This window comes from Lycium barbarum, chromosome 9 (genome assembly GCF_019175385.1).
Source record: "Lycium barbarum isolate Lr01 chromosome 9, ASM1917538v2, whole genome shotgun sequence".
NCBI classification, from domain to species: Eukaryota; Viridiplantae; Streptophyta; class Magnoliopsida; order Solanales; family Solanaceae; genus Lycium; species Lycium barbarum.
The window spans coordinates 17,723,369-17,795,457 of NC_083345.1; the positions used below are offsets into that span (position 1 = coordinate 17,723,369).

At 34.0% G+C, this 72,089-nt stretch overlaps 3 protein-coding genes and 1 pseudogene across 3 annotated transcripts; all 4 read right to left on the reverse strand.

Annotated features, from left to right (window-relative positions):
* Positions 1–23,326: 23,326 nt before the first annotated feature.
* LOC132611713 (nuclear transcription factor Y subunit B-5-like) lies at positions 23,327–23,724 on the reverse strand (annotated as a pseudogene).
* A 7,863-nt stretch (positions 23,725–31,587) lies between these two features.
* LOC132611714 (uncharacterized) lies at positions 31,588–37,568 on the reverse strand. Its single transcript, XM_060326098.1, has 3 exons — positions 36,179–37,568; positions 34,737–36,061; positions 31,588–31,818 (listed from the first exon to the last, which is right to left on the reverse strand). Exons 1-3 carry the CDS (start codon positions 37,566–37,568, stop codon positions 31,588–31,590), a joined length of 2,946 nt encoding a protein of 981 aa, XP_060182081.1.
* Positions 37,569–38,469: 901 nt separating this feature from the next.
* LOC132611715 (uncharacterized) lies at positions 38,470–43,617 on the reverse strand. The gene is made up of 2 exons (XM_060326099.1): positions 42,325–43,617; positions 38,470–38,589 (listed from the first exon to the last, which is right to left on the reverse strand). The coding sequence occupies exons 1-2, from the start codon at positions 43,615–43,617 to the stop codon at positions 38,470–38,472; spliced, it is 1,413 nt and encodes a 470-aa protein (XP_060182082.1).
* A 3,425-nt stretch (positions 43,618–47,042) lies between these two features.
* LOC132611716 (nuclear transcription factor Y subunit B-5-like) lies at positions 47,043–47,441 on the reverse strand. Its single transcript, XM_060326100.1, has one exon. It carries the CDS (start codon positions 47,439–47,441, stop codon positions 47,043–47,045), a length of 399 nt encoding a protein of 132 aa, XP_060182083.1.
* Positions 47,442–72,089: the final 24,648 nt, after the last annotated feature.

A 72,089-nucleotide genomic window follows, 5' to 3' on the forward strand; every position in this document is an offset into this window, starting at 1 on the left:
AACTCTATTTATATTTAGGACTACTAAATTATTTATAAGGTATATCCTTTTAGATTTAGGAGTATTATTAAGTTTTGTCGGTTTATCCGTCTAAATTTATTCTTGAGCATCAATGTTGTCTCCCTATCTACGGCCAACACTCACAAAAGTTTAAAGTCCTTTCAAATTTGTAACAGTAGATGCCATTGAGCAAAGAATATGCAGTTAGCCCATTGAGCAATTAGTTGCTATTAGGAATCAAGCAACTAATAACCAGGAGACTTAGCTCGCTGCACATTCAGCTAACATATTTAAGTTCATCATATATTTTGTGTTTCAATTTTTGCATTCATTCATTAAAATTTTGTATTGTTTGAATAGAAATATATTAAGGATCTCATAGACTGTCTATAGTTTGCCTATACTATTACATTGATTCAAAGAGGAAAGTTACAGATAGCAACTAGAGGTTTGTCAATTAAAAAGTTGTTATCCAAAGATCTACATTATTTGTATATTGCATAGAAAAACGTGCTAATCTAATTCAAAATAAAAGAGTGACTCAAAGCTATTGTCAATACATAGAAAAGTTAAGGGAAAGGTTGAACACCTAATGTGACTCATATACAAATTTATGTATCTGCGGACTTAGTTTGATTCATAGTTCTATTGGTGGAGATAATTTAAAATTAAAGGGTATAAAAGACGATTATGCTTTTTTTTTTTTTTTTTTTTTTTGAAAATTTACAAATTGTCGCGGGGTACCTATACTTTACTGATTAAGTGGAGTCCCAACTACACTCTAATTAACATCTAACACTGCATAATCCTCTTACTCTACGAAATCTTCGTTTAATCATCAAAATATCTAATGTGGCAACTGGCAACCATGGATTTTACTCATGATGACGATGATAAACTATATACCAAGAAAATGGAATAGGTTAATCAAGTTCGGTTTGTTCGTCTTTTGGTTTGTAGATTGGAAACCGATTACATAGGTTCTTTTGGACCATTTTGGTTTGTGCCTCGTTTGAGTTTCAAACTGATTCATGCAAATTACAAAAAATGTTCTGTCTTTAAGTTCTTAGAAATTAATTGATACTTTTTCCACTTGGACAAACTTTTTTCGAAAGAATAATAAATAATAGGTTCTTTTGAAGTTAGAAAAGAAAACAAACCTGAAAAACAGAAGACATGAAAACCAGACGAAATACTCAAAAAATCTAACCAAAAGAACTGAAAATTAATTTTGTGAAAGAGAGGATGATTTGGTAGAGAATGAGGGTACAATAAAGGGTCTTGCTAAATTTATATTTGATCTATAAAATATTAGCAGGTTGTGTCAAGTGGGGAAAGTACTAAAATGGTTAAAATTGGTAGCTTTTATTTCTTAAAAATCTGGCTTAAAATAAAAATTCCGTGTTGACAAAATTCGATGAAAAAATTACCTAAATTGGTTGGGTAATTTTGTATGTATACAACAAAATCGAGTGACTTTATAAGAGAACTGCCCATAGTTGAGTGTTTATCTGAGATATTAACTCATATTTAGTTGGTCATAAGCATGTCAAAAACTTCTCTTTTTTAATTTGTTTATTTTGTTTCTATTTGCAAACAAAAGTTAAGCTTTTTAACATGATTTACTTTGCTCTCTTTTGTATTATGTTATTTCTTAAAATGCAGAGATCTTTCAATTTTATGTGGTTTGACTTTATTGTTCTTTAAAGTCGTTAGCGTTTAGAAGTTTAAAATATGGATGTTGTATATTTTTTGGAGTACAAGGGTTCAAAGTAAGCCTGTCAAGTGGGCCAGGCCGGGCCATATAAATGCGGGTCGCATGGGGCCGAGCCAGGGGCCGAGCCGGGCTATAGTTAGTGGCCGGGTTGGGGTAGGGAAAGGGGTGTCCGGCCCAGCCCCTTACCCGGGTAGGGGGTACATAGTGGGCTAAGTGGGCCGGGCCGAATTTGAATTATTTTAAAAGAAAATTCTACTACTAAATTTATTAAGTTTGATCCTTTAAAATCTAGTTGTTGTCAACTTTATTTTAACCATCAAATTCCTTAAATTATACTTTGGCCCTATTTTCAATCTATAAATATTATTCATTCTTCTCCATATTATCTCACAATTCCCTACTCTCCTCTTTCCCTAAATTTCCTACTCATCTAAATCTCTCTCTCTCTCTCTCTCTCTCTCTCTCTCTCTCTCTCTCTCTCTCTCTCTCTCTCTCTCTCTCTCTCTCTCTCTCTCTCTCTCTCTCTCTCTCTTCCTACTTCCAAGTTCAAATTTCAAAATTTAAATTTAAGATAATGATAATCCTCCACCTCCTCCTCCAGTCCGAAGATCAATTTCAAGTCCGGTGTGGTTGCATTTTGAGCGCGTAGATGAGGAACATGTTAAATGTCAACATTGTGGTCAAATATATCTCCATAATTCCGAACCAGTTTTTGCGGGTACCGGTCCGTTATGTAGGCACTTGGACAAAAGGCACAAATTGAACTTTGAAGTTTATCTCTTCTTTAAATTTCCCCATCGATGCTAGCGTTTTGAACTTTTCATTTATAATAAGTTAACCGTTCAAGTTTGTATGTTGTGAATTTGCAATGTTGTCAATTTAAGTTTGAAGTTTTATTTTAAATTACTTATGTAGTCTTGTATCACATTCTCAACTTTTTATAATTTTTAGCACTTAAATAGCCGTTGGGAGTCTTCATTCCAACAACATATTCAAGATATACACAAATATACCATTAACATATACAAGATATACATAAATTAGCAAATTTTTTTGCTATAAATAAGCTAATCTTTTTAAAATATTCATGTGCAGATTATCATCTCTCCATCATCGGCGGAGACATTTCAAATACGCTAAAAATATTTAATTATTATTATTATATATAAAATATTTGAAACTAATAATATCTTAGACATTGGTTGTTCTACATTTTCGTACTTCATCACAATCGATATATCTTCCAATTTCTCTGTGAGTTGATCCTTTTATTTCATTTTAACGATTCTGTAAACTTAGCTATCAGTAGGGATGACTGATGACACAGCATTTTGACATAACTATCTTCCTTTTAATTATGCTTATTGATTATTTTTATAATAATATCCATGATGCTCAATAGTGTTATTATATTAATTTGCTCAAATCATGTTCACGAAAAGATATTTTCTCTGCCGCCATAATTTTTGGTGTTATCAACTTATTTTCTACAGCAAATAGGAGAAAAAAGAAGAAATGGTAGAAGTTACGAAATTTGTCATATATATGTAAAAATGCCTATTTATGATTTTTTTTAAAAAAAAATTAATTCGAAGTGGGCCGTGCCGGGCCCCTGGTGGGCCAGAACTCGGGATGTTGGTGGGCTGGGCTACCGGGCTAAATGGCTTGTTCGGCCCAGCCCCTTAATTTTTTCCACTAGCCCAGCCTACCACCCTTTTATTGGGCTAGGGGCCGGGCTGGTTATGGGCCGGGTTAGGTGGGCCGGTCCCGGGCCAACCCGGCCCAATTGACAGGCTTAGTTCAAAGATGATTACAATGTACATCATTTCCTATTGATTAGCTACATGCATGGTTGCAAACATGCAGAATGGAGGTAATTATAGAACCGGCTCATGAGAATTCGTTATGTCGCCTTATCCTGCGCACATAAAAGACGATTTGTATATTTTTCTTTAATTATAGATTAATAATATATGAGTATTCAATATCATGATGTATATTAGATCAATTAAGATATTTTCTATTGGATTTTGGTGAATCAACCCTGCCGCAAACATTATTTGACAATACTAGATGGCGTGATTTTGTGAGCATTACGCTACCTCTTGGGATGTGGTTGGTCAATATTTCGCACGAAGCAACTTGCAAATAGAGAGTTGGAGAAGATCAAGAACTTTATCAATTCGTGGTTATGGAATTAAGTTTGGTCATCTTATTCATCCTTTGTAGGTGAACTATTATACCTCTATCTTTGCTATTGGTGATACTTTATAGTCATACCTATTAATAAGTGTACAGTTTCTTCGGAAAAGGGCCAAATATATCCATGTACTATCAGAAAAGGCAAAATATACCCCTCGTTATACTTTGGGTTCGAATGTACCCCTGCCGTTATACTTTGGGTTCGAATATACTCTTCCTCCCTTAAAATTGTCCTAGGTGAACACTACGTCTGACGTGGCACTGACAACTCAGTGAGATGGACACCACGTGTCATTCCACCTCACCACCCCAACCCATTTAGCTCAAATCAGAACATCTGCAGCCCAAATATCCCTCTCTTTGTCGACCCATCTTGTTCTAGTGTTAAAAAGTTTCTCAGGTTCAATTTGAATGGCTCATCTCCAGATTGGTTCTTTCAGTTTTTTATTCTCGTCTTCTTACTGCTAGATGAATAAAGAACTATTTTGAACTCATCAAGATGCAAATAGCTCTCAACTTGATCCTACTTTTTTAGCATAATATGCTGTGTCATCGTGAGTTTGATTTCTGAATAAAGATCAAAGTTTAAATAACGGAAAAAACAAGTCTGTTTTGCTAAATTAAAGCTGTTATTATTTAAGGTGGCATGCCACGTGGTGTCCATCTCACCGAGTTGTCAGTGCCACGTCAGACTTGGTATTCACCTTGGACAAGAGGAGGGGTATATTTGAACCCAATGTATAACGAGGGGTATATTTGGCCCTTTTCCGGAATTTCCTTTAAAGAAAAATCACTAGAGATTTTAATTTAGCTGCTTCTTCTTCTTCTTCTTCTCTTTTTCTTTTTTTTTTTTTTTTTTTTTTTTTATTTTATAACTTTTTGCTTTGCTTAAAAAACTAATGTTAGATTACCCAGTAACTCAATTATCCCTGGTTTTAGTTTTTTTTTTTTTTTTGTTTAATATTTTAGTTTAGCTACATTTTGATCCCTTAAAATTTATATTTTAGATTCACCCTTCGAGTGTAAAAATTTGAAATTTGATGATTGGATGTAATCTATCCTAATTAACAGTCAATAGCGAAAATCATTAAAAAAAATGGGGCTACTATCACAAAATTAAGACATCATTTTAAATCATAATGTTGTCTTTTTATTAATATTTGGCCTTGACTTACTGATAAATTTATATTGAAGAAAGTGCATATTACATGCAAGAAGGGAGGGAAAAACATATAGAGGAGCATGGTGGTAGTTGGCCCCAAAAATTAGCTGATAATCAATAAGGAATATCTTATTGGTTCAATTATTAATTTAGCATATTTACAAATTCATAGCTGATAAACCAAATGATAACATACAAAACCGAATAGATGATCTGCTCGATAAGCAGCCCTACTTCCACCACATAATTCGTTATAAGTTTAATATATCTTACATAGGTAAGTTTTTTTGTATCCATCTCCATATAAACTTAAAAATCAGTTGTCAAATGAGGTATGTGTTTACACTAAACTAGTATAATTTAAAAAGGATGCTAAAAGAGGGTTCTTTTGAAAGGAATTCAGCAACATTATATTGATAGCCTTTATTTAAAAGCACTTGCTTTAGTAGGCGTTTGGACATGCGATTTCATGTCATGATTTCAAGTCATGAGATGAAATCAGCGTTTGGACACGCGGTTTCATCTCATGACATGAAATCCCAAATCATTCAAAAAGGCATGATTTGGGATTTCAAAAATTTTAAATATAAAACTTGACCCATAAGTTTATATTTTGTGAAAAAAGACTCATAAGGTGGTAGATATTTTTAACAATTACTCCCACCAACCATTTACTAACCTCCTAAACTTCTATCAGCTATTATTTATGTTCGTACCATGTGGGAGGATTATATTAAAGAGCTATTACATTACTATTCATGTTAAATTTTACTTTTTATTGAACTAAAGTTTGATCAATTGATGTTGTAATTGCTTAGCAAGGTCTTCTAGTAGCGTATTAATTTTGTTATGAATTATGACTTGCTCATTTGGTAAGATTGTATAAGAATTGAGATTTTTTTTATAGTTTTCACAACTTGTGGGATTTTTATGTCTATAAGAAAAAATATAACTTAAGAAATTCTAATTGCATGTCCAAACATGATTTCATCTCATCGTTTTAAATCATGTCCAAACGGCTTAGTGAATTATGGATCAAATGGTCCCCTCCCCTCTCCCTTCCTACTTGTTAATGTTTAATCTTCGGAGTCATTTGGGCATGGTTTGAAATCATGTTTGGACATGCAATTTAGATATATTAAGCTTTATTTTCTCTTATAGACATAAAAATTTCACAATTTGTGAAAACTATCAAAACATTTCCAATTCTCATACAAGCTTACGAAATGAGCAAGTCATATTTCATAACAAAATTAATACGCCGCTAGAAGGCCTTTCTAAAAAAATACAACATCAATTTATCAAACATTAGTTTATAAAAACGAAAATTTAACATGAATAGTAATGAGGTTGGTAGACATAAATAAAGGTTGATGGAAGTTAATGAGGTTAGTAAATGGTTGGTGAGAGTAACTATTAAAGATATCTACCAACTTATGAGTCTTGTTTTACAAAATATAAACTTATAGATCAAATTATTTATTTAAAATTTTTGAAACTCCAAATCATGCCTTTTTGAATGATTTGGGATTTGAAACCATTGTTTGAAACCATGAGATGAAATGCATATCCAAACGTTGGTTTCATCTCATGGTTTCAAACCATGATTTCAAACCGCTTGTCCAAATGCCTACCGTACAAGCTTTAGCAGCCATATGTCTTAAACTATGCTTGAAATGTTGAAATTTGTGGACTTACTATAGATAATGCGCCTATGCTTGTACCATAAAGTTTACCTCCAGACAACACCTAAAAAGATCCGTTTGAACATATGTATGAGTCCTTTTGTTGGATGACCAAGCTACTACCCAGTAGGTCCTTGTAGGAAATAATGTTAATTCAGTCTTTGTCAAAGTCATTTAATTTAACGGGCAATGAACGAAGTGCAAAATTGTTGATAATGTTATCCATTCCACCAACCTGGGGATACTACATACGAGGATATGGAAATGGATTTTGCTTTGTTTAGGCAGGTCACATGAATAACATGAATATATATTATTATTATAATAGGAGCTTCCAAGTAGCTTAATTAGTTGTTGAAATCACCTATTATTTGGTATACCTTTGTATCTTTTTTGTCCCTTTCAGAAGTAATAGCGTATCTGCATATATATATACAGAGGCGGACCCAAGATTTTAAGACGGCGGGGGCACTATTATCTTACATAAACGCTAACAAAATTTTTAATGATGACTGAGGGATAATAATGTGTAGGATTGGTCACTAATAACGTAGCAGTGACGAAAATACAAGTATATAGGTCAAATATGTGCAATAACTAAAATGTAACACAGTGAAGCAAATGAAAGAGATAGCTCAATGGCTAAGGTCGTGTAACATGTGGTGACAGTGTAGGTTCGGATCTGGGCGAGCTCATTTAACGCTTATTGTTTTCCTAAAAATAGGCTCAAAAAAATAATTAAAAGTGACATTCGGGTTCGATCCGAAGTGACATGTAAGGGAAGCAGCAGTTGCAGCCAACATGCCCCAAAGATACTTTCATTTGTTAATTAAATATATACTAATTTCTCAAGGTATATACACATATATATACATAATTTTTTCCGAAGGGTGGGAGTGCACGTGCACTCCCACCATGTAGGTCCACCTTTGCATATATATTAGCCATCCTTCTAAATTCCTTGTCTCCTATTATGAATCTAGCCCAAGAATCGAATCACCAACCATCCGTGCTTGCAGGAGTGAGAGACCGTTGAATATATAACGCATTGACAGTTTTGCATGCACTATCAGGCTACTTTTACCTATTGGACCAAGGTAACCTGATTGTTTTCTAGATTCAAAATCATATACTACTATTTTTTCTATGAAGCTATCTATTAACCTGATTTATGCTTTTATTTTGTTCCTTCCAACACAATGGGCAATACCTCAGGGGATTAATTTTCTCCTTTAAAAACTATGTCTGTTATTCGCTCTTTTACATTTCCTTTCTCTAGCTAAATAATGAGAAAAGGCTTATGTTTTCGCCATGATCCTCTATACCTTTTACTCTTTGTTTTGTTTTGTTTACTTACCTTGAGGTTTGACCCTTTTCCGGATATACATAACACGTAATGCTTTCTATTTCGGGTTGTCCTACCCCCCCCCCCCCCCCCCCCCCCCCTCCAACCCTCCTTCCCCCCTTTATATCCCTAATTCAAGGATTTGTAAACACATCCAAGCCTAAATCGAGTCTTAAGTGATGAATTTGGCTCCCAAGTCAGGCTGATTTGCACAAGAAGGGTCTTTCAATATTATCTTTAGATTGTGATCTCTTAAAAGAAAAATGTGTCACAATAACCTTTTTGTCATAATAGAGCAAAATTTTGGTTGTTTGTCATACATATTAGTCAAAACTTGTCTTAACAACATGTTTTGGTGATCGCTACAATTCTTGGCCAAATCCAAACGAATCCATGAGCTTTTCAACATTTGTGGCCAAAATTTTGGCGATCCGTCAAAATTTGTGATCAAAATCCTGACGATCACTGTAACTTGTTCTTTAAGAATTCATCAACACGTTTTTTTCCTTCAAAATTGATCCATATCAACTCTAAATGAGTCCTAGTGATATCCATCCTTCTAATACCAATCTCGGCAATTTCCAATTATTAAATTCAATCAAACCTTCAAAAATCAATGGAACCCACTTTGTTTTCTTCAATAATCAAGCTCAATAGAATTCAAGCAATATTTTTCATACTCCCTTAACCTAAACAATAAAAAAATAATCACAAATAGGTAATAGGTATTCAATTTTCTAAAGCACGTATGAAGATGATAAAGAAAGAGCAAGGATGAGGAGGAGAAGAATGAGAAGGAATTCTAGTGAAAATCTAAAATTGATACTGTTTTTCGGTGAAATCGGATTTTACCAAAAAATCAGTTAGAGATTTGTTTTTATAGCGTTCAAAGACAAGTGGGACGTATCCAACCCCGAGAACTCTTTCGTGAGACCGGTTTGGAGTGATAGTGAACACGGGTGTAAAAGAATAAGGAACAATGATGCAATAATTTAAGAGCTAAAAATAATGAACTTCTGTGTATATTGCCTTAGAGAAAATGATAGGATTACAAATGGTGAGAGCAGGAGGATGAATGCCTTGCTTCTATCCTAAGCTTCCTTATATAAGCCAAAGAGTGACTTTTCTACCCCCAAAGTTCGGGTGATGTGACATGACTGTAGCCCCACGTGCGTCTCTACCATGACACACTGATCGAGGTCTGCGGACATGACCCGAGTTAATGAGGGTGGAGCACAGCTGTGTAGATACCCTGGCTCTCTGAGCTTCCGGTGGTGAGAGCTAGCCCGGATACTCATTTTTCCAGTACAGATGCAGTTCTGTTAATTAACTAAGACATAAATTAAATGAACATCCTTTGAAAGACACCAAGTTTAAATCGCACAAGATCTAGGAGTGAGTTAACAATGACCAAGGTGACTACATACTTCATTTTAAGGTGAAAGAACTAAAAGTATTTTAGTAAATAGAGTTTTGTGGAGAAATTAGTATTGGGACACAATTAATTAGTATGGTTTGAACTTTTCAATGAAATAATCACACTATTCCACATGATATCAAAGTAGACAAATATCATGGTTTTATATCTCATTGTTATACATTATTTTATTAAAAAATATACAAGTGCTTGGCCTTGAAAAAGATTAGGCAATAAACATAAATAAGGAGTAAGAGTTTTGGAACTAATCATGCTTTAATGCTTATCATCGTATACAATTAGTTCCCCAAAAAGATTATTGATGTCACACATCCAATCAATTAGACCAATGAACCAAAAAGTTAAAAAGAAATGAAAGAGTAGGGTGAGGGATCGGAAGCCCCTAAATTGATGGATTCACTCGTTTGCTTTCCTAAATTGATGGATTCACTCGTTTGCTTTAAGGCAAAAAGATTATAAATCATAATTTACTATCAATTGATTCTACATTAACATTTTGTACAGGGTGATATTTCACATAATCACATCTGAATTAGATTTTCTTCATATCAATCAAAATAATATTGTTAGTCACCAATCATATATATTTATATATATAACAGCAAGACAAAGACCCGCTGATGTGGCACTCTCTTAGATAAGAATTCCTATTTATCTTTTTGCTCAAATTTTTAATTTTTTTTCTTTTGTTTGGTCTAATAAATCTGGCCTTTTCACTTTCTAAATAAGAATTATGACTTTCGCACTGCAATTCACAAACAAATATCCAATATTTGTATAGAGTTGACAAGAATCTTATATAGTAAAGGTAACATGGCTCTTTCTAACGCCAAGAACCTTTTATATTTTTCCTACTTTTTTCCATTTTCGTTCAATTTATGGTCATAGTATATAAAAGTGACTTGGCACCGAGGTCTATTTTTTCCCTTTCCCCTCATTATTGATATATTCACAGAGTAAAATCTATATATATTATAAAGCTAGGCATAGACAAAGTGATGTGGCACCTCTCTATGGCCTCCATATCTATTTATCTTTTTTCTCCTTTTTTTGACATTATTTCTTTAATACTTCTCATTCAATCTATTATACAACTAATTACAATATTATCTATATACCAACTAAATGGAGCAATAAAACAAAATAAAGTCATAACATCTTTAAAGCTCAAACTAAAGACCCGTTTCGGAAAGACCACGTAGAGTGAAGTAACACATTCTTCCCATTAATTTAGAAAATGGAAAGACTTCCATTTAATTTGAGAGGAATTTGAGAGGGTTCTGCCCCATGAAGCCTTGACATCCTCTATATATACACAAAATGGAAAGAATCCACTTGTTGTGACTCGTGTTAGTGGAATTTATGTTTTTTCTTTCCAACTAATTATATTACATACTGATATAGATATATATATTTTTTTCATTAGAAATATATTGTAATCTTCTTTTTTTCTTATAGGTGCAAATATGAATATATTCGTGCTGGTATTTTTTAATTCAGCAGTTGACAACTCATGTGCTTTAATTGTGCTACCACCACATCCTTTAGACATTTGATCAAATGACGTCGAAGCATTATGTGCAAGTGCAAAGTAACTACCGCTTCAAAATCTATCAGTATTTTTTTTTTCTTAAATTCTCAATATTCATTTATATGTTTTAATTCTAAGGTTTCAAACTTTTCTCCTGCCCCTATAATGCTTATTTGTTGGATTTATAAACACCTCATTTTTGTGTGCTTATTTCGTTAGTATGTTTAAGTAACCTTCTGTTACACCCCATATCTTGGAACTAAGGTTAGACTCATATCATTAGAGTTTTAGTGGAAAAACTGAAGGTTTGAACGTTTTGCGAAAATGGTTGATAGGCCTACTTCGGGCAGTGATAACTCCTTGATTAGTTGGGAATTTGGGAAAGTACCCTTAATGAAAGTTGTAGTATGTAGAAATACCTTTCTAACGATATAAGGACCAAGCCAATCAGAGATCGGAGCAAGGAGATTTGATCGTCTCAATATGGCTAATAGTAAGGCACTTAAAATTCGATAGAATCGGCTAAATTTTCGATACGTCTGTCTTTCAGTCAAATTTCGTGACAATCCGTTGGGAATTTGAGAAAACTTAAAACATGAAAGTTGTAGCCCTTTGAAATAGATTTCCAACGGTATATTGTGGAGCCCAAACAGAGCTGTGTACAAGAAGTTATGCCTATTTTACCGAACACTGGGCAGAACCGACACCCGTCGCTTCTCGGGGCGCGTGAGGGCACGTGTGAGAGCGCGCGATGGCCCCGTTTCTCGGACCGATCGCGGAACTCTGAGTTTTTAGCTGCAGAATGTCGCGCGATGCACCCGCATCGCGGACCCATCGCGAAAGAGGTCGATTTCGGGTTAAAAGTTGGGATTTCGCGTTTTAAGTTATATTTAACCTTGGGGTTTATTTCCCTAACACCCCTAGTCACGAAAAATTACCCTAAAGTCAGGAAGAACAAGTCCCAAGAACCTTCCAAGGTAAGTTTATCATGATTCTAGGTCGAATTCAAGTTCCTAATTCCTTTCTAACTTGAGTAAACCTTTCCAACTCAATTCTAACATATACTCTAATAATCTAAGCAAGAAATCATTGTTCCTAATCTAGGGTTATCAAGAAAACCATCTCAAGGTTCAAGAATTCAAGATTTTGGAAATCTTCTTCAAAGCTCAAGTCTTTAATTCAAGTTTTGGAGCGACTAAGGTATGTAGAGTTACTATCTACGTGTGGGAACATCATTGTTCTTCCCCACGCCTCATAATCCATAAAATTATGATTCTCTACTAAAACTAGGGTTTCAATACCATGCTCATGATAACCCTAGGTCCATGTCCATGATTATATTATGTATGAATTGTTATAATTCCATCATTGAGTTCTTAATATTTCTTTATGATTATTGAGAATCCGTCCGTAATCTATGAAAACCCATATCTTGTATTCCATGGGTTCTTGCATGCATGTTTTGACTAAGAATGATTATTTCATGAATATCCTACAATGTCTACAAGTTTTCATGCAACTATATTATATAATTACTTTCATGCTATGATACAAGATACATACATACTAAATACAAGTTATCTCATGAAACCATGTTTACAAGTTATTTCATGAAACCATGTTTACAAGTTATTTCACGAAATCATGTTTACAAGTTATTGCATGAAACCATGTTTACAAGTTTTTTTGTGAAATCATGATTACAAGACAAGTACAAGTTTATTCACGAAAATCATGGGCTTCTTAGCCAATTATATTATGTTCATGTTTTTGGGAGTTGCACGAATTACCGAGAAGGCTCAGATAGCCTGAAACTATGTAGCCACCATAGGACAAGGATCGCTCCGCCCAGTTAGGACGATACCTTAATTTACACTGAATGGATCCATCAGGCATGTTACCACCTTATACCCTGGCAAGGTATAGGGGCTCTGCTGGTCCGGCGAGGTACCAGACTCCACGTATCCACGTGGTGATATCATGTGTCGGTTTATGAAATGCTCTCCCTACTTATCATGTTTTACTTATTATATATATATATATATGTACTCATGCTCATGTTTATGTCCAGGTTTTCAGTTTCAGTTCTTATCATGTTATTCCATGTCTCATGTTATTTCTTTTAGTGCTTTACATACCAGTACATTCAATGTGCTGACGTCCCCTTTTATTGCCCGGGGGCCTGCATTTCACGATGCAGGTACGGATTTACAGGACGACGCTTCTGCTCATTAGGATCTGCATGTACCAGCTTATTGGTGAGCCCCATCTCATTCGGGGTTTAGGCATTATCTTTCTTTATCTAGTTTTGCATCTAAGGGTATGCTGGGGGCCTTGTCCCAGCAAGTATGTTACGTGTTTTTTTTTCAGACTCATGTTAGAGGTTTCATAGACAAGACAAGTGTCATGTTAGACTTCCAGAGTTGGTTAGCCGGTTTGGCTCATTTATGATATTGTCCGCATTCATGACTTAATCAAGTATTTATGTTTAATATTATGACTTACTATGTTTTATAAAAGCTCATTATGCACTTCACGTTATATTTCCGCTCATGTATGCCTCATGATGGTTCAGCAAGCCATGTGGTTCGCTCGGTCACATGCAGTCAGGCACCGAGTGCCGTGTGACGCCCAGGCCATGGTTCGGGGAGTGACACCTTCTTGCCAATTTATGGAAGTAGATTAAGAAACTAAAGTTATGCAGCAGAGCAACTATGTTTATGAGTTTTCTTTTGTTGCTAATATGTACGTTTATGAGTTTTTGCAAGGTATGTGTTTTCTGGTTCTTTTGAATAAAATAGAAGCTATATGTAATATGATTTACACCATATCTTGGATGAATTTCGATCTCTCTGCTCTACCTCAAGAAATTCTTAAGTTATGCCTGAAGCACATCATTATGCACTGGACAAAGAAGTAGTGAAAATTTCTATCTACAGAGTTTTGATAATATATTTTTCAATTCGAAGAACATTTTAATATTTGTGAACGCTTTCAACTAATCATTTGTTACTGTTGAGAGAAGTGGTAAAATAGATTTCATAAAATTTAATTGGCTTTGTTGTCGTTGGTTCTCTTTGCCAATTTAAGCAAGGAGAAAATTGTGGAAAGCACCAAAATATATTTTCTTAATAAAATTAAAAAACAAGCCAGATACTTATATAAGCATCTTTTAAAATGTAAGTACATGTTTTAAAATTTTTAAACATATGCATGTAATAATTCAATGTTTCTGTAAGTTCTTTTCTTTATTTACATGTTTTGCAAGAAACGATAAGACATGTAATTTACTTATTTATCAACTTATTCCAAAAATCAAATATACCAGATTTTATCAACTTATTCAAAAAATCAAATATACCAGATTTAAAATCCTAAAGGGTGAAAAATTAGAGAAAAATACAAGACTATTAATGTCAAAACTAATAAAATGGGTTAACACTTGGAAACTATTTATTTGGATTAAAAAATTAGAAAAAAAATTAAAGATATTTTTAATATATAAAATTATATTTCATATTTGTCTTTTTATTCAATATAGGAGTGTTGAAGAAGTGTTAGATACATAAACTACTTTTCTTTCTACCAACGCAAATGAGGTATAACTAAGGATGACAAAGAATCTTTTTTTTCTTTTCCCCTTCTGCCATAATGAATGTGGATATGTGATTAATGTGTATTAAACTTATTACTATCAAAAGCGGAAAAAAAAAAAACTGGTCTCTTTAATTTCCCCTCATCAAAGAAAGGAGTTATTTTTTGAAAAGTTATTACCCCAATTTATTTTTAGTAATTACTGCATCAATGTTGAAATAATCATTTTATTAATGTTGTCAAACTCTTCCACTACCCTACATATTAAATATATATTTAAAGGCAAAAACTGATCCAACTCTTGATACCTTTTTACTTCTTCTAAACTACATGCACATATATTTTTCGAAAATCCAATTCATTATGGCTTTCGGATAATCTCTATAAGATGAAAGTGGATAAATACCACATCAGTCACTAAATGGTATCATGAATAATTATCTTTTACATTTCAATTTGTGTCATGAGCTTTAATTTTTTTTTTCTATGACAAAAGTATGATCTCCACGGTAATGTTTCACTTTTGCAGCTTAATTCCCTCTTCTTGCAATTCTCTCTTCAACAAATATCGGTATAAGAATGAGAATTGAGATATGAGATCTCTTATATTAATGAATTTTTCGCAATGCAAATACACATTTCAATGAAAATAGATCTCATTCAAATGCATTTCACTAACTTTGAGTTTCGTGCATAGCTATGTTGGAATATAATTCAAGTTTTTTCCTCACCCTAATTTGCCGAAAATACATCTTTAATTATATATTTTTAATACTAAATCATTTATGCATAAAGAAAGTCAGGTAATTTATGATCAAGTATACTTAATGTTTTTGTTGGTTGAACCAATATTATTTCTACAATATTCACTAAATCTTTATATAATATAAAGCTAGGCATAGAAAAGGTGATATGGAATCTCTCTATGGCTACCATTCCTATTTATCCTTTTTCTCTTTTTTTTGGCTTTTTCATTCACTCATTCCAATTAATAATTAAAATAAAAACAAGGTTAATCTATAAATATATAAAAGGAGAGTATTCTAGCTTAATATTAAGTCAAGTGGCGTAATATGAACATGTCACTTGGCAACAAATTCTATTTGCATTAATTATAGAAGACATTCTATATTACCTAATTTAATAATCTTCTTCTTCTTCTTCTTCTACTACTACTACTACTATGACTAATAATAATAATAATAATAATAATAATAATAATAATAATAAAAATAATAATAATAATAATAATAATAATAATAATAATAACAATCTATATATATCTAGATCTATATTATAATAAAAGGAGAGCGGTCTAGCTTAATATTAAGTCAAGTGGCGTAATATAAACAAGCCACTTGGCAACAAATTCTATTTGTATCAATTCTAAAAAGAAATTAATTGACATTATTAAACGAACTCACCTATTTTGGTGTATTTGATTTGAGAAAATTATTAATTGATATTCTTGGATTCTAATTTATAGTCAACAGTGCTCCTTTAAATGGTAAAATATAATATTGTCCTTTATTACTTTCTGCAATTAAGATAAATTCAAGCCCATATGAAGAGCACCCGTACAATTAAATTGAATGCAATATCAAAATTAAAATGTATCAAAAAATCATGATTAAAAGTCATTTGTTTAATATTTTCACTTTAAAATGTTACCGTGTAAGTAATCTATTAGGAATATAGAAAATTATAAGTCTAAACGAAATTGAGATATCAACAATTAGATTTTATCACCTTTTTTTATTAATAATAGAACGAATCAATATTAGTCTAATTAGCAAGAAAAAGAATATAAAGCTACTTTGAATTTTAAACCAAGTTCATACTATATATAGATGTAAAACAATTTAAACTTTAAATAAATAAATAAATTAATAAATAGAATTTGAATTAAATTGAAAGACAGTTACCTTTTTTAAACTAATCAAATGACTATCCTTCCTAAAAGTAAAAAATATGGAACACATCAAAGTTTTTTTGGTACTTCCTTCTAGAAGAAGATTTTCTTTCAAGCTAGGGTACTAACAGAATCAAATCGACAAGTTTTACGGCTCTGATGAACTAAATTGTATAAATAAATATCGATTTACTTTTCTATATTTCTCTTTCTATGTAGAGAAAATATTCTAATACAAATATTTGAACTGAAATAAAAAATTTAAATTTGAATTAAAAGGTAAAACATGTGCAATTCAAATATCATCATATAAGGAATGTTAAAAAAAAAAATTCCCCGTAGATTGGATTATCTTTGTAATGAATTTATAATGCAATAAAAATTTAAAATTGATTATATCCCCTAAAATTAGGTAACTGATTATAAATTCTAAAATGTTTAATTCAAATTCTGAATTTGAAGTAGTTAGCCATATATTTCTGTGCAAAAATGGTTAAAAAATTATCTCCTTTTTCGCTATTTGTTTTTATTTTTATTTTGCATTCTCTCTTATTAATCTGCTATATCTTATTTAAATAAATAATAAATAAAAAAACAATCACTAATAGAAAAAACAACCGATGCCTTATATGAGTCCAGAAAATCTTCCCGAAATTTGTGGAGATAATTAAGTAATCAGTTACATATTATCAAATCATAAAATTAAGAAAGATTTAAGGAGAACTTCATTAAGAAAGATTTGAGTGGAAGTTACAAAATTGATGAAGCGAACACATAAATAAGGTATGAAATAATAGAATATCAATCAATAATGATACATAATTATGGTATATTTATTTTTGTGCAAATTATTAAGAAAAAAAAGGGTGATAAATTTCTGGAGTCGTTTTATTTATGCCATCAACCAACTCTCCAAACATCCTTCTTGCTTTTGCTTTTCATTGCTTAAAATTTTCAGTGTTTATAATCGGTATTACATGTGTAATTTCTTGATTTTATGTTGTTTTGCATAATTATGATATAAAGGTGATTGACTTTCTTGATCTTTTTCTTTTTTATCCTTTCAACACCAGGTTTTGGTAGAGTAGGAGATTAAGCCTGTTGGTGAGAAGTTTTCGATCAAGCATGTTGATGAGAAATTTTCTCAAGGACATCACTAATTCAAAATAAGAGCTAATGGAGGTTGAACGCTGAATTCACAACGTATGTTTGGAACAAGAAAATTATTTGTCGCGAATGATTTGAATTATTCATAGTGTTGATAGTTGGTAAGTTTGGTGAATGCTTGATTTGGATACAAAAGTTTATACTTCCTCTGCCCCAATTTATGTATACTTTTTGCTTCCCAACATTCAAACTGCATGAATTTTGATCATCATCTTGAGATATATTTTTTTACCAAATTGATATGATAAAAGTTATAACTTATTTTTCATGTAGTTTTCAAATAAAATATTAATTTGCAAATATTGAGTTAATCAATTCTAATTTAGCTTCAAAGTTTAATCAAATTGTCTCTCAAAAAGTAAAAAGTATCTCATAAATCACATTTTAATATGATTAATATTCTTTAATTTTGTCCGCGCATCGCGCGGGTATGAATACTAGTTATTAATTAAAGGAATACTAGGTTACAATCCCAACTTTACTCCTCTCATTTTAATAACTAATCATGGGTGTTATTGCTCCCGTCCCTTTAATTATTTTATTTAATGTGTAGTATTAATCAAGTAGGAGCGAAAAAGACAAGAACTTAAGCCTCATATATATAACCATAGGGTATAGCTTCAAATGTGCATTGTCAAATTCTACAGCATATGTAGCATCTTGACACATAAAGGGATATTGGATCTTAAAGTTCAATTCAAGTTCACCAAGGTTCGTATTTTCATTTCTACTTTGCATATACAGTTATAATTTATCTTGTGATATATATATATATATATATATATATATATATATATATATATATATATATATATATTCATGATAGTGGATATTCTTTGTTGGTTAAAATTATGTATGTGTGATCTTCAAGCATATTCAAATGGACCTGTTTCAAGTGCTAAAGATATGCCAGTGTTTTTGTCGAAAAGTTCACATTTTTAAGTCCCATAGTTAGTAATTATTTGCTAATTTTCAGTAATTTGTATGTCATTTGCATGAGCAACGTGACACAGATGATATTTACTTCACGTTGAATGTATTTCTTCTAAGGTAATTATATTCACTCACTAAATTCATAAGTTTTTCCTACTCTTATTTGTTGAAATTTCTTTTTACAATTCATAATTTTTCTATTAAAAATTCAGAGTCACTTTGAAAGCTGCTTATGGAATTTAATGATTTGAAAATATAGGCAAAATCTGACCTTTTAACAAGTAGTGATGATCTATCTAGCATTTGCTGTGAAATTAACTAGAGGTTGCAAAAAAAGACATTTTTTACTGGCGTAGATGGATTTAACTTTTTACTGTAAAAATATTTGTTATTGATAAAAAACTTGAACTTATTTAGGCTTTTTTAATCTTTTGTCTAGTAAATGAAAACAATATGTATATTGTACTGGTAATTTACATCAGTAGTTGGCAGATTGTTTGTTCATATTTCTGTTGTAATCTATTTATAATATAAAGTTAATAATAGATAAGGTGAGGTGATACCTCTCTATGACCAGCATTAATATTTTTCTTTTTTCTCGTTTTTTGGTTTTTCTCTAATTTTTTTGGCTTTTTCTCCTATTTTGCTCAATAAATAATAGTACTAATTAATACTCCACTTCTTCCTGTTCCTTTCAGATATATGTTACAGTAGGATTCTAATCTTTATTTGCAGCAATAAAAATAATGGTACCAACATAAAAGGACTACTTATTGCAATTAAATTTTCAATGTTTAGATTGATGAAATGAAAAAGTCAAGAATAAACAGTTACTTACGGTATTATATAAAGTTACACGTTATTGTCTTTATGGTTAAAAACTGCACAGTAGTGAATATTTATGGTAGCAAAGCTAAAGACAATTGACATATGTAACTGTGGAATTTGAATGACTCTTATCAGCTTATGATTCATAATAAATAAGAACAATTCCAAAAGTCCTTATAAATACATGATTCTCCTAACACGCCAAAACTTGCTTTTTGCACCGGCCACTTCATGATTCATGAAGCCCTTCGTTGCTTGGTGGCAAGATTCAACCGCAACAATGGCTAGAGAAGAAGAAACATGGGTAATGTAGTGGCTAGATATCTTTTCCTTTTCGTATTTTTTTTTTGTTTGGTAAGGGTAGAATTTCTTCCGAGAATTTTATAGATAATTATTGGAACTATATTAATAGAGAGGGTGTTTAATTTGCAGATGATTTTTTGTTGAGTGATGCTTCAAATTTGGATTGTTTCCATGATAACAGTGTGTATTAAATCTTTCTGAAGAGCAGTAGACTTTCCAGTCATCCAACACTATGTTTTGTCACGAGGTACTAGCTGGATGACATTTTTTTATCGATAACAAAGTGTAGAAAACTAAGAGACATATTCTTATGAGCTTGCATTTTCTCATTGGAATTAGACAGTGTTTGAGTAAATACTTGTGTGCGTGCTATACCGCCTATACTTCAGTAGTGTTCTTCACGACATTTTTTTATTCTTAATCTTTTTCATCATACACATAATCATCATATGTTGGATTCAAAATTTTGTTGGCTTAGCAATTGCCATTCTCATGTACACGAGAATTGATGTTTCCTATATGACACTGAATAAATCTTTTGAAAAATAGCTAAAGAGTGGAATTAACTCCTATGTTTCGAGCATTTCATATTCATAACCTCTAATTATTTAATGTACAAGTTTATGACACCTTAAAATCGCACCTACATGACATTTTCATCCCTTATCTTATTAATTGGAGTTGTTGTACACGGGAGGTGGAGATCAAAAGCACAGTTGAATATATATATATATATATATATATTTGGTTACACAAGATGAAGAAATATAGTGACGGAGAAGGAACATGTGTCATATAGCTCATGGTTTTTACTCAATTATTTATTTTTGCTTATTTATATGCAAGTTAGTGAATATCTTGATATTTTATTATTTGGGTGTCTTTGAGAATGCTCAAATTTTTCACCCTAAGTTGTGTGTTAGAACTAATCTGTTACTAGCTATTTTCGTTTTTTCTTTATATTTCTGAGTAGAAATCTGTGAGAAGATCGTGATAACTTTCAGTTTAGTTTTGAGTTTTTAGATTCATTCTCTTTAATATATGGAAAATATATGAAATTTCTTTTGTGAGGTTGTGTTGTCGTCTTATTTTTGTTTGAAGTGATGTATTTTTTATATTTAGGTATAATAATTAGTTCATAAATTTAATGAAATTATTCATGTTCTCGCAAAGCGCTGTTAAATTCACTAGTTTAGTATATATGAAGTTACAATGATTAGATGGTTAATTTAATGGAACTTTTCACATTAAATTTTTTTGTTTTACTTTTTACTCTGAGCAGTTTTAAGTTGCAATTGCAGCTTGTCAATATCTCTTTAATAATTTTCCTGAATAGGCAATCTTGGAATCGTGACTTAATTTGTATTTCTCTTTTTTATTATATTGCTTATTGAAATATTTATCAAATGCTGACATTAGTTATTCAATAAAATATTTTCATCTTTTATTATAACCCCGCGAAGCGCGGACAAGAACACTAGTTGGTAATACTCACAAGATGATTAACGCTCTTTCCTTTCCGGTTTCGCATAATTGGGACGGAGTAATTTGAGATTTTAGGTTAATTTCTACGTTCACTTGCTTTCTTGAATTCATGCTTTTGCTTGTGTATTCCTTTATTTAGATGAAGTGTTTGTTGCTTTTTGGCTTTTTCTTAGTTATCACTTATCAAGGTATAATAAAAGTATCCATCTCTTATGAACTTTTGAAATATCCAAGCATACCATTTCATCTTTTCTTTTCCTCTTAAAGCTTTTATTATCGTACTGTAAAAGAGATTTATGTGACTGATATTCATTAGTCTTAAAATAATGGAGCCAGAGACATATTTTCAGTGTTTAGAAATGAAACTATATATTAACCTTTCAGAAAGGTGTTATAATCAAGTTTAAAATTACTATTTTATTTTAAGAGTGGGTTTACTTTTTTATCATTGTATCAGATGTTGCAAATTATATTGCAGTTGTAAAATTAATTGTTATTTTTAAACATGAATTGATTTTGTTATTAATTTCTAAATGGTGGAAAATTCTTGTGCATAAAATTTTGTTATTTTTTCCCCGGATACATATTACCATCCCTTAGATCAAGACTTCACAAATAGAATTTGTATCTTTTAGATTACTTATTTGATTCAAATTTTCTTATAAAATTTATTTATAACAATGATTATTTAGTCATATTTTGATTGTCTTTTTATGATCGCGCGAAGCGCGGGCAAATTAACTATTAATAAACATAAAGCCAAATCCAATACTAAAAATTTAAATATCCTGTTTAAATCATGCAGCGTCAATTCAAGCTGAATGTAATTAAACATCTCAATAGATAGATAGCTATAACAAATGAAGATGATGTGGGCAGTGAAGGAATTTGTGCTTACCTCCATGAGTCTTACACTGAGCTTGAAGTAATTACTTCATACTATATCGTCTAAAAACGAAAGTTAAAGAGTGTATACTTGTTTTTGGAGACATGGTCATATCCTCCTTTTGTAATTTTTTGGTAATCAATGCAAGTATCTAATCGGGGGTTGAATGTTATACACACACTCATAAAATAAAGTAAAAAATAAAAAAAAGTGTTCCTCAATCAAGAACCATGACCGACTAGCCAAAAGTGAAACCAAACACACATGAATCAGAAGGTTACTTGTTCAGAACAATTTTCCAAAACCATAAAAATTAGATGATACAATAATCACTAACAGAGAATATTTTCACATACTAGTAAGTCTAGAATAGTTCTTTTTAAAGAAAAAACGTAACAGAAAATCCAAGCTTCATAAAGTAACAAGCTAGAAAGTTATGGTCTTTTAATTTGTAGAGGATGATATTTCACATCTAAATTAGATTTAGATCATATCATTAATCAAAACAATATTGTTATTTTCTTAGTAACCAATAATAAACATAAAGCTAAATTCAATAGTAGCAAAAAATTATAATACCCAAGTAAAATCATGGAGCATCAATTCAAGTTGAATGTAAACGAGTCTCAATAGTTGTACCAAATGAAGATGAAATGAAAAGAAAAGCCTAAAAGAAATTTGTGCTTACGATCCATGATTAGAGTCATTTTTTTTTTTTTTTGGTTTTTTTTTTTTTTTTTTTTGCGCTTGAAGTAAATTATTCGAAACAAGGCCATATACCCTCATCCTTTTGGTAATTTTTTTGGTAATAAATGCAAGTACCTAATCCGGGGTTAATATAGACGCAAAAACAAGTATTCCTGAATCTGGAACCATGACCAACTATCCAAATGTGAAACCAACAATACATGTTATTACTCGTTCAAACAATATTCCATAACCATAAAAATTAGATGACACAATAATCACTTACAGAGATTATTTTCACATACCAGAAGTCCAGAATAATTCTTATTACTAGTAAAAACTTTTTCTAAGAAAAAAGATTAAAAATCCAAGCTTAACCAAGTTCCAAGCTAGAATTATTGTCATTTGACAAATCTTAAGGACCATAAATAAAACTTCCAAATTTCGATCTTCATTGACTTTCTTCAATGTTCTTGCCAACAGTAGCCTTCTTTTGATTAGCTTTTTCTGCTTCTAATTCTCTAAACCTATGCAAATACCTCTTCAAAGGCACAACATAATCATCAAATCCTAAACTTCCATAGCCCAATAAATATCATCTCCATTCAATGTCTTGCGTTTCTCCTTGTGACATTTATCCGATGCTTCTCCAGTAACAAAGCTAATGAACTCAGATACACATTCTTGCATTGTTTCTTTGGCCTCTTTCGAAATCTTGGTGTTTTGAGGAAGAATTTGCTTCATAAGACTCCCCACATTAGCTATTGGCAATAACCTATCTTGCTCCTTAGTCCCTCCTTCCCCACTTGAGTTAATTGACCCTAATATATTGTTGATGTTATCAACCATTTTGGGAAACCTAGGAACTCGATCCCCTCAAACACAGACACGTTTACTTTTCACTCAGCGTATTATTTGCCTCTTTATTATAAGCACAAGTTCGTCTGTATTACGCTAACTTGTAATTAAAAATTTATAATGTAGTGTGATATAGCTAAAGATTCTACGATATATAAAAGTATCTAGTACTAGTGTGGAGCTAAAATGACAGGTAAATTTGTATAGGTGGTACAAAGTTAGATCAGATTTTGTTATAGGAGTATATATAATTAGCCTTTATTAAAATTAGCACTTTGCTTTAATCAATTATGAATCAAAATCAAATGGTCCCCTCCCCTCTACCTTCCTACTTGTTAATGTTTAATACTATCCAATAGTTGAAAGTTGAATAGAGAAAAAAAAACATGAGTTGAAATTAAGTTGAAACCCTAGATTGTTGGATGGTGACCTACTAATTAGAATAGGTCTTTGCAATAGATAGTGTTAATCCAGTCTTTTGCAAACTTCATAATTTTAACGTTGTCAAATTAAGTGTGAATTTGTCATTTTCCACTCCACAAACTCTGGGACACCACATACGAGGATATGAATCTTGATTTATTTCAGAAGGTAAACAATATAAATTAGTGGAAGCGTACGATAAAGTTGATGTATGTGGCAGGCAAGGTTGTATAAATTAATGAAAATAGGACACCAATTATTGCTCCAGAATTAAGTTAACGGAAAAGGGCCAAAATTATCCCTAAACTTTGAAAAATAGTTTATCTATACCCTTCGTTATACTTTAGGGCCAATTATACCCTTATAGTTATACTATAGGGTCAATTATACCCTTCTGTCTAACTGTTGCCACGTGGCATCATCCCAGCCTTTCAAAATTATTTTACCCTCAAATAATTTTTTACTCACTAAAATAACTCAATCCGACCCGAATTTTTTTTTTTCAGCAAAAATAATACGGATAATTTTTTCAGAAAAAAATATAAAAATTATCCGTATTATTTTTGCTGAAAAAAAAAATTCGGATCAAATTGAGTTATTTTAGTGAGTAAAATATTATTTGAGAGTAAAATAATTTTGAAGGGCTGGAATGATGCCACGTGGCAACAATTAGACAGAAGGGTATAATTGACCCCATAGTATAACTGTAAGGGTATAATTGACCCTAAAATATAATGAAGGGTATGAATGAACTATTTTTCAAAGTTCAGGGGTAATTTTGACCCTTTTCCGTTAAGTTAATTACAGGTAAGGAATCAAACTGTACCCGTCATTGTGAAAATGACTTGTTTCCAAATTGGATGATACTGGAAAGCTGCTAGAATTTAGTCAATAGCGTGGTTTATTAATTAGGTCCTGTTTCTTTTACTTTAACAGATGTATTTTTGGTTTTGCTAGCCAACCGAATAACCATACATTGTCTTACAAATTATTAGTCCTTACTCAAGGAAACAACGTATTATACACAAGCTATAATTTATCGGATCAGGTTGAGGTAAATTGGTATTAAAGATTTTAACAATGTAGCATAATATCACAAACATGGATATATGATGGTGGGCATATTTGATATATTTTATGTCATTTTTCCAACGCTTTTACCGCTCTTTATGATGAGTTTATGAATTAAAAAATGTCCAACTTAGTTAGTATTGTGATTGTTACGCTAATGGGTGTTGTCTGATGATTCGGGGACATTATGGAGCTAAACCGAGAATAAAACTCGTAAAAGCGAGGGAATAAAATGCAGCTGCTAAGCCAAAAGGAATCAGAAAAGAACAGAATGAAAAGAAGAGGAAAAAAAAAAAAAAGTGAAGCAGCAGTTTGATGTTAGATCTATGCCAAGCTCCAATAAGGCACAAAATGTTAGATAGTTTGTATATATATGAAGTGGGATTGTTCCACAACATAAGGCAAAAAGAGTTTGAAGACATTATATGTTAAGATCTAGGTATTTTTAGATTTTATTCAAAATCTGAAATTTAAATGAACATGTTTGTTCGTGAAAAGTCATGCCTATTCACAATAGTTACTTTTCTAACTCTATAAATAAGACCTTTCTTCATTGAGTGACTATGAAAAATCTGCATGAATAATCTGTGTTTTGTTGTATCCTGAAGGAAATTGCTTGTATTTTCCTCAATATGTATACGGACAATATCTCTTTAAGGAAAGTCGATTCTTCACGCCTTAAAGCCATTTCTTCTTCAATTATGTTTACCTATTTTTCTAATAATCATAAAGAGATATTTCATTATGAAGAAGATATTGCATTCAAATTTACGGATGTTGGTAAAGAGAAATCGGGACTGTTGTTGGTGGCTGTTTGACGGAAATCAGATTCATTTTGGAAATCATAATTAAGAAAAAGTGCATGTATTCATGGCACTAGTAATCCTAAGTTTGGACGTAGATGATGATTTTAGCAGTGCCGCCCGGAAGTTGTAAGGCCAATAAATAGGGGTGGACCCATGTGCTAAGTTTTGATGCTCGAGCACCCATTAACCGTGGAGGATACTCTACGTAGACATATAGAAAATATTGAAGTTTTATTATAAACTAATAAATAGCACCCATGAGGTAATAAAATATCTTAGTGCTCCGGTTAAAAGGTTGTAGGCTTTAGATTAAGCCATGGAGTAAGCAATTTCGAATCCTAGAATGAGCAATATATTTTTGTTGATTTTAAGATGAGCACCCAAAATCACTGAATCCTGGGTTGTCACTGCCAATAATGCTCTTCATCTTCAAAGGTCTCATAAGTATTAAAAAAAAAAAAAGTTTCTTCTAACGTATTTAGAGCCACAGTCAAATACTTTGGTAGTGGAAATTTGATTTCCCAAATCACGAAACCCTGTGCAGTGAAAACAGAGGGGTAATAGAACAAATGAAGGGAGAAAAGGAAAAATGCAGGTAAAAAAGGCAACAACTTCTTGACAATGATGACTAAAACAATGCACTGACGTTGTTTGAAGGCAACGCATGATTTAAACAAAAAATTAAGGAGGAAGCTAATCATCAAGTTCCATGTGAGGAAGCGGTACTATAGAAAAGGGATCTACCGCTTCATAAAATCATACGGTGTTTTTTCTTCTGAGAATTGACATTGATTTTGATCTTGCAAAAGGTGATCACATCAAAGCAATGGATTAAGAAAAAGTGACATAAATGAAGGTTTTACTTCTTTAGCCCTATTTATTATTTATTTATAACATTCTACCCTTGTGATTTTCATGAAATTTGTTTTGATAATATTCGAGTAGATGATCCACTTATGATGATCATGAGAAGTGCATGCTATAATTAGGATTAACATATATTAAAGATCTTATATTTGTTACTCCTTTTGCCAAATGAAATACATTAATTGGCATATAATATGAGTTACATGCATAGAAATATGAGGAAGGTTATTTCTCAAGTTGTTTAAACATGATTTAAACTTACACTAATACTTGTGATTTAAAAAAAAAAAATCTTTCTGGTTAATGAAACAGAGAACAATGGTATTAATACTACAAGTAAGGCTATCAATTTGTGGCAATTTGTTTCTAAAATCAAGAAACAAATGATTCAGGTAATCTTTTTGAAAATGTCCAAAGTTAATATGTTTCTCTTGGGAGAGACCTGGGTGACAATATGAACGATGGTACTTAAATGACTTATTATTTCCTTTGCATAGGAGTTTGGAAAAAATATTTGAAATATTTAGGACCCGTTTGACCATAAGAATTATTCACTTTTTGTCGGAAATTTTTTTCACTTGTTTCAAAAATTAGTGTTTGGCCATGAAAATTCCAAATACAACTTCAAATTGAAGTTGTATTTGGAATTTGAAAAATAAGAAAAACTTATTTTTCAAGTACATTTCAACAACAACAACAAAAAAAAAAAAAAACTATTTGCAAAAACTATGGCTGACTCCAACTCCAACTCCAAAATTTCCAAAAAAGTGAAAAAGTTTTTTGTTTCTATGGCCAAACGCCTACTTAAAGTGCGGGGGGTGTTTGACTTATGATTTAAAGTCAATATTGAATTCAATGTTTAATATAATTTGAAGAACTTGAGATAGAAATTCATTTAAATTGTATGGTTCTTCAACTCCCACAAAATCCTTAGGTGGATATATATTGACATGGCCTTGAATGAATTCATAATATGGTCGGTCTTGGTGACAACTAGTTGATGAAACAACTAATTTGAAATTTGGATATTGTTGGCCATATGTCTTATCAGAAAAATTGTGTTCTTTTGTAAGAGGGTGTCACTTGAAATGTTATATTCCCTCGTGTAAAGATGTCACTTGAGAGGTCCTGACTTTCATAATAAGATTTCAAGTATTTAGTATTATTTGGAAAGAACACTTAAAATGTTTAAAGTGTGAGGATGCTTGGCTTATGATTGATAGCCAATAAGATTTGAAGAAGTTAAAGATATGAAACTATTTCTTCAACTGTCACAAAATATATTCTTGATGTGGTAGTTCAACCTATCTTGCTCCATAATCCTTCCTTCTTCGCTTTAATTAGGTCCCTCTATCTAATATGTTGATTTTATCAACCATTTTGGGAAACCTAAAAACTCGATCATCTCAAACACAAACACGTTTGCCTTTCGTTCTACGTATTACTAGCCTTTTTAGTAAGCACAAGTTCGTTTGTATCACGCTAATTTGGTTAAAAGTTTATAATATAGCGTGATATTGTCAAAGATTTTACGATATATAAAAGTATCCAATATTATTGCGGAGACCGAATGACAGGCAAATTTGTATAGGTGGTACAAAGTTAGGTCATAATTTGTTATAGGGAGGACTTATATAATTAAAAAAGAATGCTAAAAGAGGGTTCTTTTGAAAGAAAATTAGCAACATTACATTGGTAGCCTTTATTCAAAAGCACTGAATTACCGATCAAATGGTCCCCTACCCTATCCCTTCCTACTTTTAATGTTTAATCTTCGTACAAGCTTTAGTAACCATGTGCCTTAAACTATGCTTGAAATGTTGAAATTTGTGTTCCAACTATATATAATGCACCTGTGCTTGTAAGTTTACTACCAGACAACACCTATAAAGATCCGTTTGAACATATGTATGAGTCCTGTTGTTGGATGACCTAGCTACTACCTAGTAGGTCCTTGTAGGAGATAATATAATGTCAGTCCAGTCTTTTGCAAAAATCATTTAATTTAACGTTGTCAATTAATGAAGTTCAAAATTGTCGATAATATTGTCCATTCCATAAACCCGGGGACACTACATGCGAGGATATGGAAATGAATTTTTTGCTTTGTTTCGGATGGTCACATGAATAACATGAGTATATTATTATAGGAGCTTCCTAGTAGCTTAATTAATTGTTGAAATCACATATTATTTGTTATACCTTTGTATCTTTTGGTCTCCTTCAGGAGTAATAAGGTATCTGTATATATATGAGCCATCGTTCTAATTCCTTGTTTTCTATTATGGATCGAGCCCAAGAATGCAATCACCGACCATCCTTGCTTTCAGCAAAGAGCGACCGTTGAATATATAACTTATATACATTGACGATTTTGCATTATCAGATCACTTTTACCCGTTGAGGCAGGTAAACTATTTATTTTCTAGATTCAAAATCATATACTATTTTTTATAAAGATGCTTAACTTGATTTATGCTTCTATTTTGTTCCTTCCAACACAAAGGGCAGTACCTCAAGGGATTAATTTTCTCTTTTCAAAACAATGTCCGGTATTCGCTCTTTCACGAATCCTTTCTCTAGCTAAATAATGAGAAAAAGGGCTTATGCTTTCGCCACGATCCTCCGTACCCTTTACTCAATGTTTTGATTTTATTTAGTTACCTTGAGGTTTGGCCATTTTCCGGATCCACACACAATGTTTTCTATATCAGGCTGTCCTCCTTTTGTTTCCCCCTTATGTCCCCTAATTCAAGAAACTGTAAACAAATCCAACCGTAAATTGAGGCTTAAGTGATGGATTTGACTCCCAAGTCAGGTGATATGCACAAAAAAGGTCTTTCAACACTACCTTTAGAATTTGACCTCGTAAAAGAAAAATGTGTCACAATAACCTTTGTCATAATCAGAGCAAACTTTTGGCTGTTTGCCAGGATTTTTATTTATTATTAGGAAAAACTTGTTTTAACAACAAGTTATGGTAATCGTTAGAATTTTTGACCAAATCCAAACGAATAGCCATGAGCTTTTCAGCATTTGTGGCTGATATTATGGCAATCCGTCAGGATTTGTGGTCAAACTCCTGACAATCACTATACTTTGTTGTGTAAAAAATTCATCAACTCGTTTTTTCTTCGGAATTGATCCAAATCAACTTTAAATGAGTCCAAGTTTGATATTGATCCTTCTAATACCAATCCCAACAATTTCCAATTATTAAATTTAACTCTTCAAAAATCAATAGACTTACTTTGTTTTCTTCAATAAATAAGCTAATAAAATCCAGCAATAATATTTTTCATATTTCTTCAACCAAAACAATCAAAATAGCCACAAATAAGTAGTAATAAGTATTCAATTTTCTAAAGTACGTATGAAGATGATAAAGACAGAGGAACGCGGAGAAGGAATTCTGGCGAGAATCTAAATTTGATACAGTTATGTTAACAAAGTTAGCAGTGTTAACAGGGATAAAAATTAAATGAACATCCTCTGAAAAGACACCAAGCGTAAATCATATCATATCATACTATATTAAAAGTGAGAAGCTCCAACGTACAAAATTAATATACGAAAATGCCCCTCAAAAGTTGAATGGTATTATCACATCCTTCAAAAATAAATTGCTCCTACAATATTAATTACAAAAATGTAAAAGTATTTCATTTAATAATCCAGTTGAATCTAAAGTATTTCATTTAATAATCCAATTGAATCTCTTCCACTACTCATGAAATTATGAATACACAAATTAAATGCACTTCTACTTCCTCCTTTCACTTGTACTTGTTCACTTTTGATTTTGCACACGCCTTAAGAAATAATAAATGAAGTGCATAATTTACCAATGTACCCATATTAATTGGTGCATATTTTTATTGGATTTGAAGAATGATTGAAAGTGAGTATTTAATACCATGGGTAAACACAGGAAAAAAGAAATTGTCTTCTCTTGATATACTAAAGTGACAAGTAAAAGTGAAATTCTAATTTTTATTTTTAGAATACTGAACAAGTAAAAGTTAAACAGAAGGAGTAATAGTGTACGGTATACGTGGGAATTTATGAGATCTTTTTGCATTCCCAACAAACTTCTCCGTTTGATTTTGCTTGAATGATTATCAATAAATTCTTAATTAATTTGCTTAATAGGCTTATTTCTCACCATTTTTTATCCAAACAAAAATAAAAAATCAGCAAGGATGTTTGTAACATTTTTTCTTTTGGCCCTCGACCACTTAAAAACTTCTGGCTGTAGATGCGTTATCTCCATATGCTGTAGCCTGTAAGTTTTCATTACCTTTTCATTAGGGATAAAAAAAAAATTTTTGTTTCAGCAAATATTACTACGTACTTACAATAATTGCATCTGTAGGGCAGTCCTTTTCTTGATTGATACCAGCGTAAATAGAAACGACACAAGAAAATGAAATAATTGATGCCTAGACCTATGACTGCAGTCTAGAAGTCTAGAATAATTCTTATTATTACTAGTAAAAACTTTTCTAAGAATAAAAATTAGGAGTTGAGAAAATCTAAGCTTAATCAAGATTGTCATTTGACAAATCTTAAGGACCATAAAAACTTCCCTGGAAATTTCGATGTTCATTGTTCTTGACTTTCTTCAAGGTTCTTGCCAACAGTAGCCTTATTTTGATTAGCTTTTTCTCCTTCTATTTCTCTAAACCTATGCAAATATCTCTTCAATGTCTCTAAACCGACGCCTCTCCGGTCTAATGAACTCAGATACACATTCTTGCATTGTTTCTTTGGCTTCTTTTGAAAATTTTGCGTTTTGAGGGAGAATTTGCTTCATAATTCGCCCCACATTAGCTATTGGCAACAGCCAATCTTGCTCCTTAATCCCTTCTTCTTCGCTTGAATTAGGACCCTCTATAAACCCAATGCCTCTCTTTTCCTAGATTGCACATCTGTGATTCGTAACTAGTTGAAAGAAAAAAAATTCTATGAAATTTTCAGGATAAACCCACTTTGTTTCTTCTGATCCCATATGAGATTGAACTGACTTTGGAATATGGATTTTGTAAATATATACATAATGTACATATCGAGATGCAACAGTTAAAGTTGACATATGTGATAACAATACATTTTAGGAAGCTCCGTGACTGTATTAGTGGCTGAGAAAGTGGAAAGCAGTGGCTTCACTACCGGTGATATGACCGACGTAATGGAATTGAATATTACTGGAGGCAATTGTACTGGAGGGGATCTTTACCCCTTTATTGTGATATCATCAAAGATTTTACCATATATAGAAGTATTCAGTATTAGTGCGGAGACAGAATGACAAGCAAATTTGTATAGGTGGTACAAAGTTAGGTCATATTTGTTATTGGGAGTACTTATCTATATACTATATTAAAAGCACGATCTTAAAAATATTGATTGAATTTTTTACATTTCATTAAAAAAAATTACAGTGGACAAAATTGTCTTTTACTATCTTCTTAAATATTAAATAAATGTAATTTCCCTAATATTTAGGAATAGTCATTTAATAACTTACCTACTATTTAGGAATAGTCATTTAATGCGTATATTCTTTTTAGCAGGAAAGTTTGTTCGCTTTCAACTGTATTTATATTTAGGACTACTAAATTATTTATACGTATAAGGTATATCCTTTTAGATTTAGGAGTATTATTAAGTTTTGTCGATCGGTTTATCCGTCTAAATTTACTCTTGAGCGTCAATGTTGTCTCCCTATCTACGGCCAACTTCCAACACTCACAAAAGTTTTAAAGTCCTTTCAAATTTGTAACAGTAGATGCCATTGAGCAAAGAGATGCAGTTAGCCCATTGAGCAATTAGTTGCTATTAGGAATCAAGCAACTAATAACCAAGACACTTAGCTTGCTGCACATTCAGGTAACGCATTTAAGTTCATCATATATTTTGTGTTTCAATTTTTGCATTCATTCATTAAAATTTTGTATTGTTTGAATAGAAATATATAAGGATCTCATATACTGTCTATAGTTTGCCTATACTATATTACTATTGCATTGATTCAAAGAGGAAAGTTACAGCTAGCAATTAGAGGTTTGTCAATTAAAAAGTTGTTATCCAAAGAGCTACATTATTTGTATACTAAATAGAAAAACGTGCTAATCTAATTCAAAATAAAAGGTTGACTCAAAGCTGTTGTCAATACAAAAAAAAGTTAAGTGAAAGGTTGAACACCTAATTTGACTCATATACAAATTTATGTATGTGTGGACTTAGTTTGCTTCATAGTTCTATTGGTGGAGATCATTTAAAATTGAAGGGTATAAAGGACGATTTAGCTTTTTTTTTTTTTTTTTTTTGGAAATTTACAAATTGTCGCAGGGTACCTACACTTTACTGATAAAGTGGAGTCCCAGTTACAATCTAATTAACATCTAACACTGCCCAATCCTCTTACTCAACGAAATTTTCGTTTAATCAACAAAATATCTAATGTGGCAACTGGCAACCATGTGTTTTACTCATGATGACGATGATAAACTATATGCCAAGAAAATGGAATAGGTTAATCAAGCTCGGTTTGTTCGTCTTTTGGTTTGTAGATTGGAAAACCGATTACTGAATTGGAATAGGTTCTTTTGGACCATTTTGGTTTGTGCTTCTTTTGAGTTTCAAACTGATTCATGCAAATTACAAAAAATGTTCTGCCTTTAAGTTCTTAGAAATTAATTCATACTTTTGCCGCTTGGACAAACTTTTTCTGAAAAAACAAATAAATAATAGGTTCTTTTGAACTTAGAAAAGAAAACATGAAACCAGACGAAATACCCAAAAAATCTAACCAAAAGAACTGAAAATTAATTTTGTGAAAGAGAGGATGATTTGGTAGAGAATGAGGGTACAACAAAGGGTCTTGCTAAATATAATTTTGACCTATAAAATATTAGCAGGTTGTGTCAAGTGGGGCAAGTACTAAAATGGTTAAAATGGGTAGCTTTTATTTCTTAAAAATCTGGCTTAAAATAAAATTCCGTGTACAAAATTCGAGGAAAAAATCACCTAAATTGGTTGCGTAATTTTGTAGGTATACAATAAAATCGAATGACTTTCTAAGAGAACTGCCCATAGTTGAGTAACCATCTGAGATATTAACTCATATTTAGTTGGTCATAAGCATGTCAATAACTTCTCTTTTTTAATATGTTTATTTTGTTTCTATTTGCAAACAAAAGTTAAGCTTTTTAACATGATATACTTTTTTTTGATATGGCTTTTAACATGATTTGCTTTGCTCTCTTTTTATTTCGTTATTTCTTAAAATGCTGATATCTTTCAATTTTATATGGTTTGACTTTATTGTTCCTTAAAGTCGTTAGCGTTTAGAAGTTTAAAATATGGACGTTGTATATTTTTTTGGAGTACAAGGGTTCAGAGATGATTACAATGTACATCTTTTCCTATTGATTAGCTACATGGTTGCAGACATGCAGAATGGAGGTAATTATAGAAGCGGCTCATGAGAATTCGTTATGTCGCCTTATCCTGCGCACATAAAAGATGATTTGTATGTTTTTTTTTTTAATTTAAAGCCACCTTCATGGTGGGGGGTTAGGCTTCACCCCTACCTTGTATATTAATAACCAAAAGGAGAATACATGCACCCGAGGTATGAAGTGCCTAACCTCAGTATAAGTTTCTAAAGCTTTGGGCATACCCATTGCTTCTATCCTTGTTCTCCACGGTCTAAAATTAAAAGATTTATAAAAATTAGGACCATAGGTCACTATAGAGATGGTGAGGGAGTGAATCTCATGTTCCCAGTTTAGCTCCCAAAAGCTTGAGGTTAGACTATACATCAGGTACCACATCATTAAAAGTGATATCTTTGAATTTTTTGTTCCTAATCCTGAAATTAGGAGTTCCACACATATCCAAGTTGATATGTCCTCTAATTTGAGTAGAAAGATCTTCGAAATAGGAGAATATTTTGATGCCTCGGTGGTTGTGGCTCATTGCAGCTAGCAAATCGGATACCTTATTAGCTTCACGATAGCAGTGTTGGATAGACCATGTTGCACCCTCCAGATGCCTTCTAATGTCCCTGATGGTTCCCTCAATCTGCCAAGGAATCTTGAAAATTTGCTTAACCCAAGAAAGTAAAAGGATGGAATCTGTTTCCAGCTCAATGTTGGTGATGTTGTGCTGAATGCACCATTGAATTCCAAATAAAAGAGCCTTTGCTTCAGCGTTGTTGCTAGTTCCATTATTAAAGTGAATGGAGTAAGCCATTATCATTTTCCCTTGTGCGTCTCTGATGACTCCTCCTCCCCCACATGATTCATTTCTCAGGGTCCCATCACTGTTTAGCTTGAAGAAGTTAGAGGCTGGTTTGTTCCAGTAGACTATCCTGCAAAACTTAAACACTATCTTCTTGTCTAGAAGTTGGATTAGTTCTTCCCAAGATAAATCATATTTGAAATTTAAGAATTGTAATCTAATAATCATAAGAATGGTTTGACCTATCTGATGAAGTAGTTTGGGAAGGAAATATTTTTTCTTTCCAAATCTACTACTACACCTGGTTCTCCACAGTTCCCAAACCACGACAATAGGACAAATCCTAATTAGGAGAACCGAGATAGGATTATTGGGAACTACAGACCACCAAGAATTAAAGGCTTCCTGTAAGGTTCTGAAAATACCTGAAATACCCATTAATGATCCGAAGTGTTTCCAAGCAGCAAGGGCTAACGTGCCATTAACAAATAAGTGTTGAGTGGATTCAGGTACAGGGATTCTGCAACAATGGCATTTAAGATTGCTCCTGATGTCAAATTTTTGGATGTTGTCATCTGTTGAAATCTTCCTAAGAAGGATCCTCCAAGAAACAAAGGACATCTTGAAAGGTAAGGCTTTATGCCAAACCTTACTGATAAAAGAATTCTCAGCTCTAGAATGTCTCAATAGGTTCCAAGCACTCCCCACTGAGAAGGAACCATTATTGGACAATTTCCAGATTGGTTTGTCATTAAAATCTTGGATAATAATGTCCATATTCTGAATAAAGATCTTGACTTGATCATGAACCCCTGGACAGAGGTCCCAATGCCAAACACCATCAACAAGAATGTCCTTTAGACATATATTTTTGGGGCTGAAATCAGGGAGAATAAGTTTATATAAAGGACCTAGAAAGGTCCAGTTATCAAACCAGAAAGAGATCAGACCCTTGCCAACTGACCAATGTAATTTATCCTCCACTTTATCTTTAATTGTACATATAGCTTTCCAGCTGTGAGATTAACCAGCCCTCCATTTAACTTTCACAGGGTGAGATTTGTGGCTATATTTGGCATTCAGGAATATGGACCATAGAGATTCCACAGTTCTAAATCTCCACCATTGTTTAGCAGTGAAGGCCTTACTAACATCTCCCAAGCTCCTGAAATTAGTGCCCCCTTCGGTAAAAGGGAAAGCCATATTGTCCCAAGAAGACCAGTGATATCTTTTGGCACCATCGGTATCACTCCAAAAGAACCTATTTAGCTCCAGTTCAATTATCTTAAAAACACCTTTAGGAGGTTGCAGGACAGCCAGAAGATGAGACGGCATTGCTTGGAGCACATGCTTGATAAGAGTGCTTTTGCCTCCTGGGGAAAGAAGCTTGTAATTCCATCCTCTAATTCTGGTGAGGATCTTATGGATCATTTCAGTGTAGTAAGAGATTCTTTTTCTACCGGTATACAGAGGACAGCTAAGATATTTGAAAGGTAAGGATTCCTTCTTCATTCCAGTAATCCTGGATGCCCTGTCAACTCTTCTTGAGCTAGCCTTGGAATGGAGAATAATAGTACTTTTATGCTTGTTAATTTGTTGTCCAGAAGCAGCTTCATAAGATTCCAGGGTTCTCATAATCCTTTTCAAGGATTTTCTGTTTCCACTGGTGAACAAGATAACATCATCTGCAAAACAAAGATGGTTAATATTAGGCCCTCTTTTATTCATATAAAAATTTCTAAAGTTGGGGTCATCATGAAGTTTGTTAAGTAATATAGAAAGAGGTTCAGCACTTATAACAAAAAGAGAAGGGGAAATGAGATCTCCCTGTCTGAGACCATTTTCAGATTTAAAGAAACCAAACCTCCCTCCATTGAGCACTAAGGAATACCAGTTATTAGAAATAAATTTAAGAATCAGATTAACCCAATGATCATTGAAGCCCAATCTTTTCATGACAGCATAGAGATAAGGCCACGAGACTTTATCATACGCCTTGGCCATATCTAATTTGATAACCATATTGCCTCCCTTATTGGGCTTTCCCATATCATTGAGGATCTCTTGAGCCAGAAGGATGTTTTCTGAGATCATTTTGCCTTTGATGAAGCCACTTTGGTTGGGGGAAATGAGTTTAGGAAGAAGAGGACCCATTTTGGAGTTAATAATCTTGGATATGATTTTGCTAGTCACATTGCACAGACTGATAGGTCTGAGATCTGAGAACTGTTGAGAGTGCTCAACCTTTGGAATCATGACAAGGCAAGTGTGTGAAAAGAATTTAGGCAAAAAAACACCTCCACTAAAGAAGCTTTGAATAGGATTCACCAGGTCATTAGAAATTATCTCCCAAGTAGCTTGGAAAAACTTTCCATTCAGTCCATCAGGACCTGGAGAGCTGTCAGGATCAATGGACATAACTGCTGTTGACACCCAATTTTGTCCCGCCTCTCCTCCGAAATACCTATTTACGCTTCTAATATTTTGGAAAATTAAAAAAAATATATGTTTATGTTTTACTATAATTATTAGCTTTATTTATACCAACATTTCATTATCCTGTCATTATCTTTACTGCCGTCACTACTACCGTTATTATCATTATCATTATTATTATTAATTTATTATTATTATTATTATTATTATTATTATTAATTTATTATTATTATTATTATTATTATCATTATTATTACTACTAATTATTATTATTAGCATTATTGTCACCGCTATTCGTTACTTTCATTTTATTATTAGTATTATTATAATTTTTACGTTTCAGCATTTTTTACCAAGTTCTGCACACATATCGCATTTTTATTTCGCACAATTAAATGACAGCGTTTATTTATTGTTAAAATGATATTGCACGGCTATTATAGCATCATATAATTTTATTACCCGAGTCCTAATAATTACACATTTTGTATTAGGTAATATTTTGTCATACTCAGTATATTACTAATTAAAATGGGTCTTTTATTCAAATTTAGAAGCCAAACTATTTCTTGCACTCAGTCCGTATTTTGACTTACCGGACCCCAAATCAAAGTCCGATTAGCTCCTAATATTTTTGGACTAGCCCATATCTTTTATCTCAATTTTTAGACCAGTCTATGTTTTTAATTCTAGCCCATTCTTTCAATACTCAGTCCAAAATTTGACCCAGTCCACAAATGGACTGGGTCCGGCCCATTTCCGCTCAAAAATGAGGGAAACCCTTTTTAGGGTTTCCCCTTCATCCTTTTCCTTTTCTTTCCCTCCTCTCCGCCGCTCTTCCTCTCTCCCTTCCCTTCTCCCTCCTCCTCTCCCGCGACAAACCCTAGCCGCCTCCCCCACTACGCCCTGTTCCCCGCTTGTCCCCCACACCTGTTCCCTCGTTCCTCTCTCTCTCCCGCTCCTCCTTCCCTCTTTCCTCAGCACAAAAAAAGAAACAAAAAACCTATAAAAAGAGAAAACGGAAGGGAAAAAGAAAAAGAATCATCGGGGAGAAATTATCGAAAGCCTGAAAAACCTCCTAAAAAATATACCAGATCTTGAACCAAAACCCCCCTAAAAATCATTTTTTTCTCAGCAGTAGCAATCTCATCTTGATACCGAATCCGAGTCCAAATCGCCTTTCTTTTTTTTTGTTCTATTTTCGCGGATCCGAGAAGACACAAATCCAGAATTTGAGTTAATTTCGCAACGTCAAGTCTGAAATGTTTCGAGTGTAGATTGGAAGCCCTGTACCCATTTCGCTGCACCTGCGAAAGGTCAGTAAACCCCTTTCATTTATTCTACATTTTTATCATTCGATTTCTTTCGTCATTAGTAGTTTGGTTTTTCTTTTGTTAGATTAATATGTTTTATGGTTAAGTATGGTTTAAGTTTTTATTTAAATTGTTATGTGACATGGGTTAGACGTTATCAGTTTTAAATTTTGTTAAGTATGAGTTTGGTCTTGAATCACTTGAATCTGCATGTTAGTTAAGTTAATGAGCTAGAATCAATTTGTGTATGGCTTTTGTTGGAATTGTGTGAACTCATATAAAATATAGAAGGGTATGCTGTTTCTGCTCCTGCATTTATCACCCTGTCCATTAGAAATTCGTTTACTTGTGTAAATGACTGGTTTTGATTATATTGTGTTAGCTTGAAATCTGGTTTGATCAGGATTATCGAAAATACTTATGTAGCCTGTTTTTGATGATTTACATGATTCCTAAATAGCTGTTTGGTATTTGATAGCATAAAGTCATAGTTAAGCATGTGTATGTCTGGTTGTAGATCGATATAGAATGATTATTCCATATGATGTTAATTCTTAAGGAGCTTAAATTTGTTGTATATTAAGACTTGATGATAAGTTATATACAAGTTTAGTATGAGGCTGCTTTAATCTAAAGCTAATTTATATTTGTTCTTCCAAAATAAGAACTCCAACTTGTTTCTTTTTTTCTTTGAATTTCGAATGCTGTTTTCTGGAAGAAAGTTTAGAAACCTTGAATCATTTTCAGTATTTCTCTTGAGAGGTTGAAAGAGAAAATCTTAAACTGGTAATGTCAAGTTTTGATTTGAAACATGCCATCTCTGTTTTCTTGCAGAAAATCCACATTAGCTTACAGATGATATTGCCATTAAAAAATGACCTGTTTATTCTTTCCAAATGCATGCTCATGTTAATACCTTGTTCTAGGCTATTATGGAGCTGGCAGTACTCCTATTGTGTTGTATTTGGTGTCTGACATTCATTAAATAGCTTGACATGATCATGTTGAAGATTTAAACTGGAATTTTAATTAGCTATATAGGTATTTGAACCCTAATTTGCCTAGTTTGGAACTTGCTGTTAAAAACCTTGTGTCTATGCAAGCATGTTCTAAGTACAAAGGTTTGAACTTCTGTTGGTCTTGCATTATGATAAGAATGATAATTTGTGGTAAAGATGATTGAAATTTGGTTTGTTGTTACCTTAAAAGGGTGAAATCTGGTCTGATTTGCTTAACCTCTTGAAATAGACATTGTGATCATAAGCATGAGCCTTAAAGATTCATTGTTGTATTCATGGAAACATTTTCAAAGGCCCCAGGGATTGCCTTCTTTTACTCACTGTCACTTCGATGCAGTTTGTTTAATTGCTAGTTTCATGGATGTCATGTATAGGCTAAATGATCCTCATGTTCTTTGGATTCTGCTCTTCTTTCGCTGATTTTATTTTGCCCAGTAATGTTTAGAGTACTTCTGCCCCTCTATCTTAATTTAGATCTATCGGGTGAAATATAACTATCTCTCAGCTCTGTGTATTATTTTACCAAGCATAGATTAACTAAATCTGATCTGAATTAGGAACCTAGTCCATCTGTAACTGTTGTCTCTATATTTATGGTATAAAATGTTGTTGTCTCTATATTTACTGAAATACTGATTTAGGCGTTTTCACAGGCTATATGCGACTGACAGTTATTTAGATATATCGAAGTCGCTTGTATTGATTAAGGCTGCTTGAAATGTCAATTTGCTGGTTCCATCATATATGAACTTAACGTATTCATCTTTGCTTAATTTTGTGCGATTGGCTATTAAAAAAAAAAGATTGAGAATCCGTGTGTTGCAAGTGTATTGTGTACGAATGTGTATATATGAAATATACCTGGATATACATAGTATTCACACAAGTTGCTGAACTGTTTGTTTTGAATCTTGCATTATATATGGCTTTATTTATTGGTTATACACTAATCCCTTTTCTTCCATTTATTTTATGCATGACCATCGCATACGAGTCCCCTCGGACTCGTCTTCTTCCGCATTCAATGTTGGGCTAAAGCCCAACGAAACATTACTCTTTTCTCGAGTCCAATCCACACAGCAGCAACAGGCCGTGGCCTCCCCCCCCCCCCCCCTACGATGAAATTACTGGGCCGAAGCCCAATGAATTGGAACAGTAGCAGCAACTGCAACAGTAAAACTGGGGCAAAATCCCAATAGCAGCAGATCAGCGGCCCAAATGGGCTGCCCATTTGATTTTTATACCTCTGCCTTATTTTATGCCTTAATTTGTATATTATTTGACTAACACTTGTTCTCATTTCGTTTTTCTCCCTTAGCTTTTGGTGAATTATTGGAAATTAGTAGGGATAGTTTAGTAAGGGGTAGTTAGATAAAAGACTAATGATCAATCCCATAAATCTATTCTTCTCTTTTATGTCAAAATTATTTATAAGCATCTAATATTTATCTTATTTAAAATAACTGATTTGCAAACAGCCTAATTTCATATCTTGAGTCAAAGGATTCATATTTTATTGGGAATTTTTGAAATATCACTAACATGCAAATAGGAATTAAAGAATATTTTGTACTTCTAAAACGCAAAGTCAATCAATACATCATCGTTTCAATTTGTTTCAAATGTTTGTTAAAGCATTACGCAAACCCGCACTTTCTTTTGCCTATACATTTCATGCGAATTTTATTTTTAATAGCATCATCATTTAAAAATCTTTCCAACATTTATAAGTTTATTTTCAAATGGCATTTGCAGTTTCTTCTTTTTTTTATGCGAATTATTATATTTTCTACAAATTTCATTCTAAATAGCACTTTTATTTAAAGCCTTAATAATATTTATAAATTTTTAGTCTCCTTTTATACAAATTATTATATTCTTTCCTATAGGTTTTTATTAGCATTTTATTTCAAGAACCTTAGCAACATTCATAAACCTTTTTTTCAAATAGCATTCTAAAATCTCCTCTTACGCGAATTACTAATCCCATTTTAACAGCATTATTATTTGAAGTCCTTTTTCTTTATAAAATGACATTTAAAATCTTCTTTTGCACCAATTGTTATGTTTTCACAAGTCTTGTTTGCACAAGCTATTTTCTTAAAATTTAAATATTATACCCAACATTGATTAATTAACCTAAGTTTGGTCGGATAACCGTAAGTTAACGGATTCTAAAGGATGCCTAACCCCCTCCCTTTAGGATAATATAGAACCCTTACCTAGAATCACACTGGTTAAGCAGACCATTAACAGAGGTTTAGCTTTAGCTTTACCTTAGTTAATATCTAGGTGTCCTAATTCACCGTAAAATCAATTAGGTGGCGACTCCTTAAAACAAAGCAATATAGGAATCTCCAATATGTTGTACTCCGCTCTAACCCGATTAAAATGGGGTATAACAACTGCTTCCTTTATCTGTTGGATAGTAGGTATGGAGTTGAGCTCAATGTTATCTTGATTAGTAACTATGGGAGATATGAGATCCAAAATAGGATGATCTGGGTCTCCTTCTGAAGAACTGAATAGCTCTTGGAAATGTTGAATGCCTGCATTAGCAATGTCCTGATTACCAAAAATCCAATCACCATCTCTATTTTTTATCTGGTGTATACTGAGTCTCCTTCTTCTTCCCTTGATGGTGTTGTGGAAGAAGGCAGAGTTAACATCACCCTCAGCTAGCCACTTGATTCTAGCCTTTTGTTTCAGCAAAGAATCCCTTCTTTTAAGAGCAATTATGTATTCAGCATTGGCATGATTAAGAAGAGTTCCATTTTTAGGAGAGTTATCAACTAGAAGGTTATTTTCTAGATCAGCAATTTTGCTCTCCATCTTGGTCACTTCCTCATAGATGTCTCCAAAAGTAGCCCTTGACCAAACACTCAACACCTTGGAAGTTCTTTTCAATTTCTGATGAAGGATCCATAGAGGATTTCCATAAATGTTCTCCTCCCAAGCTTGTTGGACAACATTAAGAAAATCTGAATGATCAACCCAAAGATTGAGAAATTTGAAGAACTTAATAGGATTGCCATCTTCTTTTTGACAGTTTACCAACAAAGGAGCATGATCAGAACCAGTGCTTGGAAGATGATTAACTGTAGTAAAATCAAAAGAAGAAGTCCACTCTGCGTTGATCAGGACTCTGTCTAGTCTCTTCCAAATGGCATTCTGCCCTCTGTTATCACACCAAGTGTAGGATGATCCTAGAAAGCCTGCATCTTGAAGACCCGAATCCTCCATACAATTAAGAAAATCAAAGCTCTCAGAAATATTGAAGGGTCTTCCCCCTTTTTTTTCATCAGCTTCGACAATCACGTTAAAATCCCCTAAAACAGCCCATGGAGCATTTAAATCTGAAGAGAAACTTTCAATAGATTCCCATAGTTCTTGTCTGAGATTACTATCGCATTTAGCATAGACAGCAGATAAAAAAGCCAGCTCATTATTATTGAGACCTCTAACGCTAGCAGAAACAATTTGATCACAGTCATCAATAATCACAATCTCATAACTATTACTCCATAAGATCCATATCTTGTTATTCATATTGCAGTAGCAATGATCCATACCCAGTTGTCTTTTGACACTGTCCGCAAGACCAATTTGAGGAGGATCTTGCAAAACAGGTTCTAGCAATATAATAATAGACAGTTTATAATTAGCTTTGAGAGTCTTTAGCCTCTCAAGAGCACCCATAGTTCTTACTCCCCTTATGTTCCATGATAGGATACTAATCATAAGAAACAATAGGGGGTTGAGGTTTAAAAAGCCGTTGGGCTCTGGTTTTGATAGGGGAGAAGTTCCCTTTCAAGGTTTCTTGACTCTTAGACCCTCTAGGAGAGAGATTACCAGCCATAGAAGATAAGTAATCGTCTTTCTGTTGATCATTGAAATTAAACATGGTCCTTCTTGCATTTTCATCATCAGATTTTGCATCAATATATTCCTCCTCTGAGTTGGAGCATTCCGAGATCATATCAGTAGCATCTTTTTCAAACTCATTATTCTCAGTCTCAAGGTTATTTTTTCCATCATCAGAGGACTCACCAGGATCAATAGGAAATTCAGGTTGTAGAGCTTCGAATGAATTTCCTAAATTGATGGTGATGGTGCCCCCCTTTAAGCTGTCTCCTTGTTGAATTTCCCTGCAAAAACCCCTTTTTGGCACTACCTCTTTAAAACTGTCAGCATCTGTGCCATTTTGAAATTGTTCGGAGTCTTCGACAATGGTAGGAGAGGAGTTTGTTGGATCACTAGTGGCCACATTAACTTCTTTCGTCTGATTCACACCTTCAGCTACTTTTACTACTTTTCTATTGGAAGTAGAATCTTCCATATCTTTGCAGGTTATCTCAATCAGAGCATCTTTGGTAATGTCATTCGGAAAGTTGTCTGAGCGATTATTATCAGAACTGATAATATTGCCTTGAACCTTGTTGATCTCCTCCCTATCTTCCTTAACAGAATTACCACCCTTGGTAGCTATAAAAACTTGTTTCACATTTTTTCTTGGTTGGTTGGTCTTTGTTTTTTGGTTAGGATTTTTGGTAGCAGCCTCGTTATCCTTAGATGTAGAGATTTGCTTTTTGGATTTTTGGGGATCCTCCCGGGGCTTTTGCTGGTTAGGGATAGTCTCTTTAACATTTTGGACCTTCTCCTGATGCCCCTGCATCTTGTTAGAATCATTCACTTTCTCCTTTCCCTTACCTTTGTTGTTGTCAATATGAGTGCAATTGTGGATAGAATGACCCTGATGTTTACATTGGAGACAATAATCCGGGATTCCTTCATATTCAACTTGCTGATCATATCCCCCTATAGGTTTGCCTTCATCATCTAATAAACCAACCCAAACCGAGGGAGGGAGAGGTCTCCTCAGATCCACTTCGACCTTGATTTTAGCAAGGTGGGGTCTGGTTCTATTCGTAGTAGCTTGATCGATTTGAAGAGGAGTACCAATAGTACTAAGGACCTGCTCTAAATAGCTAAATTCATGCATATGCCAGGGTAATTGGGGAAGGAGTGCCCAAATCGGAGCTAGTGGGGTTTCCTCCTCCGGTTTAAAATATGGTGTCCATTTAAAAATTCACATTAAGAAACCCCCAATATTCATCATCCTTTTGAAATATATATCAGTACAGTCCTCTTTACAAGTGAAATCAATAAAGACATGTCGATAATCGAAGAGCCCTATTGTTACCTGACCTTTAATGTTGAATTTCGCCTTGAAATCAGACCGGATTTTATCAAGCTTTGGTCTGCCGGAGGAGAATTTTCCGACGAGGGTAAGTCTACATTTATTTGACATCGATCCATAATAATCAGAAGCGTTGAAAAATACCGCAGGTTTTCCATTAAAGACCGAGATTTTGGAGAAAACCTTTGGGATTTGAGGGGGAGGTTTAGGAGCAGTGGCTACTGAGGAAGCGTAAGATCCTTTGCCAGGGTTAGTGGAAGAGGACGGATTGGAGTGTAAATCTGGAGGCACCGTCGCCGGCTGGCCTGCCGGCGGTGTCATCGAGGTGTAGCAGTGGGTAAAAGAGTCGTTGGGAGTATTTTGTCTAGAGAGAGAATTTCCCCAAGTTTTTCGCATGCCACTTCATCAGATGTATATATATTTTTCTTTTATTATAGATTAATAATATATTAGTATTCAATATTATGATGTATATTAGATCAATTAAGATATTTTCTAAACACTATTTGACAATACTAGATGGCGATTTTATTAGCATTATGCTACCTCTTGAGATGTGGTTGGTCAATATTTCGCACGAAGCAACTTGCAAATAGAGAGTTGGAGAAGATCAAGAACTTTATCAATTCCTGGTTATGGAATTAAGGTTTGGTCTTCTTATTCATCCTTAGTAGGTGAACTATTATACCTCTATCCTTGCTATATATTGGTGATACTTTATAGTCATAACTATTAATAAGTGTACAATTTCTTCGGAAAAGGCCAAATATACCTTGTACTATCAGAAAAGGGCAAAATGTACCTCTCGTTATATTTTGGGTTCGAATATACCCCCGCCGTTATACTTTGGGTCCAAATATACCCTTCTTCCCTTAAAACTGTTTAAGGTGGACACTATGTCTGACGTGGCACTGACAACTCGGTGAAGTGGACACCACGTGTCATGCCACCTCACCACCCCAACCCATTTAGCTCAAATCAGAATATCTGCAGCTCAAATCCTTTTGTAATTTTTTGGTAATCAATGCAAGAACCTAATCGGGGTTGAATGTTACACACACACAAAAAAAAAAAAAATGTGTTCCTCAATCAAGAACCATGATCAACTAGCCAAAAGTGCAACCAGCACACAAGAATCAGAAGGTTACTAGTTCAAAACAATTTTCCAAAACCATAAAAATGAGATGATACAATAATCACTAACAGAGAATATTTTCACATACTAGAAGTCTAGAATAGTTCTTTAAAGAAAAGAAGTAACAGAAAATCCAAGCTTAATAAAGTAACAAGCTAGACAGTTATTACCTTTTAATTTGTAGAGAGGATGATATTTCACATCTAAAGCTAAATTCAATACTAGCTAAAAATTATAATACCAAAGTAAAAATCATAGAGCATCAATTCAAGTTGAATGTAAACGAGTCTCAATAGATAGATAGTTGTACCAAATGAAGATGAAATGAAAAGAAAAGCCTAAAAGAAATTTGTACTTACGATCCATTATCAGAGTGCTTTTTTTTTTTGGGCGCTTGATGTAAATTATTCGAAACAAGACCATATACCCTCATCCTTTTTGTAATTTTTTTGGTCATAAATGCAAGTACCCGATCCGGGGTTAATATAGACGCAAAAAAAAAAGTATTCCAGAATCGAGAACCATGTCCAACTATCCAAATGTGAAACCAACAATACATGTTACTACTCGTTCAAAACTATATTCCATAACCATAAAATTAGATGATACAATTATCACTTACAGAGAATATTTTCACATACCAGAAGTCTAGAATAATTCTTATTACTAGTAAAAACTTTTTCTAAGAATAAAGATTAAAAATCCAAGCTTAACCAAGTTCCAAGCTAGAAAATTATTGCCATTTGACAAATCTTAAGGACCATAAATAAAACTTCCAAATTTCGATGTTCATTGACTTTCTTCAATGTTCTTGCCAACAGTAGCCTTCTTTTGATTAGCTTTTTCTTCTTCTAATTCTCTAAACCTATGCAAATACCTCTTCAAAGGCACAACATAATCATCAAATCCTAAACTTCCCATAGCCCAACAAATATCATCTCCATTCAATGTCTTGCGTTTCTCCTTGTGACATTTATCCGATGCTTCTCCAGTAACAAAGCTAATGAACTCAGATACACATTCTTGCATTGTTTCTTTAGCCTCTTTCGAAATCTTGGCGTTTTGAGGAAGAATTTGCTTCATAAGTCTCCCCACATTAGCTATTGGCAATAACCTATCTTGCTCCTTATTCCCTCCTTCCTCACTTGAGTTAATTGACCCTAATATATTGTTGATGTTATCAACCATTTTGGGAAACCTAGGAACTCGATCTTCCTCAAACACAGACACGTTTACTTTTCACTCTGCGTATTATTTGCCTCTTTATTATAAGCACAAGTTCGTCTGTATTACGCTAACTTGTAATTAAAAATTTATAATGTAGTGTGATATAGCTAAAGATTCTACGATATATAAAAGTATCCAATACTGGTTCGGAGACAGAATGGTAGGCAAATTTGTATAGGTGGTACAAAGTTAGGTCAAATTTTATTATAGGAGTATATATAATTAGCCTTTATTAAAATTACCACTTTGCTTTAATCAATTATGAATCAAAATCAAATGGTCCCCTCCCCTCTACCTTCCTACTTGTTAATATTTAATCCTATCCAATAGTTGAAAGTTGAATAGAGAAAAAAAAAAACATGAGTTGAAATTAAGTTGAAACCCTAGATTGTTGGATGGTGACCTACTAATTAGAATAGGTCTTTGCAATAGATAGTGTTAATCCAGTCTTTTGCAAACTTCATAATTTTAACGTTGTCAAATTAAGTGTGAATTTGTCATTTTCCACTCCACAAACTCTGGGACACTACATACGAGGATATGGATCTTGATTTATTTCAGCAGGTAAACAATCTAACTTAGTGGAAGCGTACGATAAAGTTGATGTATGTGGCAGGCAAGGTTGTATAAATTAATGAAAATAGGACACTAATTATTGGTCCAGAATTAAGTTAATTACAGGTAAGGAATCAAACTGTAGCCGTCGTTGTGAAAATGACTTGTTTCCAAATTGGGTGATACTGGAAAGCTGCTAGAAGCCTAGAATTTAGTCAATAGTGTGGTTTATTAATTAGGTCCTGTTTCTTTTACTTTAACAGATATATTTTTGGTTTTGCTAGCCAACCGAATAACCATACATTGTCTTACAAATTATTAGTCCTTACTCAAGGAAACAACGTATTATGCACAAGTTATAATTTATCGAAGCAGGTTGAGGTAAATTGATATTAAATTTTTTAACAATTTAGCATAATATCACAAATATGGATATGTGATGTTGGGCCTATTTGATATATTTTATGTCGACGCTTTTATCGCTTTTTATGATGAGTTTATTGTTACACCTTGTAGTTTTCTACATTAAGATTCGTCGTACGTTAGCTGTCTTAATTTTGGACACCGAGAATTGTTTCAAGGATATATGAGGTTGGACGTGTTTAACTTGTGTTTATGAGTGTTTAAATTCACGTTTGGTGAGTTACGGAAGGATTGGAGAATAAATGAATTGAAGTGGGAAGGTTCGTCAAAAGTTAATTTTTGGAAAATATGGTATATGGGTCATATTTAAGGATTTTAAAAATTTCCAGAAAAGGCAGTTTTGGAGGTGATATTATACGGCCAACTATACAGACCATATAATTTTATACGGCTAGGATGTTGGTCGTATAATGTTATACAACCAAGGATATGGACTGTATATATATATATATATATATATATATATATATTTACAATGTTTCATCTCGAAAATTTTCGCGTTGATTGTGTCAGAGGTAAACTAGCATAAGGCGGAGAGGCCATGGAACCCTTATAAGGATAAGGAATACCTTTAACAAGTGTTAACTGTTAAGAAAGTATCTAAAGGTTCTGGGATCAAGCGAATTGAAGAAATTAAGTTTGTCGAAATTTTGAAAAAACTTGGCAGGATTTTGGACAGAAATTTTGGTCCAACTTGAGAGAGGCATATCTCCTAGAATATAAGGAGTTACGGAGCCCATAACCCATGAAAATTGAAGTTCAGAACGTCTCCTTTCCAATGCAATTGACAGATTTCAAATCTGAGATACAAGGCCAATTATACGGCCCGTATAATATTATATGACCGGAAATACGAACCATATAAGTCAATGTCGGTGGAAATTTCCAGAATTTAAGTGTGATGACCCCTCTTCAGTTTAATCATTTTAAACACACTCCTAAGTCCTAGAGAGCTCTAGAGACCTCTCCAAAACATATTCAAACATATTTCCAAGCCTAAATCAAAGATCAAAGTGAAGATTAAAGTGGTTAGGATTTCCAAGTAAGGTCTACCCTTGTCTCCTCTTCTTGAAGACGTTTGGGTGAGTATTTTTAAGGTTGAGTAACCATGGAATTGAAGTGTTCTTGAATTTTGAGGTAAAATTTCGTCTTAGTTTCATGTTTGTGAGTTTGAAGATTTGAGGAGAGGAAAATTGGAGGAAAAGTTCAAATATGCATTTGATGATATTTTGAGTTGTGAATTAACTCGAGTTATAAGTATTAGCATGTTTTGAGCATAATCTCGTTATGAGGGATAATAATGATGCTAACGAATTGTAGTATACAAGTGTATAAGGGGTTGTATGAAGTTGTTGTTATGGATTGATTATGAAAAGAAGTTTTGGGATTGAATTGAGTATAATTTGAATGTAATCTTTTGATTATGGAATTGTTGATGTTTATTGTGAGTTTGGGAGTTGTTTTGAAGATTGGAGGAAGTAGAAGATATAGGGAAATGCTGTCTGATTTCCATTAGCTTACCAATTAATCTAATTTGACCTTATAAGAATTTCAATGACTTACCCTTAGTGGGAATCATCTTAAATGTAGACTTACAAGCTCGGAAGGATAAGCATTGAGTAGTTAAGGAGACGACAAGGTATGTTAAGGCTGTCCCTTTCTTTCTTAAGGCATGATTCATTTGTTGTGGACCTATATATGATACCCTCAATATCCCTATTCCTAAAAATGCTAGAAGTTTATAGTTCTTGACGTTCCCATGATATTATTGAGCTTGTTTCATGATTATTGATTATATTCATTGATGTTGATCTCATCTTATGATTTTGTTCTTTCAAGGTGAGATATGTTCATGATGATAGTTCCATAATGATAATCGGAGGTTTACCGACCTTACGTCCCTCCGACAGATTTATAGCTTTTATTTGGGCTCTCATGCATGCTTTATATATATATGTATGTATTTTCTCACACCGCGCCGCGCTATAGTTGGCTGGGCAGACACGTAGATGCGCACACCACTGCAGTGGGCATGTTATGATGATACCCCGGACGCGGGATGATATGATATATGGATTGGGCTGTACGTTCCGCAACAATTTTTATATATGGATCGGGCTGCACGTTCGACAACAATATCTATATATGGATCGGGCTACACGTTCCGCAACAATATCTATAATGATGATATGATATATGGATCGGGTTGCACGTTCCGCAGCAATATATATATACTTACATATGGGTGTTGTTTTGAAAAGATAAATTAAGCATGCATGATATCCGCCTTAAGAGGCAATCAGCCACACAGGTTATCTCTTTACCTCATGTTTCTTTATTTCTTGATCATGTTGTTGTTCATACTTTACATGCTCAGTACATTATTCGTACTGACGTCTTTTTGTTTGGGGACACTACGTTCATGCCTGCAGGTAGACAGGGAGACAGATCTGATCCTTAGGTGCTTCATCAGCTATCTCTCAGGAGCGCTCCATTTGTTCTGGAGCTACGTTCAGCTGGTATTGTTCTTTTGTGTGTGTGTATATATATATATATATATATATATATATATATATATATATGGACGTGGCAGGGTCTTGTCCCATCCTTATTATGTTATGCACTCCAGTAGAGGCTCGTAGACAGATATGTACAGTTAGAGGTCCTATGATCATTTTAGTCTATACTTTGTTGTATCACCATATTTTGATAGCCTTGTAGGCTTGTGTACATGAGATCAGTTTGATGACATTTATACATATACAGTTTTGGGCTTGTGTCCCTTGCAGATTATGATATTTACGAGTTAGCTTTATCGCCCACTCAGATATGATTATGAGATGTACGTTTTGAGGTGCTCGGTAGATTAGCTCCGGGTGCCCGTCATGGCCTTCCGGTTGGGTCGTGACATTTATGAAGTAAAGAAATGCCCAACTTAAGTAAAAAAATGCCGAACTTAGTTAATATTGTGATTTTACACTAATGGCTGTTGTTTGATGATTCAGGGACATTAAGGAGCTAGAATGATAATAAATCTCGTAAAAGAGAGGGAATAAAATGCAGCTGCTAAGCCGAAAGAAATCAGAAAAGAACAGAATGAGAAGAAGAGGAAAAAAAAAAGTGAAGCATAAGTTATAATTTGATGCCAGATCTGTGCCAAGCTCCAATAAGGCACAAAATGTTAGACAGTTTGTAATAAATATGAAGTGTGATTGTCCGACGACATAAGGCAAAAAGAGTTTGAAAACATTACATATTAAAATTTTGGTATTTTCAGATTTTATTTAAAATCTGAATTTAAATGGACATGTCTGTTCATGAAAAGTCATGACTATCCACAATAGTCGTTTTTCTAACTCTATAAATAAGGCCTTCCTTCATGAATTGACTATGAAAAATCTGCATGTATAATTTGGGCTTTGTTGTATCCTGATCAAGGGAATTGCTTGTATTTTCCTCAATATGTATACGGGCAATATCTCTTTAAGAAAAGTCGATTCGTCACGCCTCAAAGCCATTTCTTCTTCAATTATGTTTACCTATTTTTCTAACAATCTTAAAGAGATATTTCATTATGAAGAAGATACTGCATTCAAATTTACGGATGTTGGTAAAGAGAAGTAGGGACTGTTTTTGGTAGCTGTTTGACGGAAATCAGATTCATTGGAAATCATAATTAAGAAAAAGTGCATGTATTCATGGCACTAGTAATCCTATTTTTGGACGTAGATGATGATTTTCATTATAGCAGTGCCGCCCGGAAGTTGTAAGGCCAATAATGCTCGTCATCTTCAAACGTCTCGTAAGTATTTAAAAAAAAAAAAAAAGTTTCTTCTGACGTATTTGGAGCCACAGTCAAATACTTTGGTAGTGGAAATTTGATTTCCCAAATCACCAAAGCCTGTGCGGTGAAAACAGAGGAGTAAAAAGAATAAATGAATGGAGAAAAGGAAAAATGCAGGTAAAAAAGGCAACAACTTCTTGGAATTGGTGACTAAAACAATGCACTAGCATTGTTTGAAGGCAACGCATGATGTAAACAAAAAATTATGGAGGACTCTAATCATCAATGTCCATGTGAGGAGCGGTATTCATAAAATCATACGGTGTTTTTATTCTGAGAATCGACATTGATTTTGATATTGCAAAAGGTGATCACATCAAAGTAATGGATTATGAAAAAGTGACATATATCGGGTTCTACTTCTTTAACCCTATTTATTATTTATTTATAATATTCTACCCTTGTGATTTCCATGAAATTTGTTTTGATAATATTATGGTAGATGATCCACTTATGACGATCATGAGAAATGCATGCTATAATTAGGATTAACATATATTAAAGATCTTATATTTGTTACTTGATGTTCAGCCCAAAAATGCATATATTTAGCTATTAGTTGCCTCACATTTTAGTACTTTTAATTGTCTTTTGAGTATTAATTATAATGAGTTGTGCTTAATATTATAGTTTATTGTGTAAAAATAAAGAATTGCAAAATTGAAGAGATTTGGAGCAACATTGTATAAAATGTGGAAGAAAAAGAAAAGGAAGACAAAAGATTATAACAGAGAGAGGAGACAAAATGTAGAAACCAAGGAGACATCATGATGGCTGCAATGATGATTAAATGATTAATGCAATAGCGATTGAGTTGCACATTACAATTACATTACAGATGAAATTGAATTTGAGAATGAGAAGATACGTACCTGAGCAATCAGGTGCCAGACACGCGTCGCGCCACTGACGCGCAGAAAATCAGTCTCTGATTCTAATTTTGCTGCGCGGGTGCAACGTGAGCCCGTTAATTTTTCCCGGTCCGAGTTGGATTTGGTTTTTAAAAAACCCATGCCTTTTGGTACCCTATAAATACATGGTCTACACAGTTTTTACATTACTTTGGATAGCTTGAAACCCTTAATTCAGTACTTTAGATCTAAAGAGAGCTTGGAGCCGCCGTGGAGGCCGGAGTTACAGGGTTTTATTTTCTCTTCTCTGTATTACTCGTTTTTATATTTTTATTCGGAAGATTTGTTGTTTTTCTTCTATGTCCATGTGGAGCTAAACTCTTTAGTTCTAGGGTTTTGACTCTAGCATGAAAGTTGACGTTTGATTATCATTTATATCTATTGATTCTCCATCTTTGGGTTATTTATTTATTCTTGATCTTAATTGTTTGATTATTTTACGAAATAGTTGAGCACTATCTGTGGCGTGTGAATTAAACTTGGGAAAGGGAATTTGCATGCGTAATAAGAATAAATAGAGCTTATTTGATATAGTCGTTTCGCTACTGAGGATAGGAATATACCCTTTAGCCTTGCTTTGTTGAAAATACGGAGTAGTAAATGTGTTCTTGTTACCTCTGATGACCATAGGAATATAGGCGTTATAGTAGCATCTACAGGCTTGAGAGCAACTCGGGAGATACTCATAAAGTTATAATTAACTCGTCAACTAGTAACCCATAGGTATAACGATTTAAAGACTCAACTGGATTGTTAGTGGTCATAGCCGTAAATCTATCTCTTCTCTGATAAAAATTCGCTCTTTCTTGGTTGAAGTTCATTATTTGTTTTATCTTTAGTTAGTTAATAATTATATCTTGAGATTTTACTTCTTGTTTAGATAATTAGCATTAGTTTAATTTAGTAAATAGTTAATCATAAGTCCTGTGGCTATGATATCTAGACTTTAAAATCCTATATTACTTGTACGACCCCGTATAGTTGCGTGTGGTTTGGGAGCAACATTACTCCTTTTTCCAAATGAAATACATTAAATGGCATATAATATGAGTTACCTGCATAGAAATATGAGGAAGCTTATTTCTCAAGTTGTTTAAACATGATTTAAACTTACATTAATACTTATATTGTGAAATACTGTGAGAGCAAACATTGTACACGCACCACGCACCTAAAAAAATTCTGTCTCTTTAATATTATCGTTATTAACTAATTTTTTGTTGTTACAACTCCTATGGGCCATGGGGCCGTCGGTTGGCACCCAACTGGCGCGTACAACAGATCAAATGGTAGCCTCTAACGAGGCAGCCCAGATTCAAGGCGATTCCATGGAATCGTATGCTAATACTCTCACTGATTCTCCGATTTCATCTGGGCCCCAATTTGCATTGAACCCGACTCCATCAAAGCTCGTAAAACAATTCATAATGGCAAAGCCACAGTTATATTCAAAGCTAAATACTTTTATGGAGTGATGGCGAATCATTGTAAAAGAACAATTTTGGGTAAATTTCTCAAGAGCAGACCGCAAATTGACTCTCTTAGGTCAAAATTCAAGGAGAAATACCCAATGAAAGGCACGACAAAATAGGTGTGTTTGACAATTTCAATGTCTTTCTGAACTTTACTAATGAAGATGATTATAATTACATTCTCTGTAAAAGCTGGATTGAGGTAGATGGTCATCAAATTTGGCTCCAAAAATGGACACCGTACTTTAAGCCCGAAGAAGATCTAGCAATAGTGCCCATTTGGATTCTGATGCCAGGTTTGCCTTTTCATTTACATAATTGGCATTATATTAAGCAGATTGCTAGAGAAATGGGATTTCCTTTGGAAATTGATGTTGCTACTAAGAGTACTATGACTAGACGAAGTTGATTTACTTAAACCATTGATGAAAAGTGTGTGGATTGGGATTGAGGATGAAAATTCTCCTCTAAAAGGATTCGAGTAGAAGATTGACTATGAGAATATCCCAAAATATTGTAAACACTGCAAAAAATTAGAACATACTATTGCTCAATGTAGAGTCTTAGAAAAGAAAAAATTAGAGGAAAGAAGAATGGGGAGGAGAAGAACCATTCTAACAAGAGAGAGAGTCAGAGAAAGGGCCGGAATGAAAAAAAAAGTTGTACATAATGGAAATGCTGGTCCTAAAGAACAAAAAGAGAAGGCCAGTGAAAGACAACAAGTTGAAAGGGAAAGGGAGGAACAGGTGGACAAAAATAAGCAGTATAGAAAACCTAGAGGGAAAAGTGAACCTCCCATAACAGCTTTTAAACCTACAGGTGCTATATTTGGAGTTAACAAGCCAATGCCAGAGAATATGTAATAGAAAAAAGATATTGGTATTTTTGAGAAGAATAAGGAGATCTAGAAGCAGAGACAGAGAAAATGGTAAAAAGAATCAAGAAAAAGACAAGGGCAAGAAGGTGAATAATGAGAACAAAGTCATCTCCAATGCCAAAAGTCCCAATAATAAGGACGATAAGCATAAAGACAAGTTTTCAGCAAGGGGTAAGAGATAGGAAAAGGCCAATTCTGAAGTCAGAACCTTCATGATCAATGATCCAAATGAGTTGCAGGTGGTTCTTTATAAAGATGGTTGGGAAACTGCTAGTAGTAAGAAGGTCAAAAGGAGTTCTAGAAAAAAAGATCGAAAAGAGGAACAATCAAGAAAGGAAAAAGATAATAAAGGACAAGAAAATATCATCAATCAGAACAGCTTTGATGAATTGCTTCAGGAAGAGTCCATTCAAAATGATAATTTAGGTCTTAATGCTGAGGAAACAGAAGTGACACAAAATGATGATCAGCAAAAGCAAGATGAATGGGCTGAGATATCATCTTCTAAAGAGGAAAATACTTCAGATGAATCAGAGGAGGATGAGGACGAAAAATGTGAGGAAGAAGAGATTACAAAGAAAAATACACATGGAAATGATCAATCCAACATAAAGAGGAGCTCAAAAGAAAGTGAGGCATCCAAGAATGTGACAGGAAACAAAGATAACAGACATATCAAAATGAATCCTGTCACAAGAAATCAAAAGAAGAATATTACAAAACCTAACCAAAACCCTCTTAATGATTAAGTGTCTCAATTGGAATATTAAGGGATGAAATCTCAGGCTTCTACTGAGAGATTGATATATTTGATAAAAGAGCACAAAATACCATTTGTGGACTTTTATAAATGAATCAAAAATTGAATCTTACAAACAAACCCTGGGAATGCAAGGTGCTTTTGCTAGTGTTAGTAATAAGATCTGGATTTTTTTGGGGGAGAGATATTGATTGCTCAGTATATTGTGCTGAAGATCAAATGGTCACTTGCAGAATAGTTTGGAATAATTCTCAGCAGGTTTTTATATCTGTGGTGTATGCTAAATCCAGATCATCAGGAATGGAAGATTTATGGAGGTATATTCCATTCATAAAATGCCTACAAGATTGTGGCTTGAAGGATAATGGGTTTTTTGGAAGTACTTTTACATGGTCTAATGAAAGAAAAGAAGAGGAAGTGATTTGGAAGAGGCTAGATAGAATTATTAGCAATGTAAAATGGTCTGAATGTTTTGACACATCAGATATCATCCATCTACCTAAGGTAAGCTCAGATCATTGTCCTCTTTTGATAACTTGCAAGAATAATCAGGAAGATTATGTAAAGTACTTTAGGTTTATAAACTTTTGGACTGAAATAGAGGGGTATCAAGATGTTTTCAAGGCTCATTGGTTCTCTTATTCCAAAGGAAACTTCTTTTGGGAACTACAACATAAACTGAAAAATACTAGCAAAGCTCTAGGAGAATGGTCCAAAACAAAGGTTGGAAATATTTTTGACAAAGTGCAACAGCTAGAAGAGGAAGTGAAGAAAGCATAAGAAAGATATATAGATACTCTTGATCAAAATGACAGGATGCTTTGAACAAAGCAAAAGCTGAACTAGTCATACATCATAAGCATGTTGACAGTTTTTTGAGACAAAAAGCTAACTTGAAATGAAACTTGGAAGGGGATGAAAACACAAACAAATTTCATTTTGTTGTAAAAGAAAGAATGAAGTATCTTCATATCAACAGAATTAGTGATAATGGAGCATGGATAGAGGGTGAAGAAGAGATTGGCAGTGCTTCTGCTCAATTCTATCAGAACTTGTTCTCACAACAAGACAACAATTTCAATCTTGATATCCTTAAATATATTCCTAAAAGCATTAGTTCCTTAGATAATGATATTCTTTCAAAAGATCATTCTGTGGAGGAAGTGAAAAAAGCTGTTTTTGACATAAATCTAAATAGTTTTGCTGGACCTGATGGTTTTAGTGGTCTATTTTCTCAAAAATCTTGGGATATAGTGGGAGCTGATATTTTAAACTTAGTTAGATATTATTTTAATGGCAAACAACTTCCTATATTTTTCACTAACACTTGTTTGATCTTACTTCCCAAAATAGATTCTCCACAAACATTTTCAGACTTGAGACCTATTAGTCTCAGTAATGTGACTCAGAAAATCATCTCAAAAGTGATGTTTGATAGGTTGGCTCGTATCATTCCCAAAATTATATCTACAAACCAAAGTGGTTTGGTGAAAGGTAGATTGGTGAGAATGTTTTATTAGCCCAAGAGATTATTCATGAGATTAAACATGATAATAAAATGGGTAATGTGGTTTTCAAAATTGACATGAACAAAGCCTATGATAGACTGTCTTGGTATTTTTTGTGTGCTGTCATGAGTGGGTTTTAATGAAAAATAGATTTTTATAACATGGAACCTTCTTTCTAATAATTGCTATAGTGTTGTTATAAATGGTAAGAGGTATGGATTTTTTAAATCTCAAAGGGGAGTAAAGCAAGGAGATCCTATCTCTCCAGCTTTATTCATTATTGCTGGTGAAACTCTTTCCTGTATGCTTAATGATCTTTATAATTATTCTAAGTTCAGGGGTTTCGCTATGCAAACCAATGGACCTAAGATTAATCATCTAGCCTATGCCAATGACTTGATCATTTTCTGTGCAAGAAAATCTAAATCTCTTAACCTGATCATGAATGTATTGGAGGAGTATTCTATCAACTTAGGTTAGAAGATTAACAGACACAAAAGTAGTTTTCTGATGGATAAGAAGATTTCTGAAAAAAGAATCAGCATTGTTTCAAATATTTTGCAAGTTCAAAGACAGGAATTTCCCATCACCTACCTAGGATGTCAATTATTCCAAGGCAGGAAATTAATTCAATATTTTGCAGACATGGCTACTAAAATTCTTAAAAAGTTAAATTCTTGGAATTATGGTAGACTTTCCACTAGAGGGAAGATCATCTTGATAAAACATGTTCTTTCTGCCTTGTCAGTCCATTTACTTGTTATATGTGAACCTCCCAAAATTATTTTCAAGCAAATGGAACAAATTTTTGCTAATTTCTTATGGGGTAATAATGAAGGCAAGCATAAATATCATTGGGCTAAGTGGTCCAGTCTATGCTTGCCAACTTTGGAAGGTGGAATTGGTATAAGATCTTTGAATGATGTCTTTGATTCGTTTGCTGCAAAGTTATGGTGGCAATTTAGAACCAAAGACTCCTTATGGTCTGATTTTTTGAATGCCAAGTATGATAGAAGAATTCATCCAGTTACCAGGAAATGGAGTTCTTTGCAATCTCATAATTGGAGAAGGATGATGAAAATCAAAGAGAAAACAGATCATTTAATATTATGGAGAATCAATAAAGGTAATGCTAGTTTCTAGTGGGATAACTAGTCTGGTTTGGGGGATTTGGATCAGTTTGGTATTGCTAACACTTCCATTAGGGGCATGGTTTTTGAATATATCGAGGAAGGAGAGTGGAATGTTCAAAAGCTTAAGCAAAAGTTGCATGATAATGTAGTGAATCACATCCAAGGAATTACTATTAACTCTCCTGGTCTTAGTGATAAACCAGTATGGACAGTTACTTCAAATGGGAGATTTAGTTGTAAATCAGCATGGAACATTATCAGAACTACTCAGAATCCATCTCTTGTTAACAAGTTGAGTGGCACAAGAAATCTCCATCCCAAGTTTCTTTCTTTCTGTGGAAAGTTTTCAAGAATAGGGTGGTTGTTGATATTAACTTAAGGAGATTCAATGTACAATCACTTTAATTTGTTCTTGTTATATTAATTATGATGAGGAAGATGTGGAACATCTGTTTCACAGGAGCAAGACTAGTCAAGAGATATGGAAGCATTTTAAACAATGCTTTGGGATTTTTCAGGACTCTAACAGTTTAAGACATCTTATGATCACTTGGTGGCTTACTAAAGGGAAAAATCCTATTCAGAACATGGCTCTACAAATTATACCAGGAATCATCATACAGAAAATATGGAAAGATAGATGTAAAGGAAGATTTGAGAATAAAAAATTGTCCATTCAGAGGATTAAAATAAGGATTCATCAACAAGTGGTCATGGTGATTCATAAAAAATTTCCCAGTATCAAACCTTTTATGCATTGGACTCAATTTATTCAGAGCATGGATGAAGCTAGATATTTTTTTAAATCATTTTCTATTAAGTGGCTATTTCCCAAGACTGAGTGGGTGAAGTTTAATACTGATGGCTGCTCTAAAGAAAATCCTGGAAACAGTGGAGGAGGTGGAGTTTTAAGAGATCATAGAGGTCATATGATTACTGCTTTTGGAGCAAAACTTGGAGTCGCTACTAACAATGTTGCAGAAGCACAAGAAATGGAAATTGGAGTAGAATGGTGTTATACCTCAAAAATTTTAGCATCGTAAGTAAATTAACGCAAGACGGAGAGGTCATGAATCCGTTATAAGGTTAAGGAGGACTTCTAACAAGTGCTAAACAAAGGTCTAAAGGTTTCGGGATTAAGCGAATTGAAGAAATTAAGTTTGTCAAAAATTTGGAAAAACTTGGCAAAATTTTGAACAAAAATTTTGGTCCAAATTAAGGGAGGTATATCTCCTAGAATATGAGGAGTTATGGAATCCATTACATTGCCAAGTTCATAAAGTCTTCTTTCCAATGCAATAAAAAAATTGCAATTTCGAAGTACGAGACGTACTTTGATGTAACGACCCGTTTGGTCGTTATAGTATTTTTGGCATTTTTGCCTTTTCTGAGCATTGACTAGCACATTTTAACCCAAAGTTGACTTCTGGGTAAACGAACCTTTTCAAAAATCTATAAATTTCGAGAGGTCTGGATGGCTGCTTATGACTTGTGTGTATATTTGGTTCGGTTCCCAATGCATTTGGATGCATTTTGGGACTTGGGTTGGAAATTGGAACTAAGGCGTCGGGGATTGACTCGGTCAACGAGGCCTCCGTTGGAAATTTAGAGGCCACGAACGCGTTCGTAGCGTATTTTTGTATGGGTCTTTGTATATGATTTGTGAGCAGATGGCCTCGGGAATGGCTCGAGATTTCGATTGAGACTTTGAAAAATTGGAGGGATTCTGGTACTTGGTGCCCGATATGGTGACACCAGTAGCGGCACCGCTGTAGCGGCTCCGTCACCGTCCTAGCGATGACGAGCCAAGTATTTTCATTAAGTGTGATTTAAATAATCCCTTAGACCCTCATTCTTTCCCATTTCGAAATTAGAGCTAGGGGAACAGTTCTTGGAGGTAAATCTTGCCTATTTCTTTACTCTTCCTTAATCACAATCATCCTAGATTTCCCCCTTCCCTTTAAAAACCCCTTAGTGATGGAAGTTGAAAGAGGGTTTTGATGAACTTTTCCTTAGGCTCATGTATGAGGAAATTGATGATGTTTATGTTAGATTTTGACTAATCTAAGCTTATTAATCATAAATCTTCTACTTCTATTGTTAAATTTCAGAATCAAAGACTTAGGGTTTATACCCAATTCGGGGGTTTTGCTTGAAATAAGAAATTATGATAATCTTTGAGTTAAATCAACAATTAGTGGTTGGGTTAAGATCACCTAATACTTAATTTGGCATTTTGCTTCTGAATTTCCCATTTTGCCCTTGTGGGCTCGTTTCTCCAATTTCTAGGGCTAGAATTGACCTAATTTGAATAGTAGTAATATTAGTATCATTCTTCATAATTTCTAATCTAGATTTCGATTATGCTTAGAGAACTTTGGTTCTGAGATTCAGCGAAAAGGCAAGGCAAAAGAGTGATTTGTTGGTGTTGTAGTTCGGCCATCCAGGTAGGTTATGGCTTACTGATAACGTCCAAATCCACCCTATTAATTAGAATGGGCACGGTCGTATGCAAATATATTTACCCAACTATGAGTCGGGGTCGAATCCCACAGAGAACAATATGTAGGCGATTAGGAAAAGTAGGAATTTTCACCAACTACGCTAAAGCCAAACGATAGATAATATTTTGGTTTTTGGAGAAAATTATAACCAATGCAAAAATGTAAACTAACCTAGAAAGCAAGTAAAATGATCAATGACCACAAGCATGGATACAAGAGAAACTACGCTCAAGTAACGATCCAATGTACTTCATGATTTACAAATAATGGTGAGTTTATATTACTTAGCCTCGGATAATGACTCTAAATTAGCTTCTTCCGAAGACTAACTAGACTACCTAATTGAATATCCCTAAAGCAATTAGGAGCATTAAGAACACCCGAATATGGCTACAAGTGGTGTCGCCTATCCCTAGGTCGATTTCCATTAGATGAGGGTTAACGCCCCAAATTCTTGTTAATTAATCTTTCCCAATCCCGAGTTTGCCTCTTCCAAGTTTAAACCGAAATAAATGGGCAAGTCTTAGGGTTAGATACTCCCTTAAGAATCATTCAAAATGAGATAAATTAAAGAAACAATAACTCACTTCATTAGGAATAAAATCATTCAACACATAAGCAAAACAAGAGATTCAATCCAAACTTAAACAATATATACTTCCATAAACAAGGTTCAAGTATTGAAATGAAATACTACACACATAAATATTCAATACAAAATAAGAGTAGAAGAAAGGATTAAGAATATCTCATTAAAGTGCTTCCAATCTTCTCCTCCAATGTGTTGGTGTGAAACCCTAGCCTCCAAGGACTTGTGTTGAGCCAAAGATGTTAATGTTTTGCCCTAAGCCTCTCTTTTGTAGCTCCTCTAATTCTTCCAAGTTCAAAAGAATGTCAAAATCTGCCCCCATATTTCTGTTTTTGCAATTCTGCCCGTTTTTTGCAAAACTGTCCACTTTTGACAGTTTTGCAAATCTGTCCCGTTTTTGCAAAACTGTCCAGTTTTGACAGTTTTGCAAAAATGTCCAGTTTGACCTCTTTTTTGACTTTCTTTTCACTTGGTTTCTTCCGATCACTCATTTCATCTACTTGGCTTGTTTTGCTCTATTTTGTTCCATTTTGATCCATTTTGCTCTTTTATGCTCTCCGAGCATCTTTTCCTACAAAACAATATAAAAACACAAAAAGTAACAACAAAAGTGCTTAAAGAGTCGCAAAAACTTAAGGAATTAGCATCGAATATCGCGTAATTTCACGACTCATCAACACCCCCAACTGTGTGACTTCGTATAGCGAAGCGCATATTTAGATTATATTGTCGGAGACAACATGTGAACCTTCGGGTATGAAGTTGGGTTGAATATTATCTTAGGTTGGGCCTTGTTATGCGTTGGGACTGGCCATCCCGTTGTGTTATGCTTGAATGTTCTATTGTGTTGGCTTGCAGCCGTGAGTTGTTGATAGATATTGGATTCTGTTTATCATCTTTATTATGATATTGTTGGCATACCCTTTGTTGGTATTTGTGATTCGGACATACTGATGGCGTACCCACTGTTGGTACTTATGATTCGGTTATATTATTGGCATACCCACTATTGGTATTTGTGATTCGGATATATTGTGGCTTACCCATTGTTGGTACTTGTGATATTCAGCATGATTATCGATGCTGATCCATGCATTCCATACACTCTCATTTTCATGATACACTACTGCAAGGCCGATATCCGGGGTTCATCTCGGAATCATTGTTGAGTGAAATTGATACTTGATGAAACTTTTTTACTTGATTGATGTGAGGTAGCCAATATCCGACGTTCATTCCAGAATCGTTGATTGTGTGAAATGGATACTTGATGAAACTTTTTTACTTGAGTGATGTGAGAGGCCGATGTCCGATGATCAATTCCAGAATCGTTGTTGCATGGCCGATATCCGATGTTAGTTCTGAAATCGTTATTAGTGCATGGGCTCCGCGGGTGCCCCAGGGTGGTGTCAATGAGAACCCCCCGTGCGCAAAGATCTGGGGTCTCATCTGTCTATTGGGAAAAGATCCGGGACAGGTGGCACATAGATTTCGCGAGTCACGCTGGCTTGTGCTACCGAGACGTCGATTTTCCATTCGGAGTACATGTGTACACTGCATTTGCATGGCATTACATTGCATTATGACTTGATTGAAATGTTTGGTGTTATGTTATGATGCTGGATTGGATTGGATATAGTCGAATTTGACACATTTGGGATTAGATGCTTTACATAGGTGATGACGGATAATTGGAATGGATTGTATTGTCATATACTTGTTGGTTTATTTGTTTGTCTGCTTTATTATCTGAATTGTGTTAGCTATGCTTAGTTAGCCGATGATGCCTACCAGTAATGTTGTTTGTACTGACCTCCACTTTCGTGACCCGTGGTTGATCGTCGCTTCAGCTTTCTCTTGAGTTTCCAGGGTGAGCATGACCGTCCGCTGCCTTGAAGACTTTCTATCTTTATGTCCTATTCTATTCAAAGACATAGACACTTTATGTATTAGTATTCCCGATTGTATTATTTCCCTTTAAATGCTCTTGTGTTATTCAGACTAGACCCTGAGGGTGTTTGTCGTCCTTCCGCACTTTTCTACTACTTTTATATGTATATATATCGTGAGACTTACATATTTATTCCATTCCGTTGCGTAATTTCATTATTTTATGTATTTATTCATTGTTGGGTTGAGGGTTCGCTTACCGAGGTGGGAAGGTAAGTGCCCGCACGACTTAGGCAAAATAGGTCATGACATTTGAAGTACGGCCCACACCTTCTACTGTACTTGGTCCGTAATTTTCAGAATGTTGAAAGTCAGTGGAAACTTTCTATAATTGATTTTTACGACTTGGGGTAATTTTATTTCATAAAAACAGATCCTTCTAGACCTCTTAAGCTCTACCAACCATTTCTAATCATCTCTAATCACCCATAAACATCTCAAATCAAATAAAGAGAAGATCAAACCTTGAAAACCTAAGTTAATTTATGGAAGATGGATGTTCTTGCTTTCACTTGGAGTTGTGGGGATTAAGTCTTGGAGCAAGTTATGTGAGTTGAAATTCTTCAAATACAAGGTATGTTCTTCATCTTATCTCTTATGTTAAGTTGATTTGAAAGTTTAGCAAGTCTTAAAAAGTGGAAAAAGGTATGGGGAAAAGTTCAAATATGAATTTGATGATATTTTGAGTTGTAAATTAACATGAGCTATAATTGTTAGCATGTTATGAGTATAATCTTTTTATGAGCAGTAATAATGATGTTGAGAAAGTTGTATACAAGTGTATAAGGGGTGTATTGAAGTTGTTGTTATGGATTGATTATGAAAAGAAGTTTTGGTATTGAATTGAGTATAATTTGAATGTAATCTTTTGATTATGAAATTGTTGATGTTTTATTGTGATTTGGGAGTTGTTTTTGAGTTGGAGGAAATAGAAGATATAAAGGGAAATGTTGCCCAATTTTCATTAGCTCATTTATTAATTTAGTTTGACCGTATAAGTGTTTTAATGACTTACCTGTAGTGCGAATCATCTTGAATATAGATTTACGTGCTCGGGAGGATAGGCGTTGAGTAGTTAAGGAGACGACGAGGTATGTTAAGGCTGTCCTTTTCTTTCTTATGGCATGATCTTATTGATACAAATCCACACAAATGCTATCCATGATGTCTCTATTCCTAGAAATCCTAAAAGCTCGTGGTTCTTGATGTTCTTATGATATTGTTGACATTTGTCTCATGATTATTGATCTTTATCATATTATTATTGATTTTATTCATTGATGTTAATCTCATCTTATGGTTATTGTTCCTTCAAGATGAGATATGCCCATGATGATAGTTCCATAATGACAATCGGAGGTTTACAGACCTTACGTCACTCTACTAGATCTATAGCTTTTATTTGGGCTCTCATGCATGCTTTATATATATGTATGTATTTTCTCACACCGCGCCGCCCTATAGTTAGTCGGACAGGCACTTAGATGTGCACACCACTGCAGTGGGCAGGTTATGATATTACCCCGGACGCGGGATGCTCCGGATGCAGGATGATGATATGATGATAATACTAAGCCTATACGGTGGGGTACGGTATTATATATATATGATTTTTTTTTTAAAAAAGCCAAGCATGCATGACTTCCAACTTAAGAGGCATTCAAATGTACAGGTTATCTCTCTTTTCTCATGTTACTTTTCATATCTTTTTATTATGTTGTTATTCATGCCTTACATGCTCAGTACATTATTCGTACTGATGTCCTTTTGTTTATAGACGATGCGTTCATGCCCGCAGGTAGACAAGGAGACAGATCAAACCCTTAGGCTACTTTCTCAGCGTTGTCCAGGAGCACTCTGTTATACCCTATTTTAACCGGGGTCAAAATAGTTTACAACATCCCGGTAATCCCTTGGATTGTTCATGACCTCAGCTACATCTTTTTTCTTCTTTTTGTTCCCACTGATAGAACCAGATTGAATAGTTTTGTTTACTGCTTGCAAAGCAGTAAGATCCTGAATTTTTCCTGATTTGATTCCCTCGTCTAAGGCATCTCCCATTCTGACGACTTCTGTGAATTTCTGCCCCATTATGCCTATCATTTTCTCATAAAATATGCCAGCCTGGCATTCAATGAAGGTAGCAGTCATTTCTCTATCACTCATCGGGGGTTGAACCCTGGATGCTTCTGACCTCCAACGCAGTGCATACTCACGGAACGATTCAATTGACTTCTTAGTTAACTTAGTCATGTAGACTCTATCCGGTGTGATATCGGTGTTAAAACTGAATCTGTCCATAAAGTCTTGTGCCATATCGCTCCAACCACGCCATTTACGGACGTCCTGTTGTGTATACCAAGTAAGGGCCTCACCAGATAAGCTTCTAATGAATAGCTTCATCCTTATGTTCTGATCTCTACCTACTCCAACCAGCTTGTCACAGTAAGCCCTTAAGTGTGTATAGGGATCGCCAGTTCCATTGAAAGTATCAAATTTCGGCGGTTTGTAGCCTGCGGGTAAGTCAACGTCAGGCTGAACACACAGATCCCCATATTCTACACTCTTGCTTCCTCTGGCAACTTGAAGGTTTCTCATTGCCTCTTTGAGGCTGTGGATCTCTTTTAACAACATATCATCCGCCCTCGCTTTTGCCTCTTTTTCCATTTCCTCGTATTGATCTACCTCAGGCTGGAACCTGACCATTACTGGGTTGGTAAAGGCTTGTGTTTCCGCTGCATATACCGGAGGAACATATTGTGCGTTGGGAGTGACAAAATGTGCCCCTTGTATATGCTGGGTTGGATAAGTTTGGACGGTGGGAGTGTTTTGGACTGGATGTGGTGTGTTGTAGGTGGTATTTGTAGGTAGTTGGTTTGGTGGGTTTGGAAGAGTAGTTGTAGGTGGTGGATTAGTATTTGTGGGCAAAGGGACATAAGGAGTGTGGACTAGTGCTTGATTTGGTGGGTTGACATGTGGTGGATTAGGAGTAGCATAGGTATTGTAAGTGGGTGGTTGACTTTGGGGAGGAGTATAGGTAGTGTAGGTGCGTGGTTGACTTTGTGGAGGAGTATAGATGGATGACGAATTTGGTGGATTTGCGAGGGTGATTGGAGGAAAGTTGTTGTTGGTAGGTGCATTATTTTGTGGAGGAAAATGTTCAGGAACTGGAGATTCAAGTGATGGAAAACGAGGTGGATTTGGTGCGACAGTTCTGGGTTCAGGAGGTGGACTTTGGAGTGTAACGGATAAGTTGGTCAGGTCCCTAACCCGATTTAGTTCGCCACGTAGGTCCTCAATTTCTTGAGTCAGGCGGGCGATATGTTCGTCATGTTAAATAGTGGTTCTATGTTCGGAAGTCTCGGGGGGATCACTAGAGATCACGATGTTTTCCAAACCAGTTGAAATGGTTGCGGCCGGATCAGACATAATGATTTCTTTTCCTTGAACAACCCAACTACGTCGAGGTAACAATGACGTCTTTGACCTTGTGAGGTAAGGATGGTCGACCATCGAATGTCAACACGAATCAACTCTTTTTGGGAATAAAATAAAAAGAAACACAATAGTACCAATGATGTCAGTCTCATTAACATATCCATGTAAAGTCATGATCACGTAAAGTCAAGTAAGTCATGTAGCAATCAAATAAAGTCAAACAAGTTGTCAAACGAGTATATCAGACAATAACGCGTCCTAATATGCATGTGACCTCTTTGTGCCAGAGGTAGGCCTAACGTTTGTTTGAAGGGTAAAGTGTGCCATAATACGTCATCCCATTGCTTTGATTAATTAAACAAATTATATTTCCCAAAATAGAGTACAAAAGTAATGTAACATTATTACATATCAAATGAGTACAACATAAAATGTTTCCTAATCTAAGTAAAGTAAACACAACGTCTAGCTCTATTTTGTGATGTTCTTTTCTTCGTCATTTTTTGATCACCGACGTACTCCAATGTAAATCCATACCTGTTATAGAAACGTTAGTCATTCCCTCCCTCCTAAATTTTAATCAATTAAAGCAAGTAGTCAATATTTAGGCACAATTATCCTTCAAACATGCACATAAAGTATGATTAGAGTCACTTGGGGTCATGAACCCACTTGGACGTTTGGGTAAAGTCATCTAATAGACTTAATACACTAAGGGTATTAAACCTCCTAGGTTATGAAATGTATGCTCTTAATAAAGGGTGTTGGTTTAGCTCTATCCTAGATTGACTAAGAGCGGGTTTACTAGACACAAGGTTCCCGAGCGGACAACTCGAGTGAGAAGGCTACGTGGTCACACGGAAAATCTGGACACCCCGCGCATATGTCAACTCTCCTAAAATTTGGGATATTGAAAGAAATTTGCGGGTGCGCAAAACACATCTCGCGTGTACGTGTGATAGTGTGAATTTTCAGATGTGGAGAAAAGTGATACGGGATGACAGTTTATATCAAAGCAGTAACACTTAAACAATTTATATCAAACAAACAAGTAATAGCATGTAAAAACAATTAATCAGCAAATAAAGTAATTAAAACAAGAACACAAAGCCTATTTAACTAAGTCCGTTATGGTTAGAACCTAAGTATTCCCCAGTGGAGTCGCCAAGCTGTTATACCCTATTTTAACCGAAGTCAAAATAGTTTACAACATCCCGGTAATTCCGGGGTTAATTAAAGTACAGGAGTCGCCACCTAATTATTTATGGTGAATTAGGGCACCTAAGGTTAATTAAAGTAATTATCTAAAGTTAACTCCGTTTTAAAGTCTACGAAACTTAAGATTCTAGGTAAGGGTTCAACTAATCTAGAGGGAAGGTATTAGGCATCCTCTAAGATCCATTAACAATGGTTAACCGACCGGACTAAAATTTAATTAGGCTAAGAATGTAGATGTAATATTTTATAATATATAAGAAAATATTTTTTATAAGTATTGCTAAGGTTATAATAGAAATATAAACATGCTATTTAAAATGGGACTTGTAGGAAAATAATGATTCGTATAATAGAGTTTAGTTGTAAATAAACTGAGAAAACGCGGGATGTATAACATTTGCAAATATTTGGAGAAAATGAATTATGCTGACTAACAAATTAAAAGAGTTATTGTAAGGTCAATATTAATAAAATTTTAAAGGCTTTATAGAAAGACTATTAGTTCAATATAGATTATGTAAAGGTTGTTTTAACAAATACATGCTCCAAATGTTGGAAAGGAATTAAAGTGGAACAATTACCCATGGGAACTAGTTTGCCTTTTATTTCTCAAAGATAAGTTAACGTTAGTGTAAAATTTGTAACGCTTTAAATTTCTAAGATAGTAAGAGTGAATCTCGATTCTCAAAATATATAGTCATGCTATTTTAAAAATCAATTATTCTAATAAAAATAAATAGTATAGATACTATAAATAATTTAACTTAAAAAGGGGAATGAAACCTATGAACTAATTGTTAGTTTCTCTTTTAAATTAACTACCCATTACACTAAGCTAAACCCACTAATTCATTAGATTCATCTAAGCCAAAAAATAAATAAAGCGTTAGTCAAAACAGTCAAATGCATAAACAAAATTGAGCTACGGAAATAATAAGTTTAAACGGGTTTGGCCCATTCTTGGGTTGTTGTGATCTGCTGCTGCCACTGGGCTTCAGCCCAACAATCCCTTTTTTTAGGTACTGCTTCGAATAGACTGGACTCGAGAAGAATATCTTGTTGGGATTTTAGCCCTACACCGAATGTGAAGAAGGACGAGTCCCTCAGACTCGTATGCGAGATGGTCATGCACAAAAAATGAAAAGAAAAGGATTAGTAAAGTGAGGAAGAGCCTCGATAGAGTACAAAATGATGATCAAGATAGATATGCTAACAGCACACAGAGGGAGTCGATCAAATCCATGACAGAGTAATACATGCGGTGACACACGTAGAGGTAACAGACCAGTGAGTTGTGTATGCAGGGTGCAAAAACGCAAAAAAAAAAAAAAAAAAAAAAAAGCCAGAAACTGAAATATGTTCTGTCTGTCTCTTTCTTTCTTAAGGGTTGTTGGTTTGTCAAATAATAGATAATCGCAAGCAAAGAAAAGAGGGGGGCAGCCTAATGAATCATTTTAAAGACCTGATCAAAACACATAAACCAACAAACAAAAGAAACACTAAACTAAACATTAAATACGACAGTGTCACATTCGCTATTATAGTCAATACTAAGCCAAACACTCAAAGCGAAACAAGCATGTGTTGAGTTCAACCAATTTTAGGCATTCTGAGATATAGAAATCAGACTGAGCATCTTTAAAGAAGGACCTTAACATATGCTTCAAGTTTATAACATCTAAATATAACAATCAAACTGTTCCCTCTTACTCATCTAACTAGTCACAAAAGTAAAAAAAGATTTATGATTTTTGTCCAGTTAATGTACCCACAAGAGGTATATGTTTTTAACTGAAAGGAAATTAAACAGGTCACCACACCACATAGCTTATCAAGATTTCAAAACAGAGGCACTGACAGGGATAGCAGAGTATGAGCAGCTATCGAATTAAAACCTCTCTTGGCACATATGACTTCATGAAAAACACATATAAGAGTTCAGCTAGCCTTTAACATATTCAAGTATTTCATTTGTTTGCAGGTTATTCAGGCAGAATCACATCCACTAAGTCTAGCATGTTTCAAGTTTCAAGTCATGACTAAGTCCCTCAAAGTAGACATGGATTTTAAACTTAAACAAGACTCATGACCAAATTACACTAACACAATGAAATCTGGACAAGGCATGTAGGTTTCTTAATCATATGTCTTCTAATACATTTACCCTAAACATAACATGCTTGAATGCAATACATTTAATGATTAATCAAACCATGGACATTAGAGGACAATGATGATCAGAGGCTTCAACAGGCCAACAGATAAGGAGGAAACATGTTATTTGAGCAGGTTTTGAAAGAAAGAGATTAATCATTTCATAAGGCTAGCTAACCATCCAAAATACATACACTTAAACCTGAAGCAGATAATCCATGAATGACCTTTATTAATTAAAATCCAAGGGAACTATGCTAAGTTAAATCAACAACTGTCCCAATCAGTGCGCGAGACTTTTATTTTAGCTGGAATAGGACCAACATTATATGATTACGTCTACATTAGCCGAATAAGCTATACATATGCTAATCACCCATTAACGAACACTAATCCATCGCTGAACACAATAAACACAAAATAGTCAAATAATTAAAGACTGAAATTAGAAGGGAAGATATTGGGTATTACTGACCTGCTTTGGGTACAGTGAACTGGGCGTTAAGGTCTCGGATTTATGCTTGAACACGAATGAACCCGAACCCGATTAAATTAACTAAAGTTTCAAACCAAAAAAGTGAAGATAGAGTAATGTGTGGCTGTTCTTTTTTCTTTAGAGTGAGGCTATGGCTCGATGATAAAAAAATTCCCGAAACAGAAGGGAATCTTACAAATTTAAGACTTAAAGTAGTAATGAAAAAGGGGAAAGTGTTGAATGTAGCGAAGTATTCGGTAATCCCCGATTGTTGTTTTTTTTCCTCTCCCGTCGGCTGAAGACTATGTCCATATTTATAGTAGATGAAACTAGGGTTTTCACTCATTCTTGGGCGGGATTTGAAATCGAATTCCTTTCAAATCCGAACTTTGGAGTCCTTCACGAGGTTGATTCAGACCTTACTCAAAGTGGTTCGAATTTGTTCTGGTCTTTATGGATCGGCTACGTTTTGAAGCGAGAAATGGAAGATCCTTTCTCTGTCAACGACAGAGCAAAGCAGATTATGGGGACGTTTTTTATGTGGAAATGGGGGAGGCATGGACTGCTTTTGCTAAAGGGATCTGTGTTTTTGCTAAAATGGAGGGAGGGAGAGTGAGTAGAGAGAGGAGAGGGAAAGGGAGAGAGAAAGTGCGGCTAGGTTTCTTTAGATTGTGGACGATGAAAGTTTTCTTTCAAAAGAAATTGGGTCGGTCGGGTATGGAATGGGTGACGGACTGATTGGGTAAAATGAGTGGGCTGCTCCTTTTGTATTGGGCTGGCCGAATTAGGCCTTAGCCC

What these genes read in the sequence shown, in the direction of transcription:
- LOC132611714 (XM_060326098.1), bottom strand. Translation starts at nt 37,568, where the DNA reads ATGTCCATTGATCCTGACAGCTCTCCAGGTCCTGATGGACTGAATGGA. An exon ending in GAAAGTTAAATGGAGGGCTG is followed by an intron (nt 36,062 to 36,178) that starts GTTAATCTCACA and finishes GGACCTTTCTAG; the next exon opens with GTCCTTTATATAAACTTATT. An exon ending in ATATCACTTTTAATGATGTG is followed by an intron (nt 31,819 to 34,736) that starts GTACCTGATGTA and finishes TGTGCAATCTAG; the next exon opens with GAAAAGAGAGGCATTGGGTT.
- LOC132611715 (XM_060326099.1), bottom strand. Translation starts at nt 43,617, where the DNA reads ATGGGTGCTCTTGAGAGGCTAAAGACTCTCAAAGCTAATTATAAACTG. An exon ending in TCCAACAGATAAAGGAAGCA is followed by an intron (nt 38,590 to 42,324) that starts GTTGTTATACCC and finishes CTCTTTTTATAG; the next exon opens with GTTTTTTGTTTCTTTTTTTG.
- LOC132611716 (XM_060326100.1), bottom strand. Translation starts at nt 47,441, where the DNA reads ATGGTTGATAACATCAACAATATATTAGGGTCAATTAACTCAAGTGAG.